The sequence below is a fragment of the Emydura macquarii genome, unplaced genomic scaffold (genome assembly GCF_026122565.2).
Source record: "Emydura macquarii macquarii isolate MOO-44397 ecotype Brisbane River unplaced genomic scaffold, CSIRO-AGI_Emac_v2 contig_3470, whole genome shotgun sequence".
Taxonomy (NCBI): domain Eukaryota; kingdom Metazoa; phylum Chordata; order Testudines; family Chelidae; genus Emydura; species Emydura macquarii.
The window spans coordinates 1332-72796 of record NW_027133607.1 but is presented as its reverse complement, the minus strand read 5'-3'; the positions used below and the strand labels follow the sequence as shown (position 1 = coordinate 72796).

Sequence of the window (71465 nt, the reverse complement as noted above, 5' to 3'; positions counted from 1 at the left end):
AGCTCATTGAGGGACAGGCTACTGCTGGAGGCAGACCGGCTATCCTGCCAGCAGCCCTGTAGGCTTAAACCCCGCCAGGTCATCGCCCCAAGCAAACGTCTCCCTGAGCAGAGGTGCTGGGAACAGCCCAAACTACTAGGCCTCAAGGACTGGGTAGGACTCCCAGGCCCCAGTGACTGGGCCCAGTCCCCTGAGACTCAGAGGTTGGAGGATACCCTCAGAGGCCGGCCCTGACCTAGAGGAGCTGCTGGACGCTGGAGCCCTGTGACCTGGAGGAGTTGCCCTCGGCCGAGGAACCCCAGGAACCCTGTGACCTGGAAGAGCTGCCCTCTGCAGAGGCTCTCCCTGACTTGCCGCCAGTAAACGAGTAGGGACTGGTGAGCCTGCTGCAGGCCGAGTACCCCACCGACCTAGAGGACCTGGAGGAGGCAGGTACCTGGGAACACGGGGAGAAGTGGACCAGAGACAGCCATAGCTAGTGGCTGAGTCAGGGGCAAGACCTCGTCGGTGTGTTGCGGTGGGAGCCCCACTGACTCAGTGGTAAATGTCCTTGCCACTGCTAGGGCCCTGGGCTGGGACGCAGTGGAGATGGGTGGGCCTGTGTCCCCTTCCCTAGCCACCCCGGGAGGAAGTGTTCTCCCCTACTGCTACCGACAGCGGATCCACTGCACACTGGTCTCACCCCGCCTCGGGGTTGGAGACCACAGACTGCTTGTCTGCTGCGCCCTGCCTGGCAGGGCCCGAGGAAGGGCCGCAACGACCAGGCCAGAAAGGACCACCGGCCTACAGTGTGGCTGAAGCAGACGATCCAGGGTTCTACCCCTGTTGCTGCACATGTGTGTCTTCACTGGCCATCACGCATGGATTTGTTACTCTTTCTAGAGCCTGGAATAGAACCCAAGACTTTGGAGTCTCCCCTTTCCTCTGCTGTCAGCAAATACCCATGAAGCAAATACCCATGAAGCCCACTGGCAAAGCGTATCACATCCCTCTCTAATGCTGGTCCATATAGAGGACGGCAGCCTACTACTGCTATCATTTACTTCGTTAGCTCATGTGGAAGAGGTCGGTGTGGTGGATCTAAAGGTTCCAACCCTGTTGATGACCCATGTGGATGTCAATATGAAGCTACATAACAGAATTTCAGTTTTTAAAGTTTAAAAAAAAAAAAAAATCTAGGAAATCACACAGAAGCTAGTTAAAAGCACATTATTATAGTTGCAAAGTCAAACACTCCAAAGTTAGGGAAAAGGGCCAGAAAGTATCATGGGACTCTAAAGATCTTGCATCTGTCTGGGGAATGATTTCCCCAGCAGAGTAACTGCAGAAGATGGCCATAAGGCTGCCTTCCAAGGACCTCTTTGCGAGACCAGACATAAGGGGCATTTCAGGGGTATGGTTGGGGCTGGAGAAGTGCAGGGTCCTAGCATGTAGCATTATTGTGGTAGTTCTGAGTAGCACTGCCACCCAGGGGAGGCTGCCATACTTTACACAGCCTTGAGAAACTGTCTAAATTACACCAGGGGCCACTCCAATCCCTGGAGCAGCCTGGGATCAGGAGGGTGCAAAGGTGACTTAATGCTTCCTTAAACAATCCCACCCCCAGGACTGCAAGTTCTGCGCTGCACAGAATTTCACCCCACTGGATATATGATGACATTACTACAGGGGGAAAAAAAAAAAAAAAGAGGAGACTCATTGGTGGTGGTGATTTCTATTTCTGATTAAATTTGTCCCAGCTGCTAGGAATGGCTGTGACAGATTATTTTTTCTTTGCCTTTCTCAGGTCTGATATGTTTCTCTTCAGCGTCTTCTTAAGAGTTATTTAGGGTGGGGAAAGAAACATCGGATAAAAGTGTTGCTCAAGGGCACAAAGAGATGCAAACTGCAGCTCTGCATAAATCTTTCTTTTGATTCCCCCAAGAACAACGTGCAATCTTGAAAAATGGCATGTTGAACCAGGCACAGGTGTTAACTTTTTTTTTAAAGGTTGCTGTGAATGGCCCTGGATACACAATTTCTTTCGTTCCGCTTTAAGGTTCATTAGCTCCTCTTTGACTATCACTGTGCTCATAAAAGTCTTACCTATACACGAGAGAGGAAAGTGTAACCGGCAAATTGGACAGTCCTGGTACCTGAAGAGACCACATCTCTAGTCAAAATAGGCATTTTGAGTGAGAGACCCTTTGTGTATAATGGAGGGAGCTGCTGGCCGCCCATTCTCTCTGACGGGTCCTTGATTTTTACATTCATTTCCCGTTAGCCCCTCTTTCTTCGCAGGCACTTGGGAAGTTTGAAAATTCATAGGCAAAGGGGCTGGAGATTGCAGGATAGTTTAGGTGGAGTTAGAGAGAAAGGATGGCCTCATGGCTAGGGAGCTAGCCTGAGACTTAGGAGACATGGGTACAATTTCCAGATCTGCCACAGGCTTCCAGTGTGACCTTGGACAAATCACTTAGTCTCTCTGTGCCTCAGTTCCCCATCTGTAAAATGGGGATGTTAGCACTTCCCTACATCACAGGGGTATTATGAGGATAAATATGTTAAAGACTGTGAGGTGCTCAGATATTGCTGAACTGGAGGGCCAATATAAATTACTAAGGGTATGTCTTCACTGCAGTAAATCACCTGCAGCTGGTCCCTGTCAGCTGCCTCGGGCTATGGGCCTAAAATTGCAGTGTAATTGTTCAGGCTCATGGGACCCCAGAACCTGGGCTCCATCCCAAGCCCAAATGATTACAGTGCAGTTTTATAGCCCTGCAGCCCAAGCCCCGCAAGACTGAGTCAAAGGACATGAGCCAGCCAGAGTGTTTTATTACAGTGTAGACATGCCACTAGGTTACAGAGGGTTTTCCTGGGCTTATACACATTGCCATCTGCTTCATGGGAAGAAAGCTGGGAGAGAACACATTGTGACAGGAGGGGCAGATGGGTTGTGTCTAACGAGACTTTTGTTTTGTTTTTGTTTAAAATCACAGTATCTTCAAGCTATTCTCGTCTCTCTCTGCAGAGAGTAAATAAAGATCTCAAAAAGAAAAATAAAGAATCTGATCTGGCTCTGTTGTATGAGAGAGGGGATGCAAACTTCACCCAGTGGAAGGGCTGCACCGATAATTTACTGAAGTCTCATGAAACTCACCCTAATGGTACATACCAGCTTCACATATTGTAAACTGAGTTTAGAACTTCATTCCTTTTTTTCCCTTTCAAGGGGGAATTTAGAGACTCAGGCAATGGAACTCCTGTATATGCAGGTTTTCTGATTCTTATTCCTTATCTAAATGATGCATGATTCTCTATAGACTGCACTGACTGTGTACCAGTTGAACTTATGGAAGAATTGCAACAGTACACCACATAATTTACCCCGAAATGCTTGCTTAAGTGACGTCACTAAAAGTGGGGGGTGCTGAGCATCACTCACAATCAAGCCCTTAGTTCTTCTCTAGAGTGACTGCGGATTCCGTGCATTGATCTGTAGGCATCCCATCTCCCTTCAACGCTTGGACATGTTTACTTCTTTGATCATTACTGGGACAGATCAGGATATGCTCCTTGCACGCTAACCACCATCTGTGGTGCCTAGTAACCATCTATTCGCTGTTCTGTGGTTCTACTGTCACTCTTGACAGGTGCCACAATGAGCTTCTGACTCTTTCATCCACTTCTTCCATTGCTCCTGTGGCCCCTTCACCAACACTACTTAGAATTCTAAGCACTTTCCACCTAGGCTGTGCAAAAAAAACCCTCCTGGGATTCCCATGAAAGAAAGAAACTCTTTACCAGGTACTTTTTTTTGTCCTTTAGTTCTGAATCAGACATATTGTTGTCATCTTGGCATTGACTCCAACTGGATTTCTTTTCATACAATACCTGGAATCCTCCGATAATATTTACTGCTTTGCTTTGTATCGAGAGAATAATCCATACATGCCAAATAAATCCTTTGTTAAAAAACCCAAGCTATTCAGTGAATCTCCTGTTTACAGTATTTTTATTTAAACTTAGTGTAGTGAGTGTCTGTCTCTATAACCTGATCAACCTCAGAACCTTCAAGTTCAGCACCTTCACACTCACAAGCCATGCATGGAATATCTACACTTAAGTTGCAATGGTTAAAATTACCTAACAATCCCTCCCTACTGCCTGTCCTATAGTTTCTTTTGGAGAGGACAGCCTATTCTCAAACGGTTGTGCAGCTTTACAGTGGAATATTGAAGGGTTGCTGCATTCCACTCTAGAGATTGCTGCATTTCAGTGTGTGAAGTGAATCCCCACCATATACACTGTAAAATTCTATTCTGTCAGTTTGTTGTACTACCCTGATCACGGTCACAGCTGAGAACCTCCGGAAGTGCATTAAGCAATGTGACTAGATGCCTTTTCCCTTTTCTCCCAATTTCTCTCCAAATCAAGAATTATGTGAGGGTTGTTTTTGGTTTCCTAATTTATGTTATGCGATCTGTGCTGTGTGTGTTTGTTTTTGAAGACGAGATCAAAGGAGGGTGCCTGGCACTTGGAACAGAACATGGTGACATTTGAGATGATTCCTAAATCCTGTGGGAGATCATTTCCCCAGCCTAAAATTATTTGGGATCGTTTTAAAAGAAAGGAGCTATATAAATAAATATGAGACTGCGTTATTATTATTCTCTTCTGCAGCTCTTTTTGTGAGAGCCATGACACCACAGCAGGCTCTGTCTGCTTTGCAGGGGTTTTTGTGGGACAGGTGGGGAGTCAGTGTATGTTTAGTGCATCTTAAACCTAGACGTCTTGCTGCACTTATTTTTCAGATGTGTTAGCTCAAACTATGAGACTGATGGATCTGATTCTGAATTAGGGGAGTTTTGTGTTCAGCGGTCTGGCTGCTACTATCAATAGTTAATACAAGAGCACTAATGATTTCTGCTCTCTGTGCCTGGTAATGGAAAAACTGAACAGACAGCAAAGGAGCAGGGGAGAAGTAGCGGCTGGTATCAAAGCGATTCATTTCTACATAGTCCAAGTTGACACAATTATTTTGCCTTATTAACATATACATTTTTATTCAATCTTCACACTTCATTTCAAATTCCTTTGTGGCTCTAACTAGATTCTTCTTCTTTGCTTCCTGCCCCTAAAATGGGCAGGATTGCTAGGCCCTGTTATAATGGCTGATGGATTAAGGGATGCCTGTATGTGTATAGTCTGTAATTCTATTAAGTTCCTTGACTTCCAGCACTCAGACAGACAGATGCTAATCAGCATTCTGGGTAAAATTCTGAAAAGCATCTGTGTGACGTAGCAGCTTAAGTTCCATTTTCAAAAGTGACTTTTTTACCCTATAAATGCCATAACTTTTGACAGTGTCATAAAAGTCACTGTATAAATCAGTCAGTTATCATTATAACAGCTAGAGATGGGCCCAGATACTGTGGTGATGAGCGCTATAGAAATACTTACAAATAAAAGACATCCATAAATCCAAACCCTTGCTCTGAACACTGCCAGATGTTGGTGAAGTTCCAGTCTGGGTGTGGATTGGAGCTTCACCACTGTTGCCTCTCTGTTTAGTGGGTCAAACCAAAATGGCAAATCCAGATCTCCCCAGGCTCTCAGGAAGTTTCAGGCTTTGTCTACGCTGCCGGTGAAATTCAGCAGCAGTCGATGGGAGATACGCAAACTACTCTGTGTAACTTGAGTATCTCCAGTCAACTTCCTTCTTCTACATAGCGCAGCATCCCCACTATGCAGCACTGATGGGAAATGCCTTCCCGTCGATGTAGCATTAATCTTTTTGCGGGGGTGGATTAATGCCGTTGACTTCTGGATCAATTGAGCGGGTCTCTACTGCCGCTCAGTCGATCCTGCGGAATCGATCCGGTGGCACCGACAGTGTCGCCCTCAATGTAGACATACCCTCAGACCTGGTTTGGAACTTTTTGTGAAGTGTAAGTTCTAACAAATATGTTGTATAAACAAAAAATGGACATTTCTCAAATCATTATCCAGTCTCTTAGCAAGAGAATATCCCTAAAAAAATTTCATTAAAATCTCCTCTCACCCGCACCCCCAGCTCTCAGCCTCCACTGCATAAAGAAAACCTCTTTTAATGAAATACAATCAAACCAAAGCCTACATCATCCTATGGAGCCTGTTTTCTCTCTGCAGTTTGTCAGTGACTCCCATTGAAGTCATTTAATACCTCTCCTTTTTATCTTCTCCCCCGCTGACTTCAAAGAAGCTGACATGCCTCCTGTAGTGGGAGAACTAGGCACCCAGTGGGGAGAGGGGAAAGGATAGAAAAAGAAGGTGGTAAATCAAATAACAAGCATATATAAATGATGGGCAAGAAGCTGTAAGGGGAGATGGGCATATTGGGTCCAATGCTGCTCTCAGGTACATCTGGGCAGCTCAGCTGACGTCAGAGGGGTTTCACAGGTGGAAATGACAACAAGATTTGGGCCCCTCTATATAATATCCTCCAACAACCAGCATAAAGAAAAGGAGTCAGAACGGGAGGAGAAGGGAGTGGGCAAATGAAGAGGAGGAAATAACAAATTGGGTTTAAAGCTAATGGTCACGCTTTATATTAAGGTTCCTGTCACAGGTCGGCTGACCCTTCCAAAGGGAGAAAGGTTTCAGCCCACCTGTGGCACAGCTGATTTGCCTTCCCAGGTGGAGAGAACAAAGCAAGTCATGTGATAGATGGTCATGTGACTAAACCAGGCCTCTGAGATGGCAATGAAACAGAGGCTCATAGACAGCGAAAAGGGGGGAACTGCAGAGAAGAGCTGAGTCTCCTGCAGTGGTCCCAGAGGAAGGGAGTTGTGGCTGGGTAGGAAGAGACCCAGCTGAAAATTTTGTTCTCCTTTTAGGGAGAAGGAAAAGAAGGCAGGCCAGGCCTTGCATCTTCTCCAGCTCTCAAAGAGCAGGAATGCTGTGCCCAGCTTAAGGCTGGGTGCACTTTTCATGTTTGTTTTGGACCTTTGTGTTAATAAAAACCAGATCCCCAAGAAGGGCTGTTACCAGAAAGCCTCTTTTTGCATTTATTAAGGAACCCAGAGGGGAAACTGAGGCATGGCTATTCAAAGCCACCACTGGCCACAAGAGGGCACGCAAGAGGTGGCTGACTTTATTACAGTTTCATGTTAAAAAGTGTTAATAACTGATTAGTAGGTGTTTTAATAAATGGTTAATTGATTGATATAGAGCAAACAGGCCGATAGATTGTTCATAACCATAATTTATAATAACATTGCTATAAGATATTCCAGTCATGTTTATAATCATCTTTAACATATAGTACTCATGCCTAACATGGTTACTACATCTATTATTTATTTATTCCGCTGCAAAATCCTACCTTAACACCTTGAAGTGGTGCAGCAGTGACTCTGGCTTGTCCAACAGCAATGATAGAGTGTAGTCTCTAGTAGGTTCTGCTATGCCATTAAGGTGTCAGACTGCCAATCCAGAGAGGGGACAGTTGTCCTTCTTCTTGAGGTTGGGTGCTAGCTAAGTTGAGGAGGTAAATATGCTACTGACAGCATAGCCAGCGAGTGGCGTAAGAAATGGCTAAAACAACATGTTCTAAGGTGGTAGTGTGGAGTTCAATTGATGAAAGTTTGCTAAGACTCTCAGGGGCTAGGCCACCATAAAGAAAAAGGACTGCCCTCAGAGTGTGCACTTACAACTGCAGAACACTGATGAGGGGCGACTTGATCAACCATCTAATGGAGGAGAAGGCAAGGATAGTTTGCAATGTTCTTGGTCTCTGCGAAACACGACGAAGAAAGGAGATGGAAATGAAGTGGAGAGATGGAAGCACCATCATGTTAGGAAAAGGGAAGGCATGAGGACTGTTGGAGGAATCCATTTTATCATCCACAAGGAATGGTCTTCAAATATTATCTCCTGCAAATTTAAGTCATTGCGCATTGGAGTGCTCCACCTCCAGCTGAACAGAACAGTACTCTCAAGATTATCCGGACCTATACTCCCAAAAGCACAAGTGAAGATGAAGATGTGGAAGAATTCTATCAGGAGCTTGAGGAAACCCTTGCTCAAAAATCCACATATACGATTTTGTTGGGAGACTTCAGTGCCAAGGTCGGAAGAGGGAAAGAAGGCAAAAAGTTCATTGGAAAATATAGCATTGGTGAACAGAATCCACAAGGAGAGCGACTGGTAACTTTGGCGGAAATGAAAGAAATGTTAATTGGCAACACGTGGTTTAAGAAGAAGGCCAAGAGGAGGTGGACATGGATTGCGCCAAATGCGAAGAACAAGATTGACTATTTTCTGATCGATAAGCGACACATTATATAAGACATTTCAGTAGTGCCATCATTTAACACCGGGAGTGACCATTGCTTGCTTAGAGAGAGGATTAAGTTCAGTGAAAAAGTGAAGAAAGTGCTACAGATGGCAAATAAGAAACAACAGCTGAAAATATTTGATATGGCAATCCTGAAAGTGAACATTTCCAAGGAAGACTGGAGTCTCAGACATAGCTGCAACGAGACTATAAAAACTTTGCTGATAAGCTGAGGCAATGCATGAAATCAGCCGAAAAAGAAAGACCAAAAAAAGCAAATGGAAGATTCTTGGAGGAAACAAGGAATTTGCTAGAGAAGCAGAGGAATATGAAGCAAAATGATGGTGACAAACTCGAGTACTCCTGTCTCTGTAAGCTGATAAGAAGAAGACTAAAGGAGGACTTTATGAAGTACTGAAATGAAAGGCACTTAAAGACGGCTGAAGATTTCAGAAGCCTCAAAAAATGCAAACGGGAATTGACGCTGTACAGCTTGACAATAACAGTGTTGAAGAACAAGGACAGAAAAGTAGTAATAGATATAACAGGGATGGAAGCGATCTGCAAAGATTTTTACACTGAACTGTTCGCGTCCAAAATAAATGTCCCATTACCAACACTTCAACAGACCAACGAGCTTGTATTGCTGGTCCTCATCAGTGAAGTTCGACATGCAGTTTACCAAATGAAGGAAGGAAAAGTTCCAGGAAAAGACGTGTTGACAACTGAAATGATAAAAGCTGGAGGCCAAGACCTTTGGGATATCCTTGTTCAGAGGCTTAGCCACTACTTGGAAATGCAAAAGATACCATCTAGCTAGAAGGAGTCTAACTAATACCATTTTGCTGCACAAGAAGGGCGACTGTGAAGATCTAAAGAACTATCGTCCAATATACCTGCTCTCTCATGTCTACAAACTATTCACTAAAATAATAGTTAACCAAGTTTCACAAAGTCCGGATGAGCAGCAGCCGAGAGAGCATGCAGGTTTTCAAAGGAATTTCAGCACAATGGACCATATCTTCACAATAAACCTGCTATTGGAGTGCTTAAGGAATACAAATTCCATTTATGCAGGCCTTTGTCGACTATGAAAAAGCAATTGCCAGTGTTGAGATCAGTGCAGTGTTGAAAGCTCTCGCAGAGCAGGGCATTGACACAAATTACATCAAATTACTAAAGGAAGCAAACTCTCACTGCACTACAGATATAACTCTGTTTGACACTCCCCTCCACATCCCAATCAAAAAAGACGTGAAGCAAGGAGACATGGTTTCACTGAAACTCTTCACAGCCATGTTACCAGATTTGCCCATCACCTTGGGGTATGCTTATTTATTAGGGTTATTTTCCAGGGGTGGCGGGAGTCGAGGGGTGTAATAATATTAATGTACTGCTTGTGTCACTTGTGTTTTCATATGGAGCTTTACTTCTCCCTTCTACAAGTCCCCTCCCAATGGAGCTACGCTGCAGGACCTAAGTTTTCCAGGACTGGGTTCCTCCAGCCCCAGACTCAAATAAACATCCACACATACATACAGACATTCACAGATTAACAGAGCGCATCTGAGCGGACTGGGTCTATCAGCACTCTCAAGCTGACCCCTTATATGTCCCTGGACTCAGCAGGCTGGGTCAAACAGCACTTCCAAACTGCCACCCTTACATGCTACTGGCACTGCACTGGAATAGAGTACATCTGAGCAGGCTGGATCAAAACAGCACTTTTAAGCTGCCACCCTTATATGCCCCTGGATTCAACAGGCTGGGTCAAACAGCACTTTCCAGCTGCCGCCCTTCTATGCCCGTGGACTCCACAAGCTGGGCAGATCAACACTTTCAAGCTGCCACCCTTATATGCCACAGATTCAGCACATTGCTATCTCCACTTTCACTCTACAATTATTCTGGTATTAACCCCCTTAATTAGCAAACCCCACAGGATTTTTGGGCATCACAGGGATCTTTGGATTGGGTAAAAGAAGCATTGCTGCAGAGCAAGATAGGGAAGCCGAGAACACAAAACAGTAAATGAAGTTTGGAGAGAGTCTGGCAACCAGCTTGATTATAAAAGTTATTTTATTGCCAGGTATATAGAGTAATAGCCATACAAGGAGAGACCAATAAACAAAAGAGTTACAATGTTACACAGTTTCAATTGCGGTATTGAGGAAAGCTAGACCAAGTTTGATTACAAGTCAGGTTTAGAAAGTTATACCTGGAGTGAGAGAGGGAGAGATATCAAATTAGGGCTGAGGGAAAAAGTGGGCTTAACCAGAGAAAAAAAAGAGAGAGAGAGTTGGGGGTCTCACCACTCAGCGCAGCTTGAACTGCTCAAAGGTTCCCAGGAGACAGGCTGTTCATCTTATGGTCTGGAGTGCTTAAGACAGACAGAGCCCCCAACATGATCATTCAGGAAAAGGTGAAGTCCCAGTAGAACTGATGCAGCTTTTGGATCCAGGCATCAGAACAGAGTTTTGAACGTGAGTAGGGATTTTTGTAGGGAAGAAACAATGGTTCAAGGGAGAACACTAGATTTGTTTATGGGTAAAAAATGACTCAAGGGAGTATATCAGAGTTGTTTTGTTTAGGCTGGACAATAAGAACTGATCATTCCTGGCTATGGGCAATGTTACTTCAAGGGAGCTCACAGTGCAATCAGGCAGATTCAGTGTTTTGGATATCAGTAAAGGATCTATGACTAGAATTGGTCTCATAACTGCTGAGCTGGGTGTGTGCAGGCATGGGTTCATTAATATCTGGAGCAGAGATCTCCAATAATGTTATGCTTCCCTGCTTCTCTGGTCCCAGAGTTCAGTGTGGTCCGTGCCTTGGAATTTCTGTTTTTCATTCTGTATGCTAATGGAGATGCCGCCTTGTTACATCTTTGATGCAAATGAGGCTGTTTTCCATTCAGTGTGCTAATGGAGATGCCTTCTTCTCACATCTTCGATGTAGATGAAGCTAGAGGAATTGCCTTATTCCTGTCACCCTTGTCTGGAGGGGTTTAGGTGTGTCTCCCACTGCCTTTTCATTGCTTTTGGTAAGTCCATCTCTGATCGGTTCAAGCAGAGGCTGGGGGTGGGTTTCAGGTGAGTCAGACAGTTGGGGTTTTGCACCCTGGTTCCCCAAGAACAAAGAACTGACAGGTACAGAGTGCCACAAAATGGTAATGAGGGGGATGAACTAAAAGGGTGGAATCAATAACAACAGAGAGCAGCTAAATCATCTCAGATTTGTGGACGATATTGTGTTGATTGCTGAAAACACTATCAAATCACAGAAAATGCTGTGAGAACTCAACACAAAAAGCAGCCAGCTCAAACTAAAAATGAACCGCTCCAAAATGAAATGTATGTGGTCTGATGCCCTGACAAAACCCCAAATAACAGTTAAGGGAGAACAAATAGAAGTTGAACAATACATCTACTTGGGCCAATAAATTAATAGGCAACATGATCAGGAAGGCAAACTCTTGCAAAGAAAGAAAGCTGGTTGGCACACATTTAATTCTATCAAGGATGTCATCCAAGGAAAAATCAATATCATGCAAACCTCTTCAACTCAACAGTACTGCTGGCAATGTTGTATGGCAGTGAAACATGGGCGCTGATGAACATAGAGGAGCAACAACTGTCTGTCACAGAAAGAGTGATGGAGAGAAGAGTTCTGAGGATTTCAATTTGCGACCGAATTCCCAATGAAATGATCAGACTGAAGAGTGCAGTGCAGGACACCATTGCTGAAAGCAGGTACAATAAAATGCGACAAGCTAAGCATATAGCTAGGCTCAGCAACAATCGATGGACTGCAGCTGTCACTGAGTGCACCTCTGGGAATTGAAATGACCACTCAGCCGACCTCCAAAGAGGTGGGAAGAATTTGTTGTGAAAAGGCATGGCGGTACATGGAGAACAAAGGCCAGGAGAAGGGAAAAATGGAAGATGTGTTGTGATCGGCGCAGTCTCTATGAGGGCTGAAAAACTGATCAGTCAAGGTGATCAAGTTGTTTAATAACCTCTTATAAACCATTTATAAATGAAACTTTTATATAAAGCATGACCACTGTTCTCCTCTAAAAGATTCAAACTAACTCATGCTACTGAAAGAAGAAAACCAAAGTTGCAGAGAGAACTAAGAGGCTAATGGGGCTGGTTGAAATATTCTAACATACTTACAAACTCTTCCTACAGTCCAGGAGTTGGCAAACTGTCACGTTTGGCACACAAGAATATTTTGAGCAGCACTCACACTGCCGTTGGCGCCAGCGTTGTTTAGAATTTTTGGTGGTACTGGGAGAGGCTCCTGGACAGGGCGCTGGGGAGGGGGCGGGGTGGAGAAGGGGCAGGGAAGGGAGGGAGGAGTGGCTGCCGTGCAGCACTGCTTGGGGCTGGGAGCAGCTCCTGGCCAGGGTGCTGGGCTCACATCACGTGAGGAGGGGGTTGTGGGGAGGGGGGGGGGGGAGGCAGGGCCAGGAGGGGGAAATGAAGACTTGACATGCCAGTTCTGAAAGGTTACCAACCCCTGCTATAGTCTGTAAGCACCAAGCTTGTGAGGTGCTTAACTCAGTGGGAGTTCATGGTTCTCAACACCTCTCAGAATCAGATCATTAGAGTGTTAGCAACCATTGAATTCCTCCTAACCCAGGGCCATTCTGAAATTAATGACAGATTAAAAGGAGATATCTGAGAGGGACACCTCACTTCTCGGTGCAGCCATGGCCTATCCAGGGAACTATTCAACCATGCCTTGAGCCTCCTAATCTGAACTGCTCCAGAATATAAACAAGCAGACTGAATAATGTTAAACTTCCTCTTTCCCTACCATATGTAAGAAAAAGGTTGATAGTTGGATATCAGCCCTCGGACTCTAACAGATAACGGGATCCACTTTCTACAAGTGCAGATGTAATTCCCCTTTATGTCAAAGATAGATTCCAAGGCCAGAAAGGACCACTGTGATCAACTAGTTTGGCCTCCTGTGTAACACAGGCCAGAGAATTTCCACAAAATAATTCCTAGAGCAGATCTTTTGAAAAACATTCAGTCTTGATTTAAAAATTGCCAGTGATGGAGAATCCACCATAAACCTTAGTAAATTGTTCCAATGGTTAATTATCTTCCCTGTTAATAATGTATATCTTCTGTACAGTCTGAATTTGTCTAGATTCAACTTCCAGCCTTTGGATCATGTTATACTTTCCTCTGCTAAATTGAAGAGCCCATTTTTAAATATTTGTTCCCTATGTAGGTATTTATAGACTGTAATCAAATCACCTCTTAACCTTCTCTGTGTTAAACTAAATAGATTGAGTTCTTTGAGTCTATCACTATAAGGCATATTTTCTAATCCTTTAATCCTTCTTGTGGCTCTTCTCTGAACCCTCTTCAATTTATCAACCTCCTTCTTGACTTGTGGGCACCAGAACTGGATCCAGTATTCCAGCAGCAGTCATACCAGTGCCAAACAGAGGTAAAATAACCTCTCTAACATCTACTTGAGATATCCCTGTTTATGCATCCAAAGATCATATTAGGCCCTTTGACCACAGTGTTGAACTGGGAGCTCATGTTTAGCTGATTATCCACCAGGACTCCCAAATCTTTTTCAGAGTCACTGCTTCCTGGGATACACTCCCCCATTTTGTAAGTATACGTTCATTGTTCCTAGATGTTGTTGAGGACAGGTAAAGGAATCCCCAGGTTACCAAGCACCACGCAGAGAAAACAGTTTCTTAACTACTTACAAGTTTATTTGGGGCAAAGAGGGTGTGGGGTTTTACAAGGGAAAAGGAACATCACATATAACAGACTTATCTACTTTCCTAAATAGGGGGACTAAAGCAGATTAGAAGGATAACAAGACACAGGATACACTAATTAACGATTAGATGATTTCCAATAGTATAATTAATTAATGTTAATTATACCTGAAAACTATAACAAGCATGCTATTTAAAATCTTACCACCACGAGGAACAGGGTCATGACGCCTGGCCAATGGGGGGATACGAGAAACGCTCGGATTCAAGACCCGGACCGGTTACACTCGACTCGACTCTCGCCCAGTAGAAGACTCGGGGGCGGGAAGGAAGGCAGCAGCTTCAGGCGTGCAGTCTGGTGGGCCGACAGCTCTCTTCAGTCAGACCCACCGAGATGCAGCAGTGTTTATGCACTCGGGCTATGTGCAATATTCGTAACAGCTGATGGCTGTTGGGCTATGTGCTGTATTCGTAACAGCTAATGGCTGCTGGGCTATGTGCCGTATTCGTAACAGTTGATGGCTGCCCCTGGCTATTTGCAACGTCCCATTGTTTGCCATTGCAGATGTGCTATCTTAGGTGTGTCAGTAAAGGTCCCGATAAGGTCAGGTCTCAGGTCTACTGTAATTGCCGAGCGGGAGGGGCTGAGCGGGGGCGAGTGCCGGTCACTAGATATTATGTTGTCGCCACATCCCCCCTTGGCCGGTACGAGCACCCGCCGGCTACAGAATTCCCCGAAGACCCCCTGGGGACGGGAGGGACGGGAGAGGGTGGAGTGCACCGAGTCACCGGGGGGGGGGGGGGGGGGTTAGACGGCGTCGGCCCGTTCTTGGCGAGGCACGGGATGATAACTTACTACTTGTGAACATAGAACAGAATGAAGACGGTTACTTAAAACTTTCAATAGACAATGAAACAGACAACATCCTATAATACAAAGTATACCGATACCAAGGATAGAGAGAAACATATACTTCAGCCATTGGAAATTTGGCAACCAGGAGGTTAACCACCCCCATACATCGATCTCGCTATCAGATTGTTGTATATTTTCGGCAATATGGTGGAGGTCGGCTAAACGTTTTTCAATTAAGGTGCCATGATCGGATAGATTAAAGCAACACATTCCTTTGAATTCTTGACACCCATGATTATGTCTAAGCAACAGGTAATCTATGGCCAGTCGGTTTTGTAAGGTGGCCAGACGTACTTGGTGGAGGTCCTCGGCCATAGCCTCGATCAGGGTGGATGTTAGATTAATGGACTTTGCCAAGGCACATGCCACCTTTGACAATTCTATAGATGAATGCATTGCCAATGCGGGAACGCCGACCAGCGATACAGCCAGGGAGACTGCTTCAGTTTTAGAAAGTAATTTGGTAGAGCTGTCGCAATCTGAGTCAAGTGGTTTTAGGGTGCATCGTCGACGCGAGGAAGAGGGTGAGGTGGGGGGCAGGATGGCCACTGCGGTGGTTACTCTTCCGATTGCACACGGGCCTCCGATGGAATTTGCGGGGACGTAGGTATAAGCCGTGAGGCCGCAGAATAGGAACCATCCTTTGGGCAGATACAAATGGGTTGTAAAATAACTACTGTTTTGCGAGGAGGAACAAGATGACTTTTGTGAACCGGTGACATTAACACAGTTTGTGGTACAATTAACAAAATTGATACACTCATAAGCGGGGGTAATGTTTTGTAACTGTAAGGTGATGCGGTGTGAGTTTGTCCATTGTGGCACCGGGTTGGGGGTGGATCCCCACCAGGGGAGGTCACGCACAGTCATGGACCTATTGATGTCTTTCAGCATAGAAAAGTTGTGGATGCTGGAAAAGTTGGTTGGCAGACCAATAAAACAGGTGGTCAAGGCGGAGCTCACGGTGTTTCCTCCCGTAACGCAGAAGTTGGTGGAATTTAGAGCCGTACGGGCCAATTCTACCCACCAATTGACATTGGAGGGGTGAAGGTGGTCTGGTTCATGATTGAAACATCCTGGGATGAGGACTACTGATGCCTAAAAGGATAAAGAAATGAAAACCAGTTAGGCCTCCCCCCCCCCAGGTGGAAGGAAGAGGTCCATGGGGGAAGAGGGCGCCTCTAAGAGCGCCGACTTAGCCAGTTATGATGTGTTAGGAGGGAGGACGAGTCCTCCTCGGTTCGGACATGGTAGGTATTAGGGTACTTCCCCGGCTGCATAATGGAGCCGGGGACGGGCTTTCGGATGCCCTCCGCATTGGGTTCCAGTACCCAGACCGTGTCTCCCGCTTGGTATACGGGTTTCCAGGGGTCCTGTGGGAGCGGAGTTAGGTGTGGCCACCGAGAGTATGCCTGATTCATGGAGATTAGGGTCTGGGGGAGATGTCGTTCCCACCCCTTGTAGTCCCCCCCGCCCAGTGCAGATCGAAGGAGGGATTTGAGAGTGCCAATTTTCCGTTCTACTACTCCATTGCTTTCAGGGTGGTACTTGAGGTGGACATGGAGGTTAGCCCCCCAGGAGGCGATGAGCGCTTCAATGACCTTACCAGTGAAGGGGGGCCCCCCATCGGTTTGGACCTCTGTGGGGAGACCCCAGGTAGTCGCCAGAAGGGTGAGGGCCGAGGCCACAGATTTTGCGGTGGACACCTTTAACGGCTGGCACCACACTTGTCGTGTTCCCAGATCCACGACCACGATGCCCTTTGGATGGGACTTGGACCCCGGGAGGGGTCCAATAAGATCAACTTGCCATGTGGACCCTGGAGCAAAGTACTCGGCCTTGTAGGCCCCTTTTTCATGTCGTGGCTGGTTCATGCTGCGGGCCTTGTGGCACTTAAGGCAGGTCTGTGCAGCACGGGTGCACTGTGAGAGAGGGACATCGGAGTGGCGTTGGCCATGGCTGGTGAGAACATTGTACATGGCACGGGGGGGCAGATGCCCCCATCCATCGTGCAACCACTGCGTAAAGCAGTCAGTTAGGAGTGCCGGCTTGGCGGGGGCAGCCTGTAAGACCTCACTTTGGCGGAGGCGTTGGTCTAGCTGTGTATGCAGAGGGTCGGAATCAGACCGGTGGGAGGGGCAGTGGGTAACGAACCACGGGAGTTTTGTGTGTTCAGCCTCGGTTCTGATCTGATGCCAGACATCCGCATGTGTTGTTGGGGTACCCTCCCCAGTTAGGATAGACAGACAATAGGAGGAATCAACCCCGAGCACCACGCGAGATTTGGGGTGGTCTCGTGATAAATGCTGGGCTGCTAAGAAAACCCCGATAGCCTCCGCTAGCTGTGCTGAGGTCTCGGGGGGCAGGATTTCCATATTGAAAGAACTACACTCAGAGCACAACATACCTGCCCTAGGGGACGGAGAGGTGCCCCCATCGGACACAATCCATGGCGAAAAGGAGCTTTCCTGTGCCTGAGGGGCAGAGGGGGACACTGGCCCTGACCCTGGGGTGGATTTACACGTCCAACCCCGGAACTTCTCCTGGGCTTGGTAGACCAATTTTTCCCAGGTGGGTCCCGTGCCCCCAAACTGAGGGGCGGGCGTGAATGTGAGACAAGGTATAAGGCCCGCGTGGGGGCCGTGTAGAGTGCCAGATGAGGTTTTTGCCCATAGTCCCGCAGCTACGGCGGCAAGGAGCATTTGCCCCACCGGTCCGTAGCGGTGCTCCGGGCCGTGGAGTTTATGAGACCAGTTGGATATGGCCTGGGCCTGTTGGGAAACAGTGTACCCTACATGGGATTCCCAAACAAAGATTTCGATTTGCAGAGAGGCATTGGGGTCCCAGCGTGCTAGGGCTGGGCGGGACTGAAACCAGGTGACAAATTGCTGAAGGGCGCTGGCCGCCTCGGGGGCCAAAGCTCTGTCCCCTTTCGGCGGGTCACGCACTGCTGCAGAATAGCTAGACTGGGCACTAACGTTGCTGGTATAAACTGTCGATGGTAATTAAGGGTGCCCAGAATTTGCTGCACATGTTGTTTGGTCGTAGGTGTTTGGTCCACCCATGCTGAAATGGAGATCGGGACTGCATGGCTTACACCCTCTTTTTGGACTTGAAGTCCCAGGAAGTGATAGGAAGTGGATGGGGCTTGCGAGCTCTTTTCTGTGTTAACTTCCCAGCCATCCTGAGCCAATAAGCTGAGGGTGGCCTGGGTGGCCTGCTGGACCGCATTAGGGTCTGGTCCACATACTAAAATGTCATCCACATAATAAATGAGCTGGACCCCTGAGGGCAGACACAGCTTCTCTAGTGTACGCTTTAGTGCCCCTGTGGCACATGCGGGGGAGTTTTTGTACCCTTGGGGGCATACTTGCCACTGGAATTGGGCCCCCTCATAAGCAAAATTGAGGATCCCCTCTTTGTCTACCAGTGGGATTTGGTAAAACATATCCTTAAGGTCTAGCGTGCAGCCCCACTGATTGGTGTTATTTAACAGGGCCCGCTCGATTTGGGGGATTTCCCACTGGGCTGCAAACGCTAATGACTGTACCCGCCGGTTGGCTTGGCGATAATCTATAACCATGCGGTACTTTCCCGGGGCGTGAGGCTTGGGGACCCCCCATGTGCTAGACAAGTAAGTACTGGCGTGGGTGCGTTTAATTTTGCCCTGAGTTAGTAGGGAGGCAATTAATTGGCGAATCGCTTGTTGGCCCTCAGGTGCTGTAGGAATGGATTGGAACTTCCAACGGGAGGTAGATATTAACTGCGGGCGGTGGGGAGGTGATTGAATCGGGGTTATAGGGAGGACGCTACGGACTTGGTCCCCCAGGTCAAACAACCGAATCTCGTCTACTCCAAGCAGATTCTGGTCTCCCAGCAGGGCTTTATGCGTGGCCAGGGTGTGACCGAAGGTTAAATGAGTTTTAACTACCGGTCGTTTTTCGATGGAGTTTAACCCTTGTACGTACATAGAGGTTTTGGTAGGGACATGGGGGACATCAGGGGTAATTATGGACACCTGGGCTCCGGTGTCCAGAAGGAATCGAACCGGCTGGCCGGTGGGTGTTTTAAGAGTAGCATAAGGCCGAGTGTCCTTGGTAGAGGCCGGGCCCCCAGTTAGGCACTCGGCCGCCTCTAGTTTTTTGGGTCCGAAGATGGTTTGGGGCAAGAGCACTGGACTCCTGAATTTTCCCCTGAGGTGCCGTAATCGGTCCATCCCAATTTTATGGCTAACTGCTTTTGTTCATTATCTGTCATTTTGCGTAGGGCCTCTTTATTAATCCCTTGGCCGAGGAGGAACCCGAACATGGCCATTTTGGTGCGTTCGGGGAAACGGGGGTTATCAGGTCTTGGTTTACTTATGGGGGTTTGGGCGGCCGCCACTTCAGGGGAGTCTCGGGGATCTGGGTATCCCCGTGAGACCAAGGTGGTTAAGGCTTCCCGAGCATCCTGGGGCCACTTAATGCGGTCGACAGCTTCATATAATCGACTAATGGGGTAACCGTGGAAGGTGCGCAGCCAGATGAGGGCCCCAGTATCTACGTGGGAACAGCCTTCGAGAGCCATGTCAATTGCTCCCTCATTGATAGGAATTTGGGTGGGGTCGGTTAGGAAGAGGAATGGTGAGGGTGAGGCTGCCTGAGCCTGGGTAAGGCCGAGAGGGTGGGTGTGGGGGCTCCATACCGTGAGAGATGCCCCGGCGATAGCGTAGATGAGTTGCTGGGGTGTTTTAATACTGTTGGCGGGGATATGCATCCCTCGGGCTGACCTATGAAGGTGAAGAAGCGCTACGGCCGGGGTTGTGAGATTCCAGATTGTATTGGTGGTGACCGCGTGACCGGGGAACCCCCTGGCCCAACTGGCCGTGCGGGCAATAATGGTCGCCTCTGCAGGGTCTAACCAGTCCTGACCATTTTCTAACGTTAAGCGCCCAAGCCACATTAGTGGGGCTTCAAGCGGTCCTCGGCCGGTATCCCGTATAAATTCCTTCATTTCAGGTTTGGTGCGAGTCCTAGACTCGGAGACCTGGGTTCGTTGACCCTGGCCGTCCACCTTAAGGCGGGTGACGGTTACGGGAAAAGCCTCGACAGGAGCTGAGGGCTCTGGGTTCAATGATTCTGGTAAGGGAGGGTAGCAGCTTTTAGGTTTGGTCGGGAGGAGTTTTGCTTCAGGCTCAGGCTCATATGGGGGAGGGACAGGAAAGCCGGTAGAAGAATCGGGCGGGATAGTGGGGGCGGTGGACATTTGAGATTGTGTACAGGTGACCAATGCCCCCTGGATTACGGTTAGCTTGTCCAGGGTCTTGCCTAGTATGTCGTGAAGACAGGTGGCCACCTTGTCAGCTTTATAAGTGTCGGGTCTGAACCTTTTTGCTTTTTTGATTCCCTCTAGGGCTTCAATAAGTTGGACTAAGAGGCTGTGGCTGGGCCCGCCGGGAAAGATGCGGGGGGCCGGGGTCAATTTGGGCGGGTGGCCCCCTGCAGTCTTGAGGACCCGGGTACAATGAGACCATAGTTCTGCGGGGTCCGTATCGGTCCTCCGGTCCCCCGTGGACGTACACCTGGGTTGGAGGCTGGTGTCACTAGGGGTAGCTCTGAATTGAGGGTGGCATACTGTTAAACATCCTACAGATTCGGGTGTTAAGGGAACAGTATAGGATTTACAATGCGTCCCTTCTCCTATGGAGCAGACCCATTCAAGGGCTGACGGGGACCCTCTATTAACTAGGAGGTGGTGCTGGAGGTGTTCAAATTGGAGTTCCCTGTTAGTGGCACCCGGATTCTGATAGGGGCATTGTGGGTTGGTAATTGGGGATCCTGTTCGTGACGCCATGTTGTAGACAGGTAAAGGAATCCCCAGGTTACCAAGCACCACGCAGAGAAAACAGTTTCTTAACTACTTACAAGTTTATTTGGGGCAAAGAGGGTGTGGGGTTTTACAAGGGAAAAGGAACATCACATATAACAGACTTATCTACTTTCCTAAATAGGGGGACTAAAGCAGATTAGAAGGCTAACAAGACACAGGATACACTAATTAACGATTAGATGATTTCCAATAGTATAATTAATGTTAATTATACCTGAAAACTATAACAAGCATGCTATTTAAAATCTTACCACCACGAGGAACAGGGTCATGACGCCTGGCCAATGGGGGGATACGAGAAACGCTCGGATTCAAGACCCGGACCGGTTACACTCGACTCGACTCTCGCCCAGTAGAAGACTCGGGGGCGGGAAGGGAGGCAGCAGCTTCAGGCGTGCAGTCTGGTGGGCCGACAGCTCTCTTCAGTCAGACCCACCGAGATGCAGCAGTGTTTATGCACTCGGGCTATGTGCAATATTCGTAACAGCTGATGGCTGTTGGGCTATGTGCTGTATTCGTAACAGCTAATGGCTGCTGGGCTATGTGCCGTATTCGTAACAGTTGATGGCTGCCCCTGGCTATTTGCAACGTCCCATTGTTTGCCATTGCAGCCGTGCTATCTTAGGTGTGTCAGTAAAGGTCCCGATAAGGTCAGGTCTCAGGTCTACTGTAATTGCCGAGTGGGAGGGGCTGAGCGGGGGCGAGTGCCGGTCACTAGATATTATGTTGTCGCCACAGCTTATGGCGCTGATTAGTCAGAAGAGCTGCGGGTATCTACGGGCTTGGGGCACAAAGTGTCACTTTCCTACGGGAACTCAGCTGTGGCGGTAGAAATGCCCACACAGATTCAGAGACCTGCCCCGTCACTTCTCCACTGCCAGCGTCACGTTTGTTTGCTGCCCTGCTTCATTCACTGACAGACGCAGGCACCGATCGCCATTTGTCATGTTCCTGTGCTGTGAGCGGGCAGTGCCGCACCGTGGGGCTCCGGCGCCCGGGGGCCAATACTTACATCTGCAGCCCTTTCCTCTCCCTGTTGGTGGCAGCAGCGGCAGTGCCCTGCGGGGGGGGAGGGGTGTCTGTGGGCCCATTTGCTGCTTCCCCCGCAGTGGGGGTGGCAGGTGTGCAGGCAGCAGGAGTGGGGGAGAGCAGGAAACGGGCCCACAGGCCACACCTGCGGGGTGCTGCTAACGCTGCTAACGCTGCCATCGACGAGAAGGAGGTGCAAATGTAAGTATGAGGGGGCCGTCTAGTGGTGGGGACGGTGGGGAGCATGATGGGATCTGCCCTGGAGCCCCAGCTTTGGCTGCCTGGACCCTGCGCAGCCGGGATCCCCGCGGCTCCTTCCGTGCACCCAGCGTGGGGCTGGAGTGTCTGGGAGGGAGGGAGGCGGAGGGGCCGGGTCGGCGTTGCCGCCAGGGATGGCAATGGGGTTGGCGTCTCCTCTGAGGGCCCGGCCAGTGCCCCTCCCCCACGCTGGCACCTGGGGACGTGCCCCCCCCCCCACCTTGTCCTCGATACACCATTGTGTGCGGGTGTTTTCATCATCAGCTCACTATTGTGAAACTCCAGAGTGAAAGATGCGAAGGGAAACACCTGGGGCCAGATTGGGTTCAACTGATGCAGGGAAAGGGAGATTTTCTAAAATGCCTAAGGGATTTAGGAACACAAGCCACATTGATCTTAACTCCCTTAAGTGTTTGTGAGAATCTCTCCCTCTGAGTGTAAATTTTACCTACAGGTGCCCACGAGGCCTCTTGCATCCCAGGGGGCGTCACACCACAGAGGGCAGGGGAGGCTGCTGTTGCCCTCGGGGGTTTCTGGCAGGGAGGGGGCAGCTTTACCTCTCACTGGGACTGTAACCGCGACTGCCACTGAATGCAGGTGCTCAGGGAGTGACTCACCCCCTGCCCTGCTCTCACCTTCTTCCTCCCCAGTGTGGCTGCTCTCTGGACCCTGCCGGCCCCTGCAGCTGTCCTGGCCTAAGGCAGGTTACAGACACTTTGTCCTGTCACAATCCGGACCGAGCCAGATTTCCATCGGCGTAACATGGTGTGAACCCGAGTGAAGTCAGCCCTTGTCGGCAGCCCGCTGCCCTTCCCAGCAACGCAGCCTCTTGCAGGCTCCAGCGGCCGCAGAGCCCGAGGGCCACGTTTCCCAAAGAGCTCAGCTCTGAACTGCTCCCGTCGGCACCTGTTTCGGCAGGTGTCCGGGCTCGGAGCAGCTCCCGTTGGCTCAGTGGGGGGCAGGGCAGGGGAGGAGTCTCCATTGGTCCAGCCGGAGCCGCTGTGCTGAGCCTGCGATGTTCACCCATTGCCGCCTGTGACCAAATCCATCCCTGCCGGCGCACGGACCCGGGGGCTCCGGTGCCACAGACACAGGACGGGCGTCCAGGGGAGAGGCTGGGGCTGAGCTATTGTGGAGGGAAGGCCATGGAGAACCCTCCCCTGGGATGAACACAGCTGGGCCACGGGTCACTGACCCACCAGCACTTGGCAGTTGTTAGTGACAGGGCTGGATGGGGAGGGGCCGTTTCCAGCCCACTCTGAAGCCTGACCTAGCTCGGCCTTTCCCCCTTAAGGTTCCCCAGTGCAGCTACCAGAGATGCAGCTCCACGGGTTATTGCAGTGTCTGGAGCACATTGGCTGGGCTGGATTCACAGGGTCAGGGCCATGCCCCAGTGCGACACTTCCTGGGGGTACCCAGGGCTGTGCGGCACGTCGATACCTGACAACCCCAGCCACAGGCACCGCACGTACTTTCCTTTCCACACATACAGGCTCCACCACCCCCTGTAGGTTAGTGATGGGCACGCGCCAACCCCCAGTTCCACTGGACACTCACAGCATTCACAGATCCGCTGCTCCCAAATGTGTCATGTAAGATTTCATATGCACACTGGTAACACAATGGTGATTAATGTCATTGTGGAATGTAGCTATTAACACTGTATGCTGGATTATGAATACTATCTAGTATTAATACTTTAAGGTCTGTGACCAAGCAAAAGGAGAGAAACAGGTTCCCTCCCAGACAGGAGGGAAGGCAGCTGTCTACCTGTCTCCAATGTAAATTAATCATGGTGGAGTCAAAACAATGGAACCCCATTTACATACAAATCAGCAGGGGATGGGACGTCCACAGGAAGGGAAGAACAGCATGAGGTCATCCTGCCTCTTGAAACTGGGCCGATGAACTTTGAGAGAGAGCAGCAGAGACAAAAAGTCATTTTTGGCATCCTTCACCTGAGGAGAGAAGGAAAACCAAGTGCCTTGAACTTTGAGAAGGGTCCTGACTAAGAACTAGTCAGCCATTGCTGGAACGAAGATTAATAAGAAAACTACCTTGAACCAAGACTTTGTTAAGTCTTAGCCACTTGACAGTACATTTTTACTTGTGTTTGCCACCCTTTCTGCCTTCATCCTCGTACCTGAAGTCACTTAAAACCTCTCTCTTTTTACTTACATTGTTTTATTTTTAATCTAAACCAGGCCAGTGCTGGGACTGAGCTGAAGTGATTGTTAACGTCAGTTACAGTAACAAGCTGGGCATCTGTCTCTGTAAAGGAGCAGCACATGTAATAACTCCTCTGAGTGTCCCAGCAGAGGGCTGCACACTATCAGGTAGATGATCTGGGGAAAATCTGGAACTGGGCGAGTGTTGGAGAGCAGCAAAGGTTAAGAGAGGGCTCAGCCTGGCCAGAACCTGGGTCCAGCTTGGCTCGCTCGCTCCGTGTCCCTTTTTTGTCTCTCAGTCCCAAGGGAGTTCCCGTGTCCCTGTGAGCCCAGTTCTTTAACACAGACACCCGCCACCTTCTCCCTTTGCTCTCTAGTGCCAGGCTATTGCTCCTCTTCCCTGCAGAGAGGTGATGGTCAGTCATTGAGGTTTCCCCTTGTCTTTTCAAGATCCCCCACTGATAGGTGTTGATTCTAGCCCAGAGAGCCCTAGTGGCTCTACATCTCGGACACCCAGCCTGATCTTCCACGGCCCAGCAAGAGGAGCAATTCTTTCCCCCAAAGCAGTAGCAATGCCAAGGGGATCATTACAGAGTCCTACTGATAGTTCATAAACATAGTTCAGTAACGTTCCCCGTTTGTCATGTCTTCATGGAGAAAATACACAGTACTAACAGCATCTTTGATAGAGCAGAGAAAGGCATAACAAGAACCAACGGCTGGAAGTTAAAACTGGACAAATTCATATGAGAGATAAGGCACAGAATTGTAACGGGGAGGGCGATTAATCACTGGAACAAACTACCAAGGGCACTGGTGACTTGTCCATCTCTTGCTGTCTTCAGATAAAGACTTGGAGACTTTCTGGAAGATGCTTTAGTCAAATGCAAGTGATTGGGTTCAGTACAGGGGTAAATGGCCTGTATCAGGCCTGTGTCAGAGATCAGACTAGATGATCTAATGGTCCCCTCTGACCTTAGTCTGTGCACATTGGGCAGGGTGCTAATGTCAACATAACTGACCATAGACCGGGGCTATGAGACTCAGACAACCAATCAGAAATTTACACGACTCGTTAGTAAAATGAACATCAATGAGATTCAGGAAGGAACTGAAGAGCAGCGTGTGGTGGAAGCTGGTTAGGAGTCTGGTCCCGGTAAGCAGTGTTCTCCGGGGGCTGCAGTACGTGACTGGGATGTGGTACTGCTGGAGGCTGCTGTGCTGTTTGGGACACTGCGGCAGCATCCTCTCCAGGGAACCGTTCTGTCTGTGCAGCGCCTGCAGGAGCTGCTTCTGCATGTCCTTGTTCTTTTCAGCCATGGCATGAGTCAGGGCAATGCTCTCCTGGATCATGGCCAGGCTCTGGTCAGCTGTCTGTCTGTCTGTCTGTCTGTCTCTTTCTCCACAAGCAGGGCACCCTTCCAGTCCTCTCTGGTCTTGGATCTCTTCCGAGAGGCAGTCAGGGGTCTCCAAACATTTCCTCCTTTCTCCTGCAGTTCTGCCCTCTCAGATTAGCCAGGCATTAAGAAGCTCATCATGGGCCCATCCTTGAGGGTTGTCACACTTCAGATGCAGGAACTGGGGAGCTGAGGAAACTAACAAGTAGTTGCTGGTCTTAATTAGTCTCCATGGCAGCAGTGACCAAATACTTCCCCCACTGTTTTGAAAAGTCATCCTCTGGGTTCCTTCCGAACCTTGGGAGCGCGTAGCAATAGTAGGTCATTTTCCATCTTACTTCCCCTGTGCCTATGAAACCTGTTGCAAAGTTCCCTGTTTGATTCCTAGGGTGCTCTGAGCAGTGAGTGGCTGTCATGATGATGTGGGCAGCAGGGTCTGGCAGTGGGGGCTCTTGCTTTACATGCTGCATTGGTCTCCACTGAGCAGTTGGTGGGCAGGAGTTTGGGCAGTGGGATGTGTGGGTGAGGGCTGGGGGGAGGGGATTTTGCAGGGGCAGGTCAGTAATTACATCTGCACCTCGTTAAGTAGCCCTTACTTTGATGTTGTTATGTTGATGCATGCGACCAGGAAGCAGAGAAGGGGCTTGTTCAGAAAGGCGAAGGGCAGCCCAGCACGCTAAGCTGTGAGGTTATTCACTAGAATGGTCCTCCCAGAGGAGCTGCTGGACTGTCTGGAAGGGCACCACAGCCTCTACTGGCATGAATGGCCCATGTAGATAAGGTCTAAAGTTCTTTGTCTCTGAGAGTGGTTTAAATGTTGCAGATCCCAGGGGACACAGAGATGTGGTGACTCTGATCAGAATCATCCCTAATATTGCACCGCTGCTGGGGGCAATGAGGGAGGATCACTCAGTCACATGTAAAATATCTGGGGTCTGTCACCGTGCCTCAGTGGGTCACAGCTGAGGATACCAGATTCAGGGAAAACTGCTGAGAAATGGGGCAGCCCCCTCTCCCCAGACTGGGGGTTATTCTTCCATAAAATACACCAAGCCAGCAATAAAAGTAAATAAACTCTGCCTGATTACCCTGGTTAACAAGAAGTCAGAAAAGCAGTCTCCTTAATATCCCAGCCCTTGACTTTATGATGAGTGGTTATTTAGAACCAATTTAATCAAACAAAGAGTTCTTTCAATCCCAAGAGATCAGCCACACAGCCAGGCCCAGATATAACTCAGCTCTTACCCAATAATCACACCGCTGCCAATATCTAAAGGTATGTCATAGGCTAAAGAAAGAAGAGAGTTAAAATGGTCAAAGAATCACATACAATCATTGCAAAGTTCATGGATCACGTTTGTAGCAATGGAGGAATAAACTGCTAATTTACAAAGTCTCCGGAAATTACCCAAACAGTTTGGGCATCACCAGTCCTTGTTCAGAGATTCTTTGTTAAAAATCCAGTCCAGAGAAATGAAGCAGGAAATGAAGACCAAATGCAGATGGTAAAGCTGCCTTATATAGCTTCTCCTATGTGAGTGGAAGCTCTTAGCCTTAGCTTGTGGAATTTTATAGTCACAAGATGGAGTCCAGGGTCACATGAGCAAGTCACATGACCTTGCATGCCTTGTTAAGTCATGGGAGCAGCCATTGTCCATATTCTGGATAACACCTCACAGGAAGGCCCATTGGGTGGGGACAGGCTTCTTCTATGGTCTATTTAATGTCCTTTAATGGGCCATTACTTGCATAGTCCATTCCCAATGGGCTAGTTGGACTGTATGCAAACTAGCTTGTGGGTGTTACCCAGGAGCAAACACATTTGAAATACAGGTTTACAGTTAATATTCATAACTTTAGATACAAACATGACACCTGCATACAAACAGGATAATTCTATTGGATAGATTGTCATTTTTCCATTGATACCTTATATGACATACTTTGTAAACGTTTTGTTCTAATTGTATAAAAGCAGTAGCAACAATGTTATACATTGTTGTAGTTCGATCATACAACCTCACAGGGGCAGGGACTGATCCGCTCATAGCGAGATCCCCAGAGAGCCCTCACCTGGGACAGGAGTGGCTGGGAGATGGAGCTGCTTTCCCCACAGCAATCAGTGGCCATTCCTACCACACTCCAGGGTCCTTGCCTACGTGGGCTTGTTTTCCTTAATACATCTCTTTCTCATTTATTTATTAATTTGTGTTACGGTAGCGCCTACATGGATGGGGGCTCCATCATGCTGGGCACAGGATACCCCAATAGTGGGAGACCATCCCTGCCCTGGAGAGATTGTCACAGTCTAAGCAGAGCTGACAGCCCCACAGGTGCCAGCCATGGTGTGCGCGTGGTGTGGAACGGCTGCCGGCAGCTCTGGGGTTTTAGCCACAGCGACATCGAACCAGCTCCGAGCCAGGGCAGACGAGGCCGATGGGGGAAATCCCTTCCCTGCCGGTGTGTGTTCGGCAGCAGTGAGGCTTGTTCCCTCCTCCCCACTGCCCGTGTCCCTGTCCCTGCGTCACACTCACTCGCCGTCTGGTTTGTTATTTCTCCTCTTCCCCAGGCCAAGCTGCGATGAGGGGGAAGGTTCCCTCGTTCTCCCCCGGCTGCACAGTGAGCTCCGCTCTGCCCGGCTACCTCGCTCTCTGCCTCGCTCTGCAGGCTCACAGGCTGGCGTCAGGTAGGAGCTCCGGCCCCTCGCTGGGTTTGCTGCCCGTTGCTATTGCTGGTCATCACCGTCCCTCTCGCGTCACGGCCTGGTCTGATAACCCGCCTCTGCTCCACCCGCCTGCTGTGGCTTTGCTCTTTACACAGCAACCGGCCACGTGGAGACACCACAGGGCACAGCTGGGTCCCCAGGAACCATGGTTACTAGCTACACACAACGTTGTCAGGCCTGGACACGACACCATCCTACGGCTCTGGCTGGGTCCTGGCAGCTTCTAAAACACAGAACCCAGCGAGCGCCACGGCAGGGCTCACAAACTATTTAAAGGACATTTCCCAATTTCCCCACACACCGCACTGCCAGACCACGCACGTCCCAAATCAGACTCTGCAGCCACGAACGAGTCCTGAACCCCAGTGATGATGATGATCTGTTTTCATATCATTACCCCTTGCAAGTCTTTACACCATCCCTGCTGGGGTGAGGAGGCCCCTGTGCTGGAGCAGCACAAAAAGGCCTTGGGGTATCAGAGAACCAGGCCCCCAGTATCATTATCCCCAGGGTGCCTATGAAACGTTTCAAGCCCTATTCAGAGATAACAGGGACAGTGTCTGACATTCACCTGTGAGCTCTGGGTGACAGATTCTGCAGCCACATGGGGTATTTTGCAGACTATTGAATTCACTTCATGCATGTTCTGTTTATTTTTCTCAGTGTATCTGTACATGTGATATGTAGCTCTGTGGGTTTGGGATTGTAATCAATGCCATGGGGGAGGGTTACCCAATCTCCTTCAGGATTTACAAACCATGGGGTGGAATTACTTCTGGGACAGATAACAGCTCCAGAGAAGTTCCACCCTTCAGAGAATTGCATCAATTGGGTTTGACCAGATCCCAGAAGCCCAAGAGAACAAAGATTTTTGGTATAAAATCTGGATTTGAACTGACCAGAGGCCTGAGATCTTGGGCTGCAAAGTGCCATGAGCTGGTAACCAAGAGGACAAAGCCTTGGAGCAGAGGTCCCCAAACTGTGGGATGTGCCCCGCTAAGCAGGCATGGAGGAATCTTCAGGGGCGGGGGAGCGCCACCCAGCCCAGCTCTGCTCCCACCTCCGCTCCAGCCCTGCCCAAGCTGTGGCCCCAGCCCCTGCGCCCCACTCTTGGCCATGTCCACACCTGAGCCCCACTCCTGGCTGAGGCCTGTGCCCAGGTCCTGGGCCCTGCTCCTGGCCAGCCCCAGCTCCCAGCCACGGCCAGGGTCCCAGCCCTGTTCACAGCCTTGGGCCCTGCGGTCTCATTCTTGGCCTCGGTCCCTGTGGCTGCAGCTCCAGCCTCCACCCTGGCCCCAGCCCCAGCACAGGCCCTGGTTCCCAGCCCCGACTGCAGCTTTAGCCCCACTCCCAGCCCCAGCTCCTGTATGCAGCTCCTGGGGGCACAGACCAGTTAAGGGAGGGGCGCAACCCCAAACGTGTGTGGCCCACTGCCTTAGAGAAAGGTTTGAAAGACTTTGGAACCTATCAGAGAGTCCCATGTGCCAGATGAGAATCCTTTGGTACAAACATAACATGCGTTCAGCCATTTGATTGGTTTATGGTACATCTCCTCTGTCAGGCTTTTGTCCTTTAATGTTCTCTGCTGTGGAAGAGCTGTTTGGTTACTGGTAACTGCTGGTACACACAGTTCATAGCCCTGGGAGAGAAAGCAAAGCGCAGGTGCCGGTCTTTGGTCAGGCCTGCTGGGAAAACCACAGTGACTTGCAGGGGGGCTGCATTCCTAGAACCCCTGTGTGGTGGGAGAAGGACGTGGGTCCCTGCCCAGAGAGAGGTGAGGCTGGAGGCCTGAGGGGACAATTCTTGAGCAGATTAAGGATGGGGTCAGAGGTGCAGTTACCCCAAGCCTGTGACTCTCTGCACTCACAGACATGTCTGGGGCACTGCATGGGTACGTGGTGCTCACTTCTAACGCAGGGCGCTCTCTTACTGCGAGTCTTGCTGCTGAATTCATGCCACCCCCAGCCCCTCAATGACTTAATTTCCATTTATCATTGCACATTTCACAGCACAGTTCACAGTGACAGGACCTGACCATCCAATCACCGCCTCCCTAGGCGGGGAGGCCATCCTGCCCTGCCACCTCTCCCCCAGGATGAGTGCTGAGAGCATGGAGCTGAGATGGTTCCGATCCCAGTTCTTTGCAGTCGTGCACCTGTACCGTGATGGGCAGGATCAGTATGAGGAGCAGATGCCAGAATATCGAAGAAGAACTGAGCTCTTGAAAGATGACATCACCAATGGGAGAGTTTCCCTGAGAATACGCAATATCCGGCTCTCAGACGCTGGGCAGTACAAGTGTTATTTTCAGTCTGGTGTCTCTTATGAAGAAGCTTTATTGGAACTGCAGGTGGCAGGTCAGTAACTTCTGCTGATGTTTTAATGTGTTAAATAGGGTAATAAGTGGAGTCAGAGGGTTCATGATGAGATGCACAATTGTTCTCGTTATGGTGGGACACTAGCTCTGCTCTGAGTGAGGTTCATTTTAGTTTACTATTTAAAAGCCAATTTTTCTAAGGTCTCTGAAATCCAGGCTGTGACGTTGACTGAACTAGGGGGACAATTTGTGATATTATTTAACAGCAGTATTTCAAAATTACAATGATTCATGAGATAGGCCATGTCAGATACCATAAGAAAGGTTATAGTTTGCTAAGTATGATGATATTGTTTATGTGTGTGTGTCATATTTGTATTGAAAGTTATTGCTATGTTTGATGTATCTGTATTTCAACTTGTGCTGTGTTTCTGGGTGACTAAATTTTTAACCTAAACAGTCACGTGACATTAACATGTGCTTATCACAACTGTTTTTGTGCACACCTGGGGCAGAACAATGGCTGATCCCCCTACACTGATGTCACCAGCTGGGATTGATCACGGCTCATGTCTGACACCCATAGGGTAACAGTGGTTGATATGCAGGATGCTTAGCCCAGAGCCTGGACTACGAGTGGGAAAACTGAGGAATCCCCCACTCCCAGGACAGGGCAGAGGCAGGAGGCTGGACCCCTGAAGATGCTGCCAGAGAGAGCAGAAAGGGGGCAGAGGTGCAGCTAGTTCTGTAACCAGCCATGCCATGAGGTTCAGGTCAGGTGCAGCGAACACTTGGTCTACACTCAAACACTGAGCCTGCTCCATGCAAACCACCCCTGGCTTGTAAAATATTCCCACCCCATCGCCCTGAGGATTCCTTCTGGGACGGTGCCTTTACTGGCCTCACACTAACCATATCTGACACCAGGCTGCTGACAATCCCCATGGCAAGAAGTCTGTGCCCTGCTACTGACACAACCTGCACAACTGTGCGCTGAAATGAGGCACGATTGATCCCTCCCGGTACACCTGCACGTGTCTGCATGTCACAGGGACAGCTCTGCCTGTGTGCTCCAAATAATCCCTCCACTGATTATTACAGCTACACTGAATCCCGCGAATGCAGCTTTAGTGCATGCAGCCAATTCCCAGTGGTTATTGCCAGCTCCTAGGGGGCAGAGTTAAGGTTGTTGAGGTGTTTACCTTCACTGCGGATTTCCTGGTTTTCAGGGGTCTGTGTTTTGCTGATCTCAGCGCTCTGGAAGGGCAGAAGATAACATCACCAGGCAGCGTGAACTCTGCACTAACCAAGGATTTGTCAGTGAATTTTCTAATTTTTAAAACAGCAAGGGAAATGTTTGTGGTAGGAGTTAGTGGGCATTTAGGCAGTTGTAGTTCTCACCTGGGTTTGCAGTTGCCACACGACTGTGCCTAGGTAATAATCAAAAGACCCAACTTTTGTATAGTGCTTTTCCTTTAGTAGATCTCAGACAACTTTACATCATTATCCCCATTGTACAGATGCATGTGCAGTGGGCAGGGCTTCTCCTCATCCTGTCACACATGGGGGCAAGAAGAAGGGTTCAGATCCTGAGGTACAAGCCCCCTCGCCCCCAAACCCAGCTCACATGAGGCTCTGTGTGTGTGTGTGTGTGTGTGTATGGAAGTGGGGTCAGACTGCATCGAACCAGGTTTTGCAAATAATTAATGTTGTGTTTTTATATTTATCTGCTACTTCCATCTAGTGCATGTTTTTGCATTATTAATACCTGTATGTTTTGTTCATTGTGTGTTTACATAAAAACAATACAAATAAAGTTTAAAAAAAAGAATCCTGAGCTGGGAAGACTCCAGACACATGTCCCTTCTCTACTGCTCCGTGGAGGAACATCTGTGTGAAATTTCCAAACAGCTAAAGTCCTTCTCTGCACAGCATGGTCTGGTGTGGGAGGCATTACCTTAACCCTGCATTTCCTTCTTATCGAACGTCTGCATTTGGTGGGTGTGTTTCCTGGCTTTCGGAGGAGTCCAATTTTCTGTTGCCAACTTCTGCACTCTGGAAGGTGTGGCAAATGGCCGGCTCCTCCCTAGTGGGTCTCACACTCTTGCTGCTCGTAGTGGGCCAGGACATCTCCAGTCACCCCATCTTCCCTGAGGAGGGGGTAGGGACCCTGGCCCACTCTCTCCTCCGGGTCCCAGCCCAGGGGCTCTATGGGAAGCAGCTATGTGCTGCTGGCACCGTGTTCCCAACTGCAAGCTCTTCCCCTGGGCTAATTTTCCCCCTCCTTCTGTCCTTCTGTCTTCTTGAGCCTGGTACCTTCCTCCTGTTTGCTCCTCCACAGAACTCTGCATCCAGTGTGTTCCTCCACACAACGGAGCACTCTTACACACAATGCAGCATGGCACTCCTACTCCTCCGACCGGTCTGTTTGGGGCAGAGGGTTTTTATGAAGCACCTGGTTGGTCCTTAATTGGCCTCAGCTGCTCCTAATTGCCCCCTAACGACTCTCAGCTGATCTGCAGGGAACAGAGCCCTGAGCATTCTGAGGCTTACATACCTCCCTTCCATCTATCTACGAGACCAGGGAGAGGAGGTTGGCAGGGGGTGCCCCGCGACTGTGGATCCTACTTCCATTCCCTTGTTCACTCTCGTATCCGGGCAGAGTTCTTCTGGGCGGCATCCGCTGGCTCCTTTGATGCCTTCCGGGAGCAGTGGATGCTGTCTGAGGCTCTCTGCTCGGTGTCCCTTTCTGGTTCCCTTAGTTTAAACCTGTGACCCTCATGCCCCTTCCTGGTTTTTTTGTGTGTGTGTGTTAGTTGTCCCAAGCATTCAGTTGCATTCTGGGTCCAGTGGCTCCTCCCCTTAGGCTGGGGGAGGGGCCTTGAGCAGTGGGCGGGCGCTACCTGGTTTGCAAATAGGTGTACTCTCCTACTGGCCTCTGCCCTCACTATATCACAATGCTCAGAGTTAGATTAAAGATTTCTAGGGACAATGGAAACCACAGGATGAGAAAAATTGGAACGGCATTTACAGTACAATTCACCAGACCCTTAATATGTAATATAAAAATCACTCCCCTACTGCTTTCTGCTCTGGCTATATCACAAAAGGTAGGAGGCACTGCCAATGCAACCTGACCTCCCCAGTAACAAAGTGTTTTGGTGGTGAATTAATTTAAGGCTTGTCTACACATACACACACACTGGTTTCAATGAAGTAGTGCAAAACCCTATGTGGACACTCTTAAATGATTTGGAAATGGTTTGTATTAGTTTAGTTTGAGTTGATTTCTTCTTGATTAAAGAGTGTCCATGTAGCGGTTTGCACTGGTTTAACTAAACCATTTTAACTAAACTGGAGCAAGTTTGTGCATAAAACATGTTACATGTATAGAAATACACAAGACCTTTTTAGGGGACAAGCCAATATGCCACATTTATTATGAGAAAACACAATTATGTTAATAGCTATTATCTAGTACCTACACACACACACACACACACAGACACCAAATGTTCTGCAGTTCATCAGGTATAGTTCCCAGTCCTGTTCATTGCTGGAGATCGTAGCTGGTGTTTGAAGCTGGCCAGATCAATTGCAGACATGACTTTCCTCTTGTCTTGATTAGACTTTATTCTTTTGTCTCTGGAGTGGATCCTCTTTGCTATTTAAGGGATCTGTCTGCATTCTTCAGCCATTAAGGTGGTACTTGCATTTCATCATCAGGACAGGCTGGCATTGGAGACTGATCCCATCACATACTCCCTTCATTCACCCATCTAAATGACATTACACAGTATACACCTAGACGGAGTTTTATGAAGAATGTAAAATCGAGTACTTTATTCAAGATGGAGTTACAATTTACAATATGGAGTCCCATTGGACTGGTTACAAATGTAATAGGACAAGTTATTAAAAGGAGTTACTTTAGTTACAATAGCAAGGAATAGATACACAATATTAAAGAACAGAGACTCTAAAAGCAACTTCCAATGGCTATGAAGGAATGAGCTACTTGATTAGGAAAATTTCTATACGGACAGTTTCTATCAGTGCTAATAATAAAAGCACAAGTGACTGAAAAAGTGGAAGGACAAAACTTAAACTGTGGAGAGACAAGAAGCAACTGACTTGAAGAAGGCTTTGTCAGTGGAAACTAATCCAACACAGGAAAGGCTTTCTCAACGAACCAATGAAAGCAGCTCTACCAAGCATCTCTTAATACGTGCACAGCACAGTTTAATCAATGAATCAATTAGCGTGATTTTATGAATGAATGAGTGTATGTTATTGATTTAGTAAAAAAATTCATTTGTACAATAAATTCAATTCAATTTATCTATCTGTGGCCCTACAAACAGCCCTGACATTAACATTAATTTTACTGCATGTCAAATAGGAATCTGGCCAGTTTAACTAATCAACCACACCCGGGGCTCACATTCAGTTGTTAGTTTAATAGGAAACGGCTTTTCATAATACTGGAAAAACATTTGTCTCATTACTGGGCACTGTAGGGTCATCATAAGTCCATTCATTTCTTCTGTAGGTTTGGGCTCTGCTCCTGCCATCTCAGTGGAAGAACATCAGGATGGAGGGATCCGGGTTGTGTGTCGATCGTCTGGATGGTACCCAGAGCCCGAGGTGCTGTGGAGAGATCTCCAGGGGCAGCTCTTACCATCAGTCTCTGAAAAAATATCCCAAGAGGCCAATGGCCTGTTTCAGACAGAGGCTGCCATTGTTCTAACAGAGGAGTCCAACCGGAAAGTGTCCTGCTGTGTCAGGAACCCCCGACTCAACCAGGAGAGACAGTCAGAGATTTCCATAGCAGGTCAGTGCCCGTCCAAGCTGCACGTGGCTAGACTGAGATGGTGCAGACATTGGTGGAGGGTATTTAAAATTGTATCTTCTCATTATTGGCCTGAACCTTCAACTGCCGAGTGCTTCTTGTAAATCCTGAGCAGCCTCAATGCTCTGTGACTGCAGTAGGAGCTGAGGGTGTTTAGGACTTTGCAGGCTGGGCTGCCATTGGCCAGATTCTCAGAGCAGCTCCGTATCCAGTGATCATCTCTTCTCTGTGGGGAGGAGGAGGGAATTCTCCTTTGTCCCTGCAGTGCAGTGAGGACTATGCTGGAATTGCAAGCTGTCAGTTTAGGAATGGGGGTTGGAATTGGGGTTTTCGAGGTCCTGTTCGTGGGCAAGAGCTAGGCTCTGCAGCATGTGAGCAGAATCAGGGTTTGTCTACAGGAACAGTTAGTTCATGGGAAGCTGGGGGTAAATCTGCCTCAGCTCAGCTGTGCCTGCACAGCTCATCCCACCTTGCTTTACGTTGGCTCGTCTGGGTGTAAATCTACCTCTCACTGGCCTGCCAGGCACCATCTGTCTGTGTGGACCTTGCTACCTGCGCTAACAATTCCGTGGTGCGCTTTGCTCTACCCAGCTTTGAAATGGGAACAGATCAAAGTGCAGCAGGGAACTTTCAGTGCCCAGAAGCAGGGTCCACACAGCCAGTGAGTGCGCAGCAGCCTAGTGCGAGGTACATTTACACCCCAGACGAGCCAGCGTAAAGCAAGGTGGGGTGAGCTGTGCCCGCTGCTTTAGGGAGGGCCAGTCTGCACTGGCTGCAGCCTTGGGGTCAGCCAGAGCAGTCTAGGGAAGTGAGGGAATGACAGCTAGCTTGGACATAGACCAGGAGAGGATGAAGATGGATGCAGCATAGCAGAGCTCCACCCTGCCCCCTCCCTGTCCCCAACACGCCTCCTCCCATGAGTTAACCAGTCAATAAAAAGACTAAAGCTTGGACTTTCATTGGCTTAATAATAAAGCACAAAGGAGCCACATCTCACTGTGTATTTCCCTGTGAGATTCTTTTAACTGTCCGTGTCATCACTGTCACGTGTCCTGCCATCATTCTGCACGTGTTTGCTTCCAACTAGTCAATGACACTTTCTCTTGCAGAGCTGTTTTTCCCGAGGGTCAGTCCCTGGATGGTGGCTCTGGGGGTGATCCTGGCTCTCCTGGCTGTTCTCATTGCCCTGGCCAATTACTACATCTGGAGGCAACACAGAGTGAAAGGTAAAGTAACGGGGGCCGGGGACTTGGTGAGAGGGAGAGACAGACAGACAGAGATTTAAAACCAAAACCAAAAGCCGAGAGACAGGGCTTAAGGGGCTTTTTTTAGTGTCCAGAGGAGTTTCAGGCAGTGGGAGATGGGCTGAGGGTGAAGGGGGAGCTGAATAAATTATGACTTCACATTTGAACCAAGAAGCGTCAAGTGGTTTCACCCCTTCGGCTCTCACCAAGGCACCCACTGGAATGTGACTCTGAGCTATTCCGTGGGGTCAGCCCTGCTCCAGCTGAAACACAAACGTGAGGCTCAGTGAGCTGGGCTTGGAGCTCCGACACGTGTAACTGGGCTGCTTGCAGGAAAACCAGAAAGCAAAGTAGGAGGAGAGGAGTGTCTTCTTAGGGCCCAATTCTGCCCCCCAGTCTGTGCATGAGTCCCCTCTTTTCCCCGTCCAGGGAAGTAGGAGCTGTGGGTGGGCAAAATAGTGGCTGTGTAAATGCAAAGGTTAATATCTACCTTATTGTAATCCTTCTGCCAGACTGAGTCAGCAGCAGCAAGGGCTGGGTTCTATATCTAGGGATCCCTGTCAATGATACAACACCAAACTGGCTCAAGCCCCCACCCGGTCACCTGGGAAATTACACACTATTCCCTGGGTGCCCCCAAAGGGCAATACTTCCCCTCTCGCAAGCACAGAGTCTTAGTGTAGAAAAAAACCTTTTAATAGCAAAAGAGAGGTAACACAGCACTGGTTTGTGGAACAGTACAAACAGAGTTCATGAACTCAATGAACCAAACCCCGCCCAGAGTACAGAGCATGTCTTTCGCCTCTCCCTTCCTTCTTCCCCCTGTACTGACCAGCATGGTCGCAATGTCCACCTCTTGGGGGTGGCTCCACCCCCTATGCCTCTCCTGTCTGACATGGGCTTGACCAGGCCCCCTCTGCTGCTGTCTCCTACCATCTTCAGGCCTCGCTGAGTCCCCGACCACTGGCAGCCACCATGCCTGTTTCCCACCGACCGCTGGCTCCAACCGCACCTGTCTCCCGCTGACTGCACTGGGCTGGCACCGACTGTGCCGACCCCTCTGCCAATCGCTGACCCGGGACGGTGCCAGCCTCTCCGCTGACCCTGAACGCCCCAGGCTGGCACCAACTGGGCCAGCCTCGACACCGACCGCACCGGCACCGACTGTGCCAGCCTCTCTGCCAACCGCATCAGGCTGGCACCAACTGTGCCAGCCTCTCACCAGAGTTGCCTGGTGCTCACTCAGCTCTGTTAGTTGTCAGGCAAGGTTTCCCAGGTCCTCTACTGGTTCAGCTCTTAGTGATTTCAGCTCATGGGTAAACCTGCTGACATACAGACAATGTCCCTGCTTTCAAGAAACAAAAGACTCCAAGACGAGCCATTAAATCTACCTTGTAACAATGGGGGAGAGAGAGAATCACTCCATCCCTGGGGGCAACCCTTTACCAGGGCCCCTACAATCCCAATAGGAAACTGCTCCACCCACCTTGTTTCCAGGGGGGGAAACATCTGTCTGCCACCCTTGTGGAGCTCTGTTAGTTTAGGGTGCAGATTCTATCATAACAGACTAAGCACAGTTTTGCTGACATCTGTTCATACAACTGAAGGACACATTTCATTACCCCAGCAGTTAACACAAAAGTGGTTTGTAGCCCAAAACCAGCCCTGCAACCATTTCCCATTATGCTCCGCACCTAGGTAAATTATGCTAAATACTTAATTGTACTCATGCAGATACAAAGCCCATGCCAATAAAGTGCCCCCCTTTCAGCTGCTGAGCAGGGAGAGTGCCACTGAGAAACTCAGACCTGGCTTACATTATTTAATCTACACTAAAATTTGCCCAGCTTGAGATCCTGCTACAGGAACAGGGCAATGAACTCTCTACTGCAGTGTAAGTGCTCAGCTGGGGTTTTTTTCTCTGGTCGCAAAGGGCAGAAATCGGCCTTCAGTGATCTCTGTGTTTATAGGGAGCTGGGGTTTTCAAAGCTGCCTAAGTGGTCTGAATACTCAGATTTTGTTTAAATTAATGAGAACCTGTGTGTAAACCCCTAAGGCCCCTTTCAAAGTCCCACCCAAAGGGTTTTTCTTCTCTGAAGTGCTGTGAACTTTATGTAGATATTTGCAACTGTAGGAAGAACTGGGAAGGGAAATGTCTGTAAAATGATTTTCCAGTCAAGATGGACGTGAAAGTTGGAACTGGATGTTGTATGTTTAGAACTGTCACATTCCCACACTGTCAGCACCAGATTTGAACTGGTTAATCTGTGGTTTGAATGGATACAGGATGCGCACTGAGCCCATCATTAGGAGACAGGGATTATCTAATTTCGAGTTGTGTGTAAAATGTGTCTATGTGCCCAGAGAGAGCTATGCTGGGCTCATTTCCATACACCAACAAATCAGACCAATTAACTGTCACTGTCTTGTTTCACTGGCCTTGTAGGGAATTCTCTGCCCGAGCTGCACGGCTGTGCGGTCTGGCTAGGAGTGCTGTAACAAAACACACACACTCCGGATTTGCACGGCTGCCCTGAGACGCTGCTCACACTGGGGCACAGATGGTCTAGCTCAGGCTGTGCTCAGAAGTGACTGTCAGATGTGACGCTACCTCCATTTCCTGCAGTGTTTGTATCCCAGGGCTGACACACCCAGTGGACGAGCTCCATGTGGGAAAGAGCTGAGCTTAGAGGTGACGCCTGCAGAGTCCATCCACACCCCCTAGCTCATGCTGAGCTGAGCACCCAGCTAAAGAAAGGCACCTCCCCCGCATTCTTAGCTGGGCACCTCCCAACTAGCCTGGCCTTACAGGGAGCTGTTCCTGTGTGTCACTGGGACCAGGGGGCAGGTACCATCCCCATGACCAGGAGCTGGCCTAGGATGGGAGTGTAGGGACCTCTTCAGGGACCCATCTGTGTCTCTCCATGTGTCCGTCTATTTGTTTCTCTATTTCGTAACGACAGCCCAGCTGCATTAAACAATAACAGGAACTTCACCATAAACATGACAGAATGAAATCTCACCTCTCACCCTTTTCTCCATCCAGAGACGCTGCGATTGGAACTGGAGAGTGAGAAAGGTCAGTGTCTGGGCCAGTTACATTAACTGATGTAATGGTGATCCCCATAAATATGAAGGGGGGTATATCACCTCTCATCCTTTTCTCCCACTAGAGCAGTGGTTTTCTACCTGTGGTCCACAAATCCGTGGAGGGCTGCAGACTATGTCTAAGATTTCCAAAGGGGTCTGCCCCACCATTTGACATAAGCAGAAAAACTCACTCCTACTAGGGAATAAGAGCGTTGACATGGGGCGTTATACTGGTGTGACCAGAGCGGTTTAAATTCCCACCTTACTTTACGTTGGTAAGACAAGTCCTGGGTTACAGTGGGGGCTGCTTTGGCACCCAGAGCACCCAGGATCAGGAGGATGCAGGGGGAGGTGGGTTAATGCCTCCTTCGCCCTCACATGCCCCTGGGCTGCGGGTTCCTAGCACAGAATCTCAGCCTGAGAGTTTAGATCCCAGAGCACAACTACGTGGCAATTCTTTAACTGGAGGGTTGCTCACTTCATTGCTTACATAGGCCCAGTGGTGCATCCACGTGAGCTCCTCAAACCCTCCCCTGACATTTTAATGGGTCCTTCCCCCCCACACACACACTGGCCATAACCCTACTGATTTTTCTGAAAAGCAGAAAACAGGAAAAAACTAATTTCCACTAAAATCAGGCTTTTCTGCTTTTCACCCAAATCAATGGGGCTCTGCCCAGAGTGGGCAGGCGAGGGGCCTGGCTGGAATACAAGGGTGCGGAGCCCAGCGGGCTGGGGATGGCTGAAGAGGAGGCAAAAGTCCAGCATGGGGGCTGATTGGAATGGGGAGTTGGGCCTGCAAACCCTAACTCTAACATCACCCTCACCTTAAACACTAACCCTGAGGTCACGGCCTCACCTCGTATCCTGAGGGATGAAACTGTGACTGTTAGCGGCAGTCCCAGGCTTTTACAGTTCTCCAGTTGTCACCCAAATCAGGAGGGCTCTGCCCAGTGATGCCTGGAACATGCCCTGAAACACTGGAGTTGATGGATGCAGTTTTCAGAAGTTATCCCATTCCAGACAGACAGACAGACAGAAACGCCATGAAGTTCAGTGTGGGGCCTCCCTTCACTTAGCCGATAGGGACAGGAGACAGCCATTTACTCAGTGTTTTAACTGCACTAGGCGCTGTGTCCCCAGTGTAACGCTGGCAGCGGGAATAGCTGGGCAGAGCCCTGTGTGTGTTCTAGCTTCTACCAGCCGAAAAATGACTCCTGTGAGTTTGCACTAATTGAAGTTAAATCTTCTCCCTTGTAACACCCCTCTCCTGTCATTGACTTGCAGCGGAGCATCGTGCAGAGAAAGGTACGGTCAGTCCCTTGGTTCAGTGGGATGTGGAGGGGGAATCTCAGACTTTGTCACAAGTTGATGGCGGGAGGGGGCTGAGTGGGGAAGGGGGCTGTGGAAGAGAAGAGGGGGTCCAAGAGGGGAGGGGGAGGGAGAGGGACGTGGCGAGAAGCAAGCGGCAGGGCGGAGGCTTGCCGACTGGGTGGGGGAGGGAGGGACATGGGGACGATCAGGCCAAGAGGGAAGGGACAAAGACAGAGGGCGGGGCCGGGGGCAGGCGGGGGTGGAGTGAGGGCAGGTCCATGAGCAGAAGAGGCAGGCCGGGGAATGAGCCTTCCCAAAGGGAAGCTTCTACCATTCCCCATGATATCCATCCCTCTGTCTTGGACCTTTTAAATTACCGGCCCCTGGGCAATTGCCCCTTTGCCCCCCGCCATTGCCGGGCCTGCCCAGCCCCACGCACTGAACCCAGGGGATTTATTGCTCCCACACAGGGGGGGAGGGAGCAGGTTTGGGGTCACTCTACGACCATGTCCCAGCGACGTGCCCCTGCTGGGAGCTGCTCTAGCACTTCACACCCCCGGGGTTCCCCTGGCAGGCAGAAGGTGGCAGGGACACAGTGGCTGATGATGTCATCACACTGCTTGTCACAGTGTCACTCGCCCATCTTCTCTCTGTGCTGATTGGCTGCCGGCTCCGACCCCCTCACACCCAGTCCTGTCACCCCAACCTCCCCCACCCCCGTCCTGTACCCCTCCTCCTCCCTTTCCAAGTAGCTCGTCCCTCCCCCTACACAGCGCAGTGTGATTGTTAACTGGTGGTAGGGACGTGTCACAGATCTACCCATATGTGTCTCTCCATGTGTCCCTCTATTTGTTTCTCTATTTCATAAAGACAGCCCAGCTGCATTAAACAATAACAGGAACTTCACCATAAACAAGACATAATGAAATCTCACCTTTCGCCCTTTTCTCCCTCTAGAGACGCTGCGATTGGAACTAAAGAGTGAGAAAGGTCAGTGTCTGGGCCAGTTACAGTAACTGATGTAATGGTGATCCCCATAAATACGATGGGGGGTATCTCACCTCTCATACTTTTCTCCCATTAGAGCAGTGGTTTTCTACCTGTGGTCCATACATCACTGGAGGTTCACAGACTATGTCTAACGTTTCCAGAGGGGTCCTCACCACCATTTGACATTTTTTAGGGGTTCACAAATGAAAAAAGGTTGAAAGCTACTGCCCAAGAGACTCTGCAATCTGAGCTGGAAGTGAGAAGAGTCAGTGTCTGGGTCATTGCCCCACTGCCCTGGCCCCTCCCCCGTACCTGCCCTTGCATCCAGCAGGGAAGGAGAAGCACATGAGCTGGGTGTTTCTGCTAAAATGATCAGCAGTGAGATAATTCCAAATGGTGGCAATTAAATTGCCATCAATCAGCCTTTAGTGCCAGCATCCCAGCCCCACTGTGATGTCTGTGAGCAGCAAACAGCGCTGTCTGTAGACTCAGGCAGATCTCAGGGGGCTGGTGCACTGGTTACACCCAGGTCACTTGCTCAGTGCCACCTTCGCACCCATAAGGGCTGGACACATTTTAATAAATGGAGGGTGGGATTTTCTCCCCACCCCACCCCCACTGTGTTCGGTAGAAGAACCAGAGCAGCGTAAAAGGCCTTCAAAGGGCTTCGATCCAGCGGAGTGAGGATTCCTCCAGCGCAGGCAGTGCAGAGAACAGCTGCAGGTGCCTCTGAGGACCCACTCACAAGCCCTGTTGTGGGGTGTGTGGAGATGGGACTGGGAACAAGAAGGATGTGTCAGGATGGATCCACAGCGCACAGAGCTGCCGAGATCCTGGGCCGTGCTGCTGCCCACAGGCACCCAAAGCTGCTGTAACTAACGGCACAAGCTAAGGCAGAAAACCTCACTCCTACTAGGGAATAAGAGCGCTGCCCTGGGGTGTTATACCGGTGTGACCAGAGCAGTTTAAATTCCCACCTTACCTTACGCTGGTGTAACCTTCCTCTGCAGACAAGCCCTGGGTTACAGCGGGGGCTGCTTTGGAACCTGGAGCACCCAGGATCAGGAGGATGCAGCGGGAGGGGGCAGGGATTAAAGCCGCCTTTAACATCACTTATGACCTCACCCTCACCTTAAACACTAGCCCTAACCCTGAGGTCATGGCCTCACTTCATATCCTGAAGGATGAAACCGTGATATTAGCAGCAATCAGGATTTTACAGTTCTCCAGTTTTCATCTAAATCTGGAGGGCTCTGCCCAGTGACACCTGAAACACTGGAGTTGATGAATGCAGTTTTCAGAAGTTATCCCATTACAGACAGACAGACAGACAGAAACGCTATCGAGTTCAGTGTGGGGCCTCCCTTCACTCAGCCAATAGGGACAGGAGACAGCCATTTACTCAGCGATTTAACTGCACTCAGCGCTGTGTCCCCAGTATAACGCTGGCAGCGGGAATAGCTGGGCAGAGCCCTGTGTGTGCTCTAGCCTCTACCAGCAGAAAAATGACTCTGTGAGTTTGCACTAATTGAAGTTAAATCTTCTCCCTTGTAACACCCCTCTCCTGTCATTGACTTGCAGCGGAGCATCTGGCAGAGACAGGTACGGTCGGTCCCTTGGTTCAGTGGGATGTGTCACAAGTTGATGGTGGGGGGAGGGAGTGAGTGCGGAGGAGGGATGTGTGGCAGGGCGGCTGAGTGGAGAAGGGGGCTATGGAAGAGAAGAGGGGGCCAAGAGGGGAGGGGGCGGGAGGAGGGAAGAGGGACAGGGACCTTGTGAGAAAGGAGCAGCAGGGTGGAGACTCGCCGAGTGGGTGGGAAAGAAAGGGACGTGGGGGCGAGCAGGCCAAGAGGGAAGGGACGAGGACAGAGGACGGGGCCTGGGGCAGGGCAGGTGGAGTGAGGGCAGGTCCGCGGGCAGAAGAGGCAGGCCAGGGAACGAGCCTCCCCAAGGGGAAGCTTCACCCGTGGCCCATTATATCGATCCCTCTGCCTCGGCCCTTTTAAATTGCCGGCCCCTGGGCAATTGCCCCTTGGCCCCCCGCCATGGCCGGGCCTGCCCAGCCCCACGCACTGAACCCAGGGGGTTTATTGCTCCCACACAGCGGGGGAGGGAGCAGGTTTGGGGTCACTCTGCGACCGTGTCCCAGCGACGTGCCCATGCTGGGAGCTGCTGCAGCACTTCACACCCCCGGGGTGCCCCTGGCAGGCAGAAGGTGGCAGGGACGTGGTGGCTGATGATGTCATCACGCTGCTTGTCACAGTGTCACTCGCCCATCTTCTCTCTGTGCTGATTGGCTGCCGGCTCCGACCCCTCACACCCAGTCCTGTCAGCCCAACCTCCCCCACCCCATCCTGCTCCCCTCCCCGTCCCTTTCCGTGTAGCTCATCCCCTCCCCCTGCCCAGCGCAGGGTGATTGTTAAAGGGTGGCAGGGACGTGCCATTTGCACCATCGCTCTGCTCACTCTGCTTGTGTGTCCTGCCCCTTCCCCCGCCCTGGGCCTGTCGTGTCTGGTTAGACTGGCAGCTCTTCGGGGCAGGGACTGGTGACTGCTCCACATGTGTGCAGAGCCCAGCACTGGCCTGGCCTGGCCTCTGGGCACAGCTGTGATACAGGGCGGGGCACCCAGTTTGTTACTCATGTAGGCAGAGCTGCACCCCCAGGACACGCCCTCAGCCCCCCTGGGGCGAGGTCCCACCCCCACTCTGGGTAGATCCATATCGACATGGGTGAAAATAGGAAAATCTATTTCCAGTAAAATCTGGCTTTTCCATTTTCTGATTTTCACCCAAATCAGTCGGGTTCTGAGTGGGGCTGGGGTCTGGAGGGGAGGGGTCTGGCTGGACTGGGGATGAGAAACCTGCCTGGGGGATGGCTGGAGTGGGATGGGGGACCCTGTGCCCTCATCCTGACCCTAATCCTAACCCTGAGGTCACTGCCTCACCCTGTGTCCTGAGATTTTAGTGCAAATCAGGCTTTAAAGTTTTCCATTTTTCACCAAAATCAGGAAGGCTCTGCCCACTGGTGCCTAAAACATGCCCTGAAGCTTTGGAGCAGATGGGACGTGTTATCACATTACACACAGACAGACAGACAGAAATGCCATAGAGTTGGGAGTGGGGCCCCCCCTTCCCTCAGCCAATAATAACAGTTGATTTTCATAAGAGCTTTATCTTTAAAGAAGCTTGTTTGATTTGGGGATAATTATTTAAACAGGTTTTTAATATGGATTCACTAAGGCCCCGGTTCAGCAGGGTAGTTAAGCACATGCTGGACTTTAGGCCCATGAGTCAATCCAGCCCTGTTCAATGTGTGCAAGTGTCGTGCTGTATCCAACTCTAAAACTGAAGCTTTTAAGAACACAGGAGCTGCCTGAGCAAATCCGACCCGGGCCCATCTGGTCTGGGATCCTGCCTCTGACAGTGGCCATCCCAGCACTGGCTGCTTCAGGAGAAGGTGCAAGAAACCCTAGTGGCCAATGATGGACTGACCTGCCCCCAGGGAAAGTTCCCTCCTGACCCCTGTCAATTAGCGTTTGCCTTGTGCTCTGAAGCAGCAGTGGGCGTCTCTCCCATCCAGAATGCCTGTGTTTTTGAGAGCGGTGATAACTCTGGATAGTCACATTTCCATATCAATGTCTGCACCTTTCTGAATCCTTTCTCCATATGGGATTTTTTTCTTTGCTTGTCTGTTTTATTTTCATCCTACCCAGTATAAATCTGTATGTTCTCATTATCCATGTAAACGTCCTTTCGTTTTACTCCTGCTAAGCTCTTGGGCTCAAAGCTATCTTGTGGCAAGTTGTTCCACAGGTTAATTGTGCATCCTATATAAACAGCATTTCCTCTTATACTTTGAAATTTGCTGCTTTTCAGTATGAGTGTCCTCTTGTTCTTGTCTTAGGAAAGAAGAAAGGTCTTAGAAGCCAATTTCTCTCTCTCATTCACTATTTTGTGTTTCTCTGTCAAATCTCCCATCTAAATTAAACCGTCCCACCTTTAAAATCACTCGTTCTATGAACTTGTCTTCAGTCTCTAATCATTGTTATTGTCCATCTCTGTGTTATCTGTTTGGAGAAGGTGTGACCAGCACTGCACACGGTGCCCAAGTGAGGGAGTGTGTAAGAAACTTTTTCTATCCTGTTCCTTCTGCTGCATCCTAACTCTTCATTCTTTAAAACATTACTGCACATTGAGCAGAGATCTTCATGGAGCTGTGTACAGTGATGCCTGGGTCTTTTTCCTTAGTAGTTACAGTTAATTTCGAGCTCTATAACCTGCCTGAATAGCTCTAATTGTTCCTGCAATGTGCCTTCCCGTACACTGATCAACACTGAATTTCATCAGTCGCCATGTTAGCCAGGCTTGGTCCCTCTGAAATAATTCTGTCTTCTCTGGACTTGTCTGGCCTAAATAATTATATGTCATCTGCAAATTTTGCCACCTCTCATCTTATCCCTTTTTCCAAGTCACTGATAAATATTCTAACCAGCAGCAGTGCTAATAGCCAACGCTGCGGGACCCCACTGCTAACCTTTTTCCATATGAAAATGTACCATTTATTCCTAATCTGATTTCTGTGTTTTAGTTGCTTTCTGATTCAAGGCTCTGCTTTGCCTCTCACCCCCATGATAACTTAGTTTCCTTAATAATCTTTTATGAAGAACTTTGTTAAAGGCTTTTTGAAAGTCCATGTAAATTATACCATTGAGTTCTCCTCTGTGCATTATTTAACTGACCTGCTCAAAGCAATTTAATAAATTTGTGGGACACAGGTTTCCTTTCCAGCTCTGCTAGTCAGACTTTATCCTATCATTAGCATAGAGCTGCTTTAGATTTCTATTATAGTTATTGGTTCAGCCAGTTCAGCACGTACTGACGTAAGGCTCACTGGGCTGTAATTCTCAGGATCTCTCCTACCTAATTGTAAAACTAGCTCCAAACCTCCGAGTCTCCAGAACAGCAGCTGATTTTAATGAGAGGCATATTATTGTTAGCAGCTCTGTCATATCGCTCTGACCTCATTTGCCAGCTCCTGAGCTTTGTAATCTGGCAGGGATCTCATAGAATCTAGAAGATGAGCATTGGAAGAAATCTCAGGAGGTTCATCTACTCCAACCCCCTGCACAAAGCAGGACCAACGCCAGCTAAATCATCCCAGCCAGAGCTTTGTCAAGCCGGGCCTTAAATACCTCTAAGGACGGAGATTCCACCACCTCCCTAGGTAACCCATTCCAGTTCCTCACCACCCTCCTAGTGAAAAAGCTTTTTCTAATATCCAACCTAGACCTCCCCCACTGCAACTTGAGACCATTGCTCCTAGTTCTGTCATCTGCCACCACTGAGAACAGCCTAGCTCCATCCTCCTTGAAACCCCCCGTCAGGTAGTTAAAGGCTGCTATCAAATCCCCCCTCACTCTTCTCTTCTGAAGACTAAACAAGCCTAGTTCCCTCAGTCTCTCCTCATAAGTCATGTGCTTCAGCCCCCTAATCAGTTTTCTTGCCCCCCACTGGACTTTTTCCAATTTGTCCACATCTTTTCTATAGTGGGGGGCCCAAAACTGGACACAATACTCCAAATGAGGCCTCACCAGAGCCGAATAGAGGGGAATAATCACTTCCCTCAAACTGCTGGCAATGCTCCTCCTAATGCAGCCCAATATGCCATTAACTTTCTTGGCAATAAGGACACACTTTTGACTCATATCCAGCTTCCTGTCCACGGTAATCCCCAGGTCCTTTTCTGTAGAACTGCTGCCCAGCCAGTCGGTCCCCCGTCTGTAGTAGTGCATGGGATTCTTCTATCCTAAGTACAGGACTCTGCACTTGTCCTTGTTGAATCTCATCAGATTTCTAATTCGTCTAGGTCACTCTGCATCCTATCCTTGTCCTCCAGCGTATCTATCACTTCCCTCAGTGTAGTGTCATCTGCAAACTTGCTGAGGGTGCAATCCACCCCATCCTCCTGCTCATTAATGAAGATATTGAACAAAACCAGCCCCAGCACTGACCCCTGGGGCACTCTGCTCGATAGTGGCTGTGAACTAGACATGGAACCATTGATCACTAACCGTTGAGCCCAATGATCTAGCCAGCTTTCTATCCATCTTATTGTCCATTTAGCCAACCCATACTTCTTTAACTTGCCAATAAGAATATAGTGGAAGACCGTATCAAAACTTTGCTAAAATCCAGGTATATGACATCCACTGCTTTCCCCACATCCACAGAGCAAGTCATCTTATCATAGAAGGAATCAGGTTACTGAGACATGACTTGCCCTTGGTGAATCCATGCTGACTGTTCCTGATCATCTTCCTCTCTTCCAAGTGCCTCAAAATGGATTACTTGAGGACCTGCTCTATGATTTTTCTGGGGACTGAGGTTAAGCTGACCAGTCTGTAATTCCCCAGATCCTCCTCCTTCCCTTTTTTGAAGATGGGCACTATATTTGCCTTTTTCCAAACATCGAGGACCCCCCCAATCTGCAACCACATCAGCCAGCTCCCTCAGCATCCTCGGTTGCATTGCATCCAGCCCCATGGACTTGTGCATGTCCAGCCTTTCCAAATAGTCCTGAACCTGTTCTTTCAGCACTGAGGGTTGCTCACCTCCTCCCCGTTCTGTTCTGCCCTGTGCAGTAGTCTGGGAGCTGACCTTGTCTGTGAAGACAGAGGCAAATAAAGCATTGAGTACTTCAGCTTTTTCCATATCATCTCTCACTATGTTGCCTCCCCCATTCTGTAAGAGGCCGCACATTCCCTGACCTGCTTCTTGTTACTAACATATCTGTAGAAACGCTTCTTGTTACCCTTCATGTCCCTTTCTAGCTGCAACTCGAATTGTGCTTCCGCCTCCCTGATTTCACTCCTGCATGCTCAAGCAGTATTTTTATACTCCTCTCTAGTCATCTGACCAAGCTTCCACTTCTTGTAAGCTTCCTTTTTGTGTTGGGGTTCACAGAAGACTTCTTTGTTAAGCCAAGCTGGTGATCTGCCATATTTGCTATTTTTTCAATCTGCACATCGCTATTTTTTCTGCACATCGGGATGGTTTCCTGCACCCTCAATAAGGTTTCTTTAAAATACAGCCAGCTCTCCTGGACTCCTATCCCCCTCATATTTGGCTCCCAGGGGATCCTGCACATCTGAGAGAGTCAAACTCTGCTTTTCTGAGGTCCAGGGTCCGTATCCTGCTGTTCTCCTTTCTTCCTTTTGTCAGGATCCTGAACTCGACCATCTCATGGTCACTGCTGCCCAGGTTACCACCCACTTCTGCTTCCCCTGCCAAATCTTCCCTGTTTGTGAGCAGCAGGTCAAGAGGGGCAAGGCCCCTAGTAGGTTCCTCCAGCACTTGCACCTGGGAGTTGTCCACAACACTCTCCAAAACCTTCTGGATTGTCTGTGCTCTGCTGCATTGCTCTCCCAGCAGATGTTAGGGAGAGATCTCCTCTGCTCTTGGTGGCTGCTGGCTCTTTCATTGATCAGTTTGTTCCAATATCTCCTCGTCACATCTCAACCCCTGATCTTTATTTCCTGAAAAAACCGCTCCAGGGCTGGTCTCTCCTCTGCACCCTCTGTGGTAAAAACTGATGCAATGAAATCAGTTAGTCTCTCAGCGTTGTCCTTATCCACCCCAATTGCTCCCTTTATCCCCTGCTGAACCAGAGACCTGTCTGCAGATAGATTCTGATGGACTGAAATGATTCCCTGGTATTTGGTTTATCTCTCAGGCTGTTCACTCTGCTAATTCCATTCTAGCTTCTTAATTCCCATCACACACGTCACCTGCTGCACTGCACGCACCTTTCTCCTGGCTCACAGGGTTAATATTTTCCATGTGCTTAGGGATCCCTGTTTGGCTCTAACACCCTCTTGCACCTGGCCGGGTGGCTGGACGGGGTTACTGTATTTCTTCCCTTGCTGATGCCTTTGTAGCCCATCAGGTGCTGGTATTTGTTTGCTGACGTAGCCTCCAGGCTGTCTAAGAATTTTAATTTCCCTGCTTTAAGGTCTTTTTGACTCGCTTCCCCTGGTGAGATAATGTGATATTGATGCGTTTCTCTTTGTTTTCTTTTAGAGAAACTCCAGGCTGAGCTCAGTAAGTTCCATTCCCCCCAGTATCACCCTTGTCTGACATTGTCTCCTGCTCAGCATGTCTGTGTTCGGGGCGTTCTCACCCCTCTGTCTGTGCTTGGTTGCAGGGTGGAGAATCGCCCAGCTCTACGCAGGTACTGTACATCCCGTTGATATTTTATCCAGGGTGAGACCCCTCCTCCCCTGGGGGATCTCTGCTCCTTTCCCTGCACAAAGCATTTTCCTATGACATTCAATAGGCTAGAAGCAGCAATGTCACTGGGGCAGATGGAAAGGGGCAGACGACACCAGGTTTATTGCAGGGCAGGGACATGCCCCGTTTGGATAAGGGCTGATTGGTGAGGAAATATTGACCCTGCTGTCAGCTGTCCAGGGCGGCAGCTGGGTTCTGCAGGACGGACATTCTCACCTGGCCGTAACTTGCACTGAACTGCCCAGCTCTCTCTTCCCAGGATTTGCATGCTCAGACCGGGCTTTGGTAAATTGCTGCTAACATAACACGCCCAGACAGGAGCTGTTCTGTGTCTTCATGGGTTTGGGGCAATGAAGGCCCTGTCCCCATTGCAAGAGCAGACGGGTTTTTATAACCAGCTTGTGACACTCCCCTGACCCAGTTAAAGCAAACTGTGCCCACATGGCACCTTTTCTGTCTGACAGCTGTGGCTGAGCTGTGTGTGTGTGTGTGTGTGTGTGTGCTCCTAGCATGCTGCCTGGCTGTGTGTGCACTGGTGCATGCTGGGAGAGTCTGGGGCAGCTCCAGGAGGAGTCAGAGAGCCCAAGGGCCATGCACACACATTGCAGCACCACTGGCCCAGGGCTCCCTGCACTCCGGGGTATCTTACCACACAGAGCTGGGGCAGGAGGAGGCAGGAGAGTCACACAAACACCACTGGGGAGCCTGATAGGGTCGCCTCCTCTGAGGTCCAAAAAACCAGGACATCTGCCTTCTCCACATACCCCGCCTGTCCCCTCACCCCGGCACTGTCTGCCCAGCCCACCACGGGAAAACACCCAGCCCCTGCAGGCTCCTGCCCTGGGGCTGCCCCAGGTACCAACCATGGAAAGCAGGACACGGCTCCAGATCTACCTCCTCCCAGGTGGTGACCCCCACAGCCAGTGCCTGCAAGATGGTGAATGGGCTCTGCTAGCCTGGAGCTCCTCATCTTACTCCCTGCTCCCAACCTGCCCCATCTCCGCGGCTCCCAGACACTCTGGATCCAGGCTCCTTCCACGCTGGCACTGCCACCCCACAGCTCCGCACGTCCCACAGCCAAGGACACACCCAGCACTTGTAGACACTTCCCACATTAGCCCTGATCACCCCCCCTGCCTGTGACACTGAACTGCTTCCCCTATGAGGTCCCCTCAGCGCTCTTCAGCCTGGGGAGAAAACACTGGCACCCACCTTTTCCCTTGCCCTTCCACCCCCTGATGATCCCCCCTCGATCATGCCATTGCACAAGTCCCTCCCCTCACCCCCTGGCACCTGCCCCAGACCTCGCTCTGCCCTCCGGTGATCACCCCTGCCCTAGACACCCCCGCTGCTCCCGGGCTCATGCCTCACTCTGTGATCCTGGTGCCTGCCTGTTCCCTCCCCCCTGCTCCTGGCACTCATCACTCCCCTCTGCCCTCTAGAGCCCACCCCTCTCCTCATTCCCCTGCTCCCTGGAGTCCCCCATTGCCTCACACCCCTCTGCTCCCTAGTGCCCTCCCTTCCCTTGCTTCCCTGTGCCCCTGGGACCTGCTCCTCCCTGCACCCCCCTCTGTGCTCCTTGTGCCTGCTCCTTCCCTTCCCCCCACTGCCCCTACCCTCTGCCCCTCCTCTGCCTCTCCCAGCATCAGCCTGTCCCCTCCCCTGTCCATGGGCTGCCCTCCCCCGCTGACACCTTCCCACTCCTCCCCTCCCCCACTCCTGCTCTCCTTCCCCTCAAGTTCGCTCCCAGGGTCAGAGGGGCCCTGACTCCCCTTAACGGGAAACAACCCCCACCCCCCAGCGATTAATGGGGATGCAGGTTCATTTCCCTTTGATCCCCCTGACCAGCCCCTGCCCCGGCCCTGACTCTGTGACTCTCTCCCCAGTGGACGTGACTCTGGATCCAGACACGGCAAATCCCGAACTCGTCCTGTCTGAGGATCGGAAATGTGTGAGACACGGAGACACACGCCAGGATCTGCCCAAAAACCCTGAGAGATTTGATTATTATGTCTGTGTGCTTGGTGCTGAGGGGTTCCCGGGCGGGAGGCGTTACTGGGAGGTGCAGGTGGGAGACAAGACTCACTGGTACCTGGGGGTTTGTAGGGAATCTGTGAGCAGGAAGGGGAATGTCACACTCTCACCTGAGGATGGATACTGGGCCGTGTGGCTGAGGGATGGGGAATACGAGGCCCTCACCTCCTCCCCAACTCTCCTCCCCGTGAGTGTCAGGCCCAGCCGGGTGGGGATTTTCCTGGACTATGAGGCGGGTGAGGTCTCATTTTACAATGTCACTGACAGGTCCTGGCTCTTCACTTTCACCGACACCTTCTCCGGGATGCTTCACCCTTATTTCCATCCTGGTCTCACTGCTGGGGTTAAAAACGCGGCTCCCCTGATCATCTGCCCGGCCCCAGCCCAGGCCGGAGGGAATCTCTGTCCCTGACAGCAACACCCGCGGCAGAGACTGTCCCCTCCCAGCGCTGAGCAGCCCCCAGGCCTGTTCCCGGGGGAGGATCTAAAGGGCATCACCTGCCCCCCCACCACCTGCCCCTCAGTTCCCAGCACCAGACCTGTCACTTGTGGGGGAGAGAGGCAGAGAAGCGGGTGGGGGGAGCTGCCTGCTGAGCTGTGGGGGCTAGGCAGGGCAGGCTAGGGTGGTGCAATGTCAGGGAGGGAGGTAGCTTCAGCGGCAGGAGGGGAAGAGCACAGCTGACATGAGGAAGACTGGCGGGGGAGAGTGAGCGCCCAGTGAGTGCAACGGGGCCAGTGAGCGAGGCCACAGGGGGCACCGCGGGGGCAGGGGTGAGAGCGCCGGGGCCCTGCTGTACGGGCCGCTCTGCACTGCAGCCTCAGCCTGTGGGGGGAGATGGTCCCAGCACAATGGGGGGAGGGTGGGGAGTGGGGAGAGCTGGGGGGAGGGGATTTGGTAGCTGGGCCAGGGGAAGGGGGTGAGCTGTATGAGCGAGGGGCCAGGCTGGGTGAATGGGACCTGCTCATGTGAGATTTAGAGCACATAGAAAATAAAGTTGTTCCAGCAAATGTATCCTAATCACTTTACGGGATCGCTGAGCAGAGTGCGAGGGAGGCACATCCCAGGGCATGGCTACAACCACTTTTTTTTTTCCACCTTGATGCAGTATGAACATTTTCAGTATAGTTCAATTTTGAAGATTTATTCAAAATATTCAATTCACGGCACAGCGCCCTCTGCTTACCTCGGTTATTTCAAAATAAACACCCTAAAATTACCCTGTGATGGATTCATTTGGCTTTTCATCCTGTCTGTTCATTTCTAGGTGGCATGAGCTGGTGAAGCTCTGTGTTATTCTCAGTTTTTCACACAGGGAACAGTTAAGCTGAAAACAGCTAATTTTTCCAAAAATTTCCTTAAGAAATACTTGTGTTTCTTTCCTATTTTGCACTGAAATTATGGATAATTATTGGGATTTCTTATCCAACCTTACTGCATTATTTCATGGGAAAATTCATTGGTAAACAGGTTAACGTACAACATCATTTTTGGTATCTGAAGAGACATAAAAATGTGTTGTCACCAACAATTTAGAGCACAAAATGTCCTGCCGACAATGGTGGGGATGTTCATTTGGAAATATCTGGTTGTGGATGGGCTCCCCCATCAGCTCCTGGCGCCCCTGGCTGGCAGGTCCTCTGTGTGTGAATTAAGCAGCACGTACAGTGCACCCGGCTACCTGCCCCAAGTGTCTTTATTACTCTTTATGCTCCAGGTGCATCGCAGCACAGCAGCAGTTATGTAGAGCCTCGCTCCTGCTCCCTGGCCCAGCCTTTTATGCTGCTGCCTTCCTGTCAGCCCTACTGAGCTAGTTACCTCACCAGGCTCCTTACCAGTGTAAGTGATTCCCTCGACCCTTCCAAACCCAACTACCTCAGTCCCTCCTCCCCTAACTACACCCGTGCCCTGGCTGTTCTACGTGACCAGGGGGCTGGTTCCAAAGGGCTCAGTGTGTAGCTGCTAACAGCCCCTGTCACACTGCCCTGATTGTGTAGGTAGCCATATAGTTAAAATAACGCCCAGTGTAAATCATTACCTCATTATTCAATTCAGAGTCGAGATTTGAAGATATCCACTTTAGACATCCATGTCAATATATTATTTTACAAGTCTTTTTCTCTACCTCACATTCTGTCTTAGTTCTAACTGGAAATTCTTCCAACTATTTCAAAAAATAAGCCGTAGCTCTCAGCACATACTGGTATCCCTTCTTCATTACTGGGAATGACCCCATGAAATCCATTCCCAGCAATTCCAAGGGTTTAACAACGTATGTACAAGGATGTTACCCAAATAACAAATATCACAGGAGCTTTTCAGAGGATAAGGCAACACGCCACGTTTATTGTGAACACAGAAACTTGGTAAATAGTATCAATAGAAAGAAAAGTATCAACACTGTAGTAACATCAATATTGTGCTTTACTTAGTGAAATAGTATTAACAATATAACACTAGGAAAACAGCACTAACACTGTATCAATACTACAATTATAGAGACAAATGTTTCAACTGGTACTTTCATTCATACTTACACACACTGACAGGCACACATAGACAGACAAACACACATAGGGGTCTTACAGATGTTATAGTTACCAGCCTCTTGGTGCTCGTGATAGTCACTGGCCAGGTGATTGTAGCATGAGGATGAGGAGCAAGGTTCTGCTGATGCACATCGGTACTCCTGGCTGGTATGGTAATGTAGACCCGAACTTCCAGTCTTCATCTTCTTGTCCCATTTTATAGGGAAAGGACCCCATGTCAGTCTATGGGTTTTTGCTCTGTCCTGCTGCAACTGCATTCTTGGTGTGATCCTCAGTCACCCACATTGTTGCAAGCCTGATCAGATTTTGTCCTTTGAAATGGGCTGGCTCCAAAGTTATCAGGGTGGGCTCCTCTTCGGCCATTTGACCATCTTTGCTCCTTTCTTCTTCCCTCAAGCGTTTTAGGTGAGGCTGGTGTTTTCTTTGTCTGTTTCAACATCCCTCACTCAGACCAATTGTTCAATCACTCTCCCTGAATACACCCACCTCAATTGCTCAGCCATTCACATTTCAATCACTCAGGGCCAACTCCTAGCTGAAGAATTTACATATTATTTTTAAAGCAAACCTTATTTCATTTTTGACAGTGTCTGTTTCAATTGAAAGTAGATATATTACATTTCACAGTGTGGCTTTTTATACTTATAAATATATTGAAAGTGAGTAAAATTAACAGATAAGATGGTTTTAAAACAAATAGACATAGAAAGTAAGTGAACATTTAAAAGGGTAAAACAATAAGAGTCAGTTGAGGTTTTAGCTTTTGATTAAAGTTACAGTGTGTCAGGGTGAAGTGCCTTTTGGTAGGAAGTGGGGGGGGGGGGCTGTGTTTGTGGCTCTGTTCTTTCATGTATTTTTCAAAATCAAGATTTTGGCCAACAAGGATATAGGTTAGAGTTATAATTTAGATCTTTCATGTCATTTTTATAATAATCCCATATGTAGTAAGCAAAGTCAACATTCCAATGTGTGGGTTTTGTAACAGTTAATGTCTGCACACAGTCAGAATCTAAGTTTGTGTCTTTTTTCAAAAGTCAATCAATACAATATTGGCCAAAGTGCTGCAAGTGAAAACTTGAATAAATACGCTGTGCCAGCTGTACAAGCCATCGAGGTAATTGCCTCCCTGTGTCACCCATTCATACATTGGTGCTCTTGCTATAGGTGATTAGACGCCTTATTGGAAATTTTGATAATTTAAACAATTAACTTGGCTAATCTTTAAAAACTTCCATAGTGCTGTTAAAGGCAGTAAATTAGACCATCATGTAGTTGTAATAAGCAATTAAAATATTCCTAATGTATTGACAGTGAAAGCATGATAACCTAATGTTTTAAGAAGGAGAGCTAGGAGAAGTGTCTGTGTCTTAAAAAGCACCTTATTGCTTTGCAAGAGGGTATCCAGATATAATTCCTTCACCCCTGTCCAGCAACACAGAAATCTCTCAACCTGGTGTGGAGAGACACCTATGATCATAGAATCATAGAATATTAGAGTTGGAAGGGACCTCAGGAGGTCATCTAGTCCAACCCCCTGCTCAAAGCAGGACTAACATTAACATTTATGTCTGAAAATATTATGGCAAGGGAAAAGCGCTCACATTTTAACACCAGATTTATAAACATCTTTCTTTGCAATGTAAATGTTGACTTTGACTTTAAATAGAAATTAAATGTCTGCAGATGTTGTTTTATTACTTCCCGTACCCACTCGTTGAGGTCTTCTGTCATTCTGGGCTAATAATATCTCAGTGTCAGTGCCAGGCTTGTTTTGACTGTTCCTTGATGTCCACTCCTAGCACAGTCATGGAACAGGTGGAACAGTTCTGGGAGTGTTTCAAAGTGTTCACGTCCCTCACCTTCCTACCTCTTGCAAACTGCTTACGTTTCCCTTCTGCTAATCAGAGAAGATGGAGATGTGATGATGCTGTCAAATATTGCAGTTAAGACATATGTGTGCTATAAGGTATATGTATATAAAAGATATTTGTATAACACATCTGTATAAGCCTTGCTGGTTTTTATCAAGGCTATAGATACTGGGAGGTTGTAATTGTATGTTAACAGTTTTTAAACTTAGGAATTATTGCTCAGTTGAAACGTGTGGATTTTATTCTCTGTGAATACACTGGACAAAATCATTCAGAAATAAAGTCAATTATAGCATATATTTCTAATATTTTTAACTTATAGTAAGTGGTCATGCAAGAGAAAAAATGCATTTGTCACAGTGGCAGGAAATTTTGTATCAAAAGAAGACATAAAAACAGTGAGCATAATCATGGTCCCAATTAAGTCTATGGTAAAACTCTAGTTAACTTTAGTAGTACAGAATCAGTCCTGTCATTTATGAGCTGAAGATTTAATTAGGGTGAGCATATGTCCCACTTTGGCCAGGACATTAAGCCCTGTCCTAGCCCTCCAGACTTTTTTTCTTGTTGGCAAAAGTGGGCATTTGTCCCGCTTGATCAGTTGGCAAGAACAAACAGGGCAAATGCCCACATTTGTCAAAAAAGTGGAGTGTGAAGGAATGTGGGGGAGGGAGAGAGGAAAGCAATGCATTGATGCCAGCCCCGTGTAGAGGGGAGGTATGGTGTAGGCGACACCAGTCCTGAGAGGAGGCTGGGGGGAGCAGGCAGGGCTTGTTCCAGCCCCGCACAGGGTGGGGATTGGGCAAGGGGCTCAGGCCAGCCCTGTGGGTGGAGTGGGAGGCGTGGCTAGCCCCACGCAGTGTCCCGTTTGGGAAATATGGTCATCCTAGATTTAATTATATTCTTTTTTTATCACACACAGACACAAATAGAGAAAGAGAGAGAGAGAGTTTGCCTTCCAATAAAAAATTAACAGAAAATCAAGGCAGATTAAGTTGCTCTGATTCATTCATTCTTTTGGATATCAGTGCTATTTTTCTTGTATCCCCAAACCTGTGCAATTCTTTCCCCAAAGGACTTTCCTGGGTATTAGTCACAGAAAAAATCCTTTCGCATCCTATTAATTTATATTTGATAACTGCAAACATATCTACATACATATTAATCAAACCTTCTTTTCAAAGCATGACACATAAATTGGAGACACACAATCAGAGTAAACCACACTTAACGATGCAGCATTCACAGGCCTTCACTAGGGTAAGACAGGAAAGTTTGAGCTGTGTGCCTAAGTTTCATTTTAGTCTTTGAAAATCTGTCCAGATGGGATCAGTGGAGATCACGTTTTATTTAAATTAATCAGGTCACCTACAAAATTGTAATTGTGTAAACTCATAATTAGTGGGGACAAGAACGTAAAATCTAAGGAATTTGTTGGGTTCGTAGCACTTCTCCCGACAGGCACAGAATGTTTGCAGAGAAACTGTCAGTGCAGGCAGCTTCTCTTCCTAGAGATTGCTAAGTGGGGAGACTCCAAGTGTTTGTCATGAGGCAAGGTCAGCAATTGACCGCTGCGTGGGGTTGTCTGGGTCCAGTTAACTCCCAGTAAAACTAAAGTGACTTGTCTCCACTATGTTTATGACTGAAAACTCCTAAGTGATGCTCTGCTGAGAGGTACCACCAGGGGCTGGTGCCCCAGACATGGAATTTTTTCTGCTTCCCTCTGCACGTGTCCTGCCAGCACACTGAGTATTGCAGGAGCGCTCGCCCGCCTGTGACTTGGGCACCGATAACTCCTGGTTCCTGGATCTCACGTGGCTGCTCCAAAGAAGGACACAGTCCCTGCTATCACTGAGCTGCTCAGCACAGACTTTGCAGCAAAGCCGCTCAGAGGAGAGAGATGGGGACGTACCTGGCCAGGGCGCTCGGCACATCCTAGAAAGAGGAGAGCTGGGGAAGAGGCAACGATCTGCATCACAGCAACCCCACGGCCTCCCCATGTTTCCTCTGCGAGCAGCAGGAGCTTTACCCTGCTAGACATCACCTCCCTTCAGCGCCAGGGACTGGGGGGTGGGGAGGCAAGTTCATTTTAATCCAGTACATGCTATGGGGAGGGGGATAGATTTTTTATGCTGTTTCACCTTCAGCAGCCCAGCTGACACTTCTCCTCTCTATGTGCCCAGCGATGGCAGGAAGGAGCTTTGCTCACCTAACTGCATCTTGATTTTTAGGGGGAAAAAGGTCTTGATTTTAGGTATTATTATCTATCAAACAACTTGGTTAATACAGAATATTTCATCTCTATAATAATAAAAAGGTTGCCATTGTAAAGCACTATTCATCTGAGGTCTCAAAGTGCTGCACTGCTGTTTAGTCTATGATATGCCCTGTTTTACCTGATTGTTATGTTCACAGCATACACACAGAGAGTGGAAAACAAAACATAAATACTCTTCCTGGTAGGCTGCAATGTAACACTGCTTTACTTCTAAGAATCTAGAACTCTACCACATCCCAGCCAAGTACAGAGAGAGGCAAAGCAGGCTGCTCCTAAGGCAGAGGAGCAGAACTCAGCCCAGCTTGCTCTTGGCTGGCTCTTTGCAGACTGACTGCAGAGGACCTAGATGCACACTTCCTACAGAGCCCCTTAGCTTACAAGCTGGACCAGAAATCCTCAGTGCCTCCTTGAGGGTCCGGTTTATTCTTTCAACTTGTCCCGAGGACTGTGATCGATATGGGATATGGAATTTCTGGGTAACTCCGAGTGCTTGCAGCATGGTTGTAAATAATTCTCCCACAAAAGCACCTCCATTGTCTGAGTCAATGATCTCAGACATCCCATACCTACATACCACTTCTGAAAACAACTTTTTGGCAGCAGTGATGGTGTTGTTCTTTGTGGGAAAAACCTCCACCCACCCTGAAAAGGAGTCTATGATCACCAGTAGGTACTGATATCTTTTCTGACTTCGGGGTAATTTGTCCCTTCACCTAGGGCAGAGGGAACGAAAAACACTGCTCCTCCCAGCTGGTCTTCCCCACATCATCCCAAGGGAAATTAAACTCAACTCAGAACTGTCTCCCCTTGTGCTCCACCGGCAGGAATGAAGGTTTCAGAGCCTAGGGCTGGGGCCGCTCTGATCTCTGCTTTGTGCCAAAAACACCCAGAGTCCTGTAGCAACTTAAAGACTAACAAAGCTCTGCAGCCATAAGCTTTCCTGGGCTGCAACCCACTTGGTCAGACGGATGAAGTGGGAACCACAGACAGGAGGTATTTATAGTCTTTGTTCCAGCGTGTCACATTCGGGGTCTGTTTGCAGCAAGATGGGCACTTCTGGAGCCATGGAGGTCTAGCACACCCTGCATTTAACACATTGCTGTTTACTGCATAGATGAGTTACTCCCAGAGGATAAGTTCATTAGGGAAGATAGTCCAGACAAGAGAGGCAATTAATGAACAGTTATCTTAATGAAATACCAGACATACTTTGAGAATGGAAAGACAGCATGGGTGTGTTGCAATGAGAAATAATCACCCCTTTTCAAAAGGGACTCCAGCCCCCATTTCACATACTCCACAATATGCAACTTATTAGTATTTGGTAGCTTAATTTTATAAGTAGGCCCAGCCTAGCTGAATTTTCAAAGTCTACAGTCAAGCAGGGGATTTTTGGGGGAGCTGATGGGGAGGGTCGTTGTAGAGGGGGAGGGGCAGGAAAGACACAGGGTGAGGTAGGGAGCGGGACAGGGTGTGATAAATCTTGTGGAATCAAAGAAATAAGCATTACATTTATTAATAGAATGCTTGACCTGAAACTGGTCATGGAAGGCCTGGCCTGAAGTTGTAGCCTGAAACTGAAATAGAAGCCCCAGGCTAAAGCATTAATAGAATGCCTCAACTGAAATTAGGATAAAGATGTTAAAGTCACACAAGAGGTCTCTGAACCACACCCGAGAGGTTATGTTATGAGCCTTAAGTCTTATTGAAGTCTGTGAACAGACTTCACCTGTTTGATAAGTACCAGTACTTGTCCCTTTGTCTTACCGGCCCCACAGAGACTCACACCATTGTATACTCAAGTGACTCATTGGGCGTCTCTGGGAGGGCGTCTGGTGTGCCCACTATGCATTGTGATTGTCTACCTTGTTAAGTATAAACTGTTAATCCAATCCCACTATGCGATCAACATGTAAATGAACCTAAGCAACCCCTATATAAGTCTTTTGTATCTGTTAGCCAGTTGAAGTACATTTACCCAGCATCCAGACATGCTGCTTGACTTCCCTATAGCCACCTGGGATTTCCCTCTGGCTATAGTATTCCCCATGGGATGTGACCAGTGTCCCCACCTGCCTGATTTATTAACGAATGCAGGAAACACCACAACCAGAGCAGACTGTAGAGAGACTGCCATCTCGCTGCTTCTCTGGCCCATTACTGGTTAGTTAAAGTGGAACAACTTGAAGAGAGACCTAGAGGGTGAGCCCCCACATCAGATTAGTGCCTCGCTGTTTCACGGGTGAGAGACAGCGCTCCCCTGAGACGTGTGAAACCCTGTTCAAATCCCTGCTTTCCATCAGTGGGAAGGGGGGCTTCAACCTTGGTCTCCCCCATCCTAGGGGAGTGCCCGAACCACTGGGCTGAAAGTCACCTAGGAGGCAGCGGGGCGAGTGCTCAGAGGTAGGACGTTAGCAGCTGGAGAACTCGGACAGGGACAGTGTAGACGCTGAGTGAGTGTAGCACCTACGGGGTGAGGTGACAGCCGAGCCCAGCAGGGGTTTGTGGATCGCAGCGGTGCCTAATTTGGACTTTAGGCAGCTAAGTTGCTTTGCGGATCTGGACTTTGGTGCTCGACAGCTGACAACACCCCGTTATCCTGAGCAGGGACATCCGGGAACACCCGCACGTCTCCGTCCAACAGCCCGTGTGAATCGTTTTGTTTAGTAACGTTCTGTTACTGCCTTTGTAGGCAGGTCCCTGCAGCACATGGACGAACTCTCGCTGAGCACTGGCCCATCAGAGAAGTGTCCTCATCATTCAGTCTCCTCCATATCAAAGGAACCGAGACACTGATCCAAGCCCTGGCTCTGTATCCTATTGATGCTTTAGAGGATCTGTCTCTTCTCTCCCGTTCACGTTCATCTCAGAGACCAGCTCATTCCAGCAGGTGACGTTCAGCTCAGGTGGGCACTGCTGGATCCCATCCATGAACCGGTCAGGGATCAGGTGAATTCCTTTCCGAAGAACCCCTGGGGTCTCACTTGATCCTCAGAGCCAGTTTCCCTTTTGAAAATGGAACTTAGCTGTTTTTTCCCAGTCGTGGGTGTCCCCTAATTGGCTCGAGACATTAAATTCCCCTCCTACTGAGGAGACGCCTGAGAACACCGCATCGAACGAAGCTCCCAGCTGTGTCGAAGGAAGCTCCCAAGTGTGGAGCGCCGCTCTCAGGCATCTCACACCTTCCATCCACGTCTCATATTCGAGGAAAGTGGACTGCGCTGTTCTGTGTGAAGACCCGTCAGCTCTTTGAGATGCTCCATTGAGCGAAACTGGATCAGCTGCAAACTCGGCGCTCACACAAAGGGACTTGAGACAAAGGGGAACTCGAGAGTTTGAAGGTTCACACTGGAGCTGTGCGTTCAAATAAGATTTTAACAACTCGCGTTGGAGGATTGAGGCTTATTAATGCCCAGCAATTCTATGAAATGGGCCCCATGTACAAGCTGCGAGACAATTGTTTCCCCAAATGACACCCCTCCCCCCAGGAAACCTCCTCCCCCCCGCCCCTTCCCCTGCTGCTTTGTTCACGTCTGCGCAGCCCCATGTTTTCACTGGCGGTTGCACAGCTGTAAGGCCCAGGTCCACAGAGGGACTAAACCAGGGCAACACCCGGAAGAGAGAGACGCTCCTGGCTTGTGCCCTTAGTTAGACGCAGCGCTCGCAGGCACCGCCGTGGGAGGTGGGAATTGAAGGTCTGGAGCCAATCCGGGGCTGGCGCGACTCTGCCACCCGAGCGCACAGCACAGCCAGTCCTTCTCCCCGCACCAAGGAACTGCCTCGTGTGCAGAACGTCCGCGCGGCCAGCGGCAGAGCGCGAGGCCCCGCAGCATGAACCCCCCGTTCTCTCTCCCTGTTCTCGGTGTCGGGCAGCCCCGCGGAGCCAGGCTGCTCCATCGCAGGGGAGGTCGGTGCTTCGCGGAGCCAGAGGCGGGGCCGGGCGAGTCAGCGAGCAAGTCGCGAGCAGCTGCAACGGAGCCGCTTCTGTGCCCAGGCGGGGCACCGCTGGGCACGTTTCCGACCGAGAGGCGGGTGTGGCCCAGGATAAACGTGGCGGCGGCGGGCAGGGGCTCTCCGTGCGCAGGGGGAGATTCCGCCGGACACGGACACCGTCAATCTCCCGCGGCTCATGGCACCGCAGATGCTGCATTTCACCTCCCGTCTCACCGCACAGCACAGCTCGCACGTGGCTCCACCGCTCGACGGGAAGCAGCTGGGCGAGCTGCGAGCTGGGCTCTGTGCTCCTGGGCTCCGGCTCTCGGAGCAGCAATCGAGGGCTCAGGGTCCCCGGCAGCGGGGGAGGCGGGGCAGGTGTTCAGCTCGGAAAGAAGCTGGCCGGGTTCAGACGATCTGCACAGGGGGCAGGGGCCAGCCCCGCAAACCCGCCGCCCAGCCCCCCCAGAGGTGCCTGATCCCAGCGGAGCACGCCCTGCTCCGAGCTTCTCCGGCCCCGGGCTGGAGATTGGCTTTTCCCCCAGGTTTCGGGCGATAGCGGGTGGTGAGATTTGCTGCGCGGTGCGGCTCCATCGGCTGTGACGTGCGAGGAGCCAGCACCGTGTGGACACTTCCCCAAATACAAAAGCATTTCCTCATATGCACCAAAAAAGAAACACACACACACACACACACACACTCATCGCAGCCGGTGGCAGGGCGCGAGGACCCGTGAGCAAGAATCCGACCCCGCATCTCTCCTCTGCCTGTTCCCTGTGTCTGGCAGCCCCACGGAGCCGGGCTGCTGCCGTTGCATGGCTGCTTCCTGCTTCGGCGAGAGGCGAGGAGGGCGGTCGGGTTATTCATCGGGCAGAGCAGTTCCAGACCAGTTCCCGCGCAGCCGGGGAGCCGGTTCTGTGCCTAGCTCTGGGCGGAGCTTGGCTCGATTCAGCCCCAGAGGCGGGGGTTGCTCTGGATAAATGCCGCGGCGCCGGGCAGGGCGCTCTCAGGGCGCAGGAGCGACTCCCCGGACACAGACATCGTAAATCTACCTCTGCTTTTTCCAGCGCAGGTCCTGCAGTTCAGCGCCCGTCGCAGATTTACATCTCACCACCGCTCCAGCTGGCAGATCCGGTGAGACGGAAATGCGCTGGGCGAAATTGCGAGCCGAGATCTGCACTTCTCGGCTCCAGCTGCTCATGAGGACTAGGGGTCTCTGGCGGTGCAGTGCCTTTGGATTGCAGATTCCCAACATCGTCATTCCTCGCCGAGAATAATCCGCTCCCGCTGCTCAGCGGCGGTGCTGCTGCAGGTCTGAGTGGATCCGCAGCCGGTCCAGAGCCTGTGTCCGGCCAGAGTCAGAGCCAGAGCCCGGCTGCACGGAGACTGCGGTGTCATTGCTCGCTGAGTCACCCGGCCGCCGCCCCCTCGCTCACCAAAATACCGAGCTTCCCCTGTGCTGGCAGCAGCCTGGCTCCATGGGGCTGCCCGACACCGAGAACACGGAGCGGAGAGATGCGGAGCGGGGCGGATTCTTGCTTCCGGGTTCTCTGCCACTGGCTGCAGTAGTTTTTTGCATAGAAGGAAATTCTGGTGTGTTTGGAGAAGCACCCACGGTGCTGGCTCATTTCACAGCGCTCATTGCACCGCTTCTTTCCCTGCCGATCGCATGGCTCATTTCACCGCCCGGCGCCTTAGGGCTCTGCCAGGGAGATCGTGTCTCTCCTGCTCTGACCGTTTCCGGACTCGGGCTGCGGATCGGCTTTTCCATGAACATCTCGGGCGCAAGCGGCGGTGCGATTTGCGGCGCGGGGCGCGGTGCGGCTCCATCGGCGGTGATGTGCGTTGAGCCGGCACCGTCAGGCCGCTTCTCCCAGTACTAAAGAATTTCCTCATGTGCCAAAAAAACCCATGGCAGCCTGTGGCAGAGCGCGGAGAGGCGGGAGCAAAACTCCAACCCCCGTGTCTGTCCTCGGTGTCGGGCAGCCCCACGGAGCCAGGCGGGGGCACCGCCGGGGACGCTCGGTGGTTCGGTTCGCGCGGGGCCGGGTGACTCAGCGAGCGGTTACACAGCGGTTACACCGGGGAGCCGGGTCTGTGCCGAGCCCTGGGCGGAGCTTGGCTAAGCCGCTACGACACTTATTTATGTGCCAAGCTTCAGGCTCCTGAATTCAGCCCTAACTGCTCCGCACCTGAGTCTCTCTGTGTCCGACACAGAAGCAATGGCTCACCTACCGCAGAGGGAGCTCACGGGGCTGGTCAATTAACATTTCTCCAGGGCCTTGCCTGTGAAAAAGAACTAGACACATTTAATCAGCTGCCCTGTACCAGACTATGTTCAAGCAGCGATTTGCTCAGGGCTCCCTGTGGGTGATGGCAATAGAGTGGCTTTAAAGGGACGGTCCCATGCAGCCCGTACCCCCAGAAACAAACACATTCAGGGATAATGTTACCGTTACAGCCCTTCTCCACCCATTTAGCTGTGCTGTGATCGCTGCTTGGCCACAGATTCTCTGCAGTGATATTAAGGAGATCGAATTTCTAATGGGCATTGTAGCATCAGCAGTAATCCTGGATTTCTAGCAGTTTTGGGTAAACTTTCCTCCACATCTCACCTGTAAGTTTCCTTTTTCTGCTGCTGCTGCTGCATCCACATCAATGGTGGGAAATTAGGGCACTGGAAATGCCATGCTGCTACTGCTGCTTTTTTAACAAAAGTACATTTCCCCCCAAAGGCTTTAAATTGATATTTTCCCTGATTTTCCTCTAAATTCCTGCTGTTCTATTTTTCCTGTTTACGTCTGTGATGGAGTAGCACAGGAACAGTGCTCTGGTCTGGAACCACTTGGGTGAAGCCTGTCAGGACTCTATTGCTCGGAGTCTGTCTCCTCCGCTCCCCCCCCCCCTCTCCACACACCAGTGCAGCTGCCTCCTGAATCTGGCCTCGGAGGGTTCAGCACCCCTGCTCCCCTTGGGAGTCCCCCTGCATGGGACCCTGGGGAGCCCTTACATGCCCCCAAAGGGGCCATGCACCCCACCTTGCAGTCAGAAGCAATTCACAGCCAGTGTGGAAGTCGGAAGGGTTTATTAGTTCTCATGGTCACAGCATAAAAAGATTTTGTTAGCAGATTAATTCGAAGTTACAGCAGTAACCAACAAGGGAGCCTCAGAGCCCATGCTCATGCCCTGCTCCCGAGCCCCCTTATGGGGGATGGACTGGCCCTTTCCGCCAGCCATGCCCCCAGACCCATCCCCTTGTCCCTCCCCAGTCCTTGGTCTCCTTCCCAGTCAAGATGGCCACTCCTCCTTGTCTCTGCCTGAGGCAACCCATTGCAGCTGGTTGACCCATAGGGCAGAGAGGTCTGGTCTGTGGACCTGTGGCTGGGGAAGGGCCATCCACCCTCTACTGGCCTCTGCAATGATCACACACCCAGATCCCATCACTGAAATACATGAGTAACATATGGGGTAAACTGAGGCACAGACACAGCACTCCAAGAAAACCCCAAGAATATCTCCACTTCATCACAACGTCTAAGTTCCTTTGTTATTGGAGCATGTAGATCTTAACAGCCTTGCTATTCATTTTTTCAGCTGGTTGAAAAATGCACAACCTTTCTTGCAATTTTTTTTTCATCCAAATCATCCATCCACTCTATTCCTGATCAAAATCAAGAAAAATCTTTGCAAAAACTTCCATCCAAATTTAGAAAAATGTTGATCATCTTTATTTAATTTCAATGTCAATAGGTGCCCAGTTAGGTAAATTAACATGCACAATATAATAGAAAGGGCTGCTCTTCCCACCTTAGGACCAGAAGGCCTTTTTAAAAAAAAAAAAACAAAAAAAAAACCAGCTACCAACTAACAGCCTTACACACAGCTCATGTTTCAGCTTTGTCTCTTGTTTACCAGTTTTCCTGTTTGGAACTCAATACATAACAAACATTTAGTGGCTGCAGGTGAACATATCATGACAGGGCCTCAATATCCATCAGCAGATATAGCAAGCAAATAAACCCACTGTGAGTCTGAGTAAAGTTGCCCATTAAAAAAATGGCTGCCACACATTTCCTGTTGGCTTCTTTTGTCCTTAGCAGTTGCAGGTATCCAGCAAGTAACCTTTTGCATGTGGAAGGAACCAACTTATCTATACATTATTTTCCTACTTGCAGGTTCGGTTACCTTGTTCTTGATGTGGGACTAGGTGACTGTAGATGTCTTGGCTTTTAGTATGAAGTGTCTTCTGGGTCATGTGGGTTGATTTTCTTCTTTTTCTCTTTCCAGCAGAGGTTGCCTGTCTTTGCTGCAGTTTATACGGGCCTGTGGTGGGTAGCTCCAAGACACCTGTTTAATACAGTTATCAGCGGTGTTCCAGCCATCTGCATCTCACACTCAGAGCTCCTGCCCCCAGCTAACTCCTGATGTGCTCGAGGTCATAGAAGTTCCTTCAGCGAGTTCACCCTAGCACACAAACCTCTGCACATTAACCCATTCACTGCTGCACACACATAGGGTTCTGTGATCTGCAAGCCTGTCTTAAAGGGACAACGCTCCTGCACGCCCAGGCTCAGCCTGGCTCAGGTATGAAACTTGGAGGGGGCAGCCAACTATCCCCCGCACTCCCTGAATGGCGCCCTTCCTCTCTGTACTGTGCGAGTGTCTTTCCCTCTCTGTGACTGAGAGGAAACACCCAACTCCTGCCTGACACCAGCTCTGTGGCTTCTGTCTCGCAGATTTTTGATAGGAAGAGGAGGAGGTGGCTGTGTGTATCTGAATGCCGAGACGGGGGTTAGCAGTTCGCGGTGCACCAGGGAGAGCTGTTGGATCTGCACCAAACCTGATGCATTTACAAAGGCAAAGGAAACAGTAGTGGAAATGGGCAGATAACAAGAGTATTGTTGAAATTTGCCCTGGAGAAGCCTGGCTGTGATGTCTTTTGACCATCGCATTGGACCAATGCCAGAGCATCAGGGAATGGTCTGAACATCACTGGGCAGAACACTGCTGATTTTGGTGAAACCCGGAAATGCCATTTGCACATCTTGTCCCCCCACCCCTGTCAATCAGGTTGGTCAGATATGACTTGCCCTTGGTGAATCCATGCTGACTGTTCCTGATCACCTTCCTCTCTTCCAAGTGCCTCAAATGGATTCCTTGAGGCCCAGCTCTATGATTTTTCTGGGGACTGAGGTAAGGCTGACTGGTCTGTAATTCCCCGGATCCTCCTCCTTCTCTTTTTTGAAAACGGGAATAATATTTGTCTTTTTCCAAATATCTGGGACCTCCCCCAATCACCATGAGTTTTCAAAGACAATGGCCAATGGCTCTACAATCACATCAGCCAACTCCCCCAGCACCCTCAGATGCATTGCATCCAGCCCCATGGACTTGTGCATGTCCAGCCTTTCTAAATAGTCTTGAACCCGTTCTTTCAGCACTGAGGGCTTCTTACCTCCTCCCCATTCCGTGCTGCCCGGGGCAGTAGTCTGGGAACTGACCTTGTCTGCTAAGACAGAAGCAAAAAAAGCATTGAGTACCTCAGCTTTTTCCACACCATCTGTCACTAGGTTGTCTCCCCCATTCTGTAAGGGACCCACACTTTCCCTAATCTTCCTCTTGTTGGTAACGTATCTGTAGAAACCCTTCTTGTTACCCTTCATGTCCCTTGCTAGCCTCAACTCCAGTTGTGTGTTGGCCTTCGTGATTTCACTCCTGCATGTTCTCTTTGCCCCTCTCGGGGGCCTCTTCCCCAGACTTTTAGTGTCCAAACACATTTATTAAGTGCATGGTTTTGATGAAGAAAAAACAAGAAGCAAAACGCATTCCAAACTAAGCTGAACAGTTTCAGCAACCGGACAGTCTTAGATGATTCTCACCAGAAGCTGGCTGGTCTGCCTCCAGCTAGGCCTTCCCCCTGTGATCAGCACTTGTGTTGCTTGGTACTGTTTGTAGATGGAGGTGGAAGAGAGCACGAACAGCAAAATATCTTCCCTTTTTAACATGTTCCTTTGCCCCCCTCGGGGGCCTCGTCCCCCTTTTTAGTGTCCGTGCATGGTTCCTTCCATGCCCTCAGTCACTGTGGTCTCTTGTTGACGTCTAGGCCCGTCCTTTGTTCTTGGAATGCTGAGCTGGGTTGTTCTATACCAGTCCTAATGAGGTTGTAATTGCTCTTCAGCTCTATAGAGTTTTGCCTAGATCTTTCTCAAGCCATGATACACATATCTGGGACTATTACATAGCAAAGCCTCATAACCATACATGTGACATTGCAACAAACACGTGGGAGCAATCAGAATTACATGAGCTCCAGCCCTGTTTATTTTCAGCAGGACCTTCAGCAGGAGAGGACACAGAGGGAAGGCATAAAGAAGGTCCTTGTCCCATGGAAGGAGGGAATCGCCCAGAGAGTGCTGTCCAATCCCTGCCCTGGAACAGAATCACAGACACTTCTTCTTCTGGTAAGTGGCAAACCGATCTGTGGACGGTGTTCCCCACTGTGTGAATAAGTGGTGAAGTACTGACAGGTGCATCTCCCATTCATGGTCATGTGGGAATGTGCGACTGAGCTTGTCCGCTGTCGTGTTGTGTGTGCCCGGGAGGTCAGCCGTGGACAAGGTGAGGTTGTGAGAGATGCACTAGTTCCATAGTTTCATTGCCTCTGTGCAAAGAGAGGGTGATCTGGCTCCCCCCAACGGTTCATATAATAGATGCAGGCTATGTTTTCCACTAGGATCTTTATATGAGATCCTGTTATCAGTGGGAGGCAGTGGGCACTGGCGTTCCTGACCTCTCTCAATCTAGAAGATTGATATGCAGGGAGATCTCCACAGGTGACCATTTGCCTTGTGCTGTGAGGCCATTTAAATGCATGCCCCATCCTATGAAGGATGTGTCGGTGGTAAGGAGCAATGAAAGCGGTGCCTGAAAAAAGGGGATCCCTTTGCCTGCATTGGTCAGATACTTCCACTAGTCTAGGGAGTTCCTGATCCTGATGGGCAGTGACAGGGCTTTGCCCAGTCTGTAAACTGAGCCAAACCACAGCTGCAGGCAGCGCATGTAAAACCTGGTGTGTGGAATCACTGCCATACTGTCTGCCATACGCCCCAGGAGCTAGAAGCAGATTCTTGCTGGCACCTGAGGGCTGCATTAAGCTCTCTCTATAAGCAATACCAGGGATAGAAACTTGTCTCGAGGTATGAGGGCTTTGGCCTGTAGCATGTCTAGGTCGGCCCCTATGAATATTGCATCATACTGGTCATCATAACCACTGTGAGATGCATGTATGGAGAACACGTGAGAAGCTGTGCATGGATGCTGGAAATTATGTTCTCTAGGTCCTGTTGTTAAAGGCAGGTCATTCGAAGGTAGCCTACCTGAAGACAAACTGCTCCAGATAGGAGGCGGGAGACATTTCTCTTCATGGTGGACCCTTGTGTGTGTTACAAGAGGAGTCTATTAGCAACCTGAGTCAAATCCTAACAAAGAGCAGATGGAGACTTCAGGAGGAAACTAACAGGAAGAGGTAAACAGCCGGGGAAGGGTGATGCTGTTTGAAGGTGAAGGTCAAAGGTTTAGTCTGGGACATTGGGGAGTGCAGAGACACCCCCTGGCATCCTTCAATCTGTGAGGACAAGGTGCCAGTGGGCTTGATTTTAGGAAGGGAGGGATCTCAGCCAGCCTGGCTGAAAATGCTGGGAAAAGGACTAGGGGTAAACTAGTCTGTAGGAGACAGGAGAATACCTTGTGGGTTAAGTTTAGGCTCTAAAAAGCATGTGGGTTGTTCTCTCACTGTGATGCTGATAGCAAGCCACAAACCTCTAGCAGTAATGCACTCCCTGCCGAGTTACATGAATGCTTTCCCCAGCTGTTCATGAACCAACAATAGAGGCAACAGCCATTTCCCCTCCAACTCTTCAGCCCTGCACCCCAGAACGGTACCATCTTGAGCTGGTCAGATGCCTGGCCAGTGTAAAGTTCAATATTCAGTTCGCCACTTCAAAGGCAAGTCGACATGCAGCAGCCTTTGTAACCTGAGTAGATTTCCGAGTCACTTCAGTCAAAACACAGGTTTAGGTAAAATATAAAACATGTTTATTAACTATAGAAAGATAAATTATACGTGATACAGGCAGGTTACAGATTCTTAACACAGAAGCTGAAGTGCTTCTCCAGCCCAGGACCCCTTCCCCAACAATCTTGGGCTTCATTTGAAGTCACTCAGTGCAAACTTTGTGATGTAGCAAATATATGTGCATACAACAAACCTGATTGCACCGCATATG

General features: G+C 49.7%; 1 protein-coding gene across 1 annotated transcript; it reads left to right on the top strand.

Annotated features, from left to right (window-relative positions):
- The first annotated feature begins 28238 nt into the window (after positions 1 to 28238).
- LOC137144531 (butyrophilin subfamily 2 member A1-like) lies at positions 28239 to 52963 on the top strand. The gene is made up of 10 exons (XM_067534900.1): positions 28239 to 28382; positions 30431 to 30778; positions 35291 to 35572; positions 36700 to 36816; positions 39881 to 39913; positions 42196 to 42228; positions 43810 to 43830; positions 50308 to 50328; positions 50432 to 50458; positions 52404 to 52963. The coding sequence occupies exons 1-10, from the start codon at positions 28277 to 28279 to the stop codon at positions 52961 to 52963; spliced, it is 1548 nt and encodes a 515-aa protein (XP_067391001.1). The 5' UTR covers positions 28239 to 28276.
- The last annotated feature ends 18502 nt before the right edge of the window (positions 52964 to 71465 follow it).

What these genes read in the sequence shown, in the direction of transcription:
- LOC137144531 (XM_067534900.1), top strand. Translation starts at nt 28,277, where the DNA reads ATGAGGGGGAAGGTTCCCTCGTTCTCCCCCGGCTGCACAGTGAGCTCC. An exon ending in GGCTCACAGGCTGGCGTCAG is followed by an intron (nt 28,383 to 30,430) that starts GTAGGAGCTCCG and finishes CACATTTCACAG; the next exon opens with CACAGTTCACAGTGACAGGA. An exon ending in GGAACTGGAGAGTGAGAAAG is followed by an intron (nt 39,914 to 42,195) that starts GTCAGTGTCTGG and finishes TTCTCCCTCTAG; the next exon opens with AGACGCTGCGATTGGAACTA.